The sequence below is a fragment of the Aphelocoma coerulescens genome, unplaced genomic scaffold (assembly GCF_041296385.1).
Source record: "Aphelocoma coerulescens isolate FSJ_1873_10779 unplaced genomic scaffold, UR_Acoe_1.0 HiC_scaffold_116, whole genome shotgun sequence".
NCBI classification, from domain to species: Eukaryota; Metazoa; Chordata; class Aves; order Passeriformes; family Corvidae; genus Aphelocoma; species Aphelocoma coerulescens.
In genome coordinates, this window is record NW_027183474.1 from 354,658 (window position 1) to 425,986 (window position 71,329).

The window sequence follows — 71,329 nt, forward strand, 5'->3', positions numbered from 1 at the left end:
AAAAAGGAAAAAGAAAGAAAAAAAAAAAGAGAAGGGAAGGTCCGTCTGAGCAGCAGCTCACTGTGCTACCTTTAGTGCCGCCGAGATGGGGTGGGGGGAGCGAAGCAGTTGGAAGCGTCTTATCTGCCTCCTCTGACCTTGGGAGCAGTTTGGCTGCAAGGCGGCCGCCCGTCCTCCGAGTTGCAGGCGCGGTGCCCGGTCGCTGCAGCCGAGCCTTGGCCCACTCGCGGTGCTCTCAGCACGGCACGCAGCAGCAGGGGAGGGGTTCCACAACTCACTCGTGGTTCCGCTCCAGGGCTGCAGGTTCGGGGGGTTCTCCTCAGGCGGGCGGCGTCGGCTCCAGGAGGCCTCAGAGTGTCTCGCAGCAGGCAGCGGTGGTGGTGGTGGTGGGGGGGGAGAGGCAAGGGTCAGCCTTCTTCGGTGGTGGTGATTTGAATACAGCGTACAGAGGGGGAGAAGGAAAGGAGTAAGTGTTGTATCATGCATTTAACCCAGCCAATACCAACGATTAGCAATGCAATTCCAGTAGCAATTGTTATTCCAAGTTGTGCTAACCATTTTCCCCACCCTGTGAGCCCAAAATACTTTAGGATGGTAGTGACCCATGAACTATCAAATACTTCTCGCGGTTGCATTGCATGAAACAAATTTCTAGTATGATTACTTATTTCTCTCATCTTAGCTCATGCCTCCTCAGCGGAGCTAGAGGCATTATGAATTGTAATACAACCCTCAGTTTCTGTTCTATTGAACATCCCACAAACTCCTTGTTCTTTTAACAATACCATCTCTAAAGCTAATCTATTTTGCAGGGTCATTTTAGTATTTTGCTGGACTTGGGTGTATAATTCTCCAAATGCATCTTGTGTCCAATTGCTTCATATACTTAATTGCCAGGTAATATCTTCTAATACGAACTGGTGTCTTTTAAAGGTAACATAGGGAGTAAAGAAATTTTCCAGAAATAGAGATACTTTTTGTCCAGTGGTATAGTAATCTGGAATGTCAACTCCTTGAATTGCCCATTCTGCTCTTTGTGTTGCCTTTGAAGAGGGAACACTACGACAGTGACGTTCTTTAGACACTTTGGTGAAAGTAAAAATACGTCTGGGGCAAAGGGAGGGAATTCCAATTCCACACCTAAGTCCAGCATGTTGTTCTAATGACAAATGTGAATAAAATATCTCATCAGAGCATCCCCAAGCCATTCCAAGAGGGGCTATATATTTTGCAGTTTTCCACTTAGTTGCATCTGCATAATCAAGGATGGTGATTTTTGGCTTAGTATTGATTGGAGTCCCACGGACTGGGTAGTGGGTAAAAGGAACTCCACATGGGTTGAGAAGGTATTTGTAGGAGGAGTTACAGGACTCATCTTGATTTCTCCAGCCTTTTGAGAGGTATCCCCAACAAGTACACACATCAGTTCCTAATGTTCGAATTCTAAGTGAAAACCATGTTTCTGGAGGATCTCCTGGTCCTTCTTTGCATGTTATCACCTTTGAGCAATTGAATAGAGGACTATCTTCTTTTGTAGTCTTTTTTAGTCTCTAAATTTACCTTTAAGAACTGTTTGTACAGACCATGCCCACATTAAATGTTGTCAGTCGATTGGGGTTCTATTCGTTATGTTCGGAAGTTGACCACAGCAGGAAGGGTTAAAAACTGTGCTATATTTGCCTTCATCTACATCTGGTGTGTAGAGTGGGTCAAACCGTGGATCCCATGGGTAAACAAGGCAGGGCTGTTTAGCATTATATTCCTCAAAGGTTATTGTCTCAGGGCTGAATTGACTTTTATCTAATTTGATGGCTGGGTGAGGGGATTCAATTTGAGATAAGATGGTTCTATTTACCTTTGGACGCCTAGTTCTACAATATTTCTGGTGCAACTGTCCTTCATGAGGTGCATCAGAAGGTGGGTCATATGTTTGGTAAAGCTTATGTACTATAGGGGTACCTCTGCACTCAACTTGGGCTCCATTTTTCTGACTTGTCCACTGTTCAGGTAGAGGCAATGGAGCTGCCACACTAGTCATATTGAGGACAAAAGATAAATTCAAGGGTACTATGTAAGATGGCAATCCTGGTTTGGCAGAATCAGGTAATGTTACACATACACCTTGATCAGTAGGATTCCATATTTTTGCAAACCCTTTTCCTAATTTCCAGGCAAGGTTCCTTTGATCTAGCTCTGCTAGCTAGCTCTGCTGAGCACATGCACAAGGTAAATAAGCATAAAAATAGAGCTAACATGTTACAATCACAATTACCAGTAAACCGAAGCATAGTTTGTATCTGAGGTTTTTCATGCACAGTCCTGAATATTTTTTTCTCCTGTTGTTCAGTTACCTGTGAAAGATAAGAAAAAGTCTGTCCAGCCCCTTTCAGGGCTAATATTAAAATGTAGGAATAAGCCAGCGAGAGCTTATTTTGTGTTCTTTGCCATAAGCATCGTTTGCTTTCCAGGTATGCATGTTCAAAGGAGTAGTGAGTACCATGGGTACAGCTCCTGCGGTAGGCAGTTCCACCCATACAGGCTGTCCTGGGAAGCGTGCGGGTTTTTGATTACCTGTAGGTTTAGATGTTGCTGGTATCAAGGAGGGAGGCTGCAGATAAAAAGCTGTGAGTCTGGGACATCCATTTACTCCCCATTGCTCATGTACTGTTTTCACAGCATCCCATAGTCGTTCAGTCCAATTAGAATGTTGAGGTTTCAGAAATCGCTTAAGCAGGCCATTTGTTCTCTCGACGATGCCATTTGCTTGTGGATAATGGGGTGTGTGAAATATCCACTGGATCCCTTCTTCTTTGGCCCATTTTTGGACCATGGTCGCTGTGAAATGTGCCCCGTTGTCGGATTGGATAGGTACAGGTTTTGGAAAGAAACTGAACCACATTTTAAGGGCTTCTAATGTGTTTGCACTAGTTGCCCGAGAGAAGGCTCCTGCTTGGACTAGTCCTGACCTGGCTTCTACCGCCACGTGTTGTTTGCCCTCAGACTTTCCAAAAGGTCCAATATCATCTACTTGCCATGTGTCCCACAGTCCCTTTCCTGTCTCTGATATGTGAGGGGGGCTGTTCTAAAGGGTGACGCTCTGATCGGGTCCGGCACTGCTCGCATGAAGATCTGCAGGTACGGCACATTTCCCGAGTCCCCGGCCATCCTCTGCTTGCTGCTTCCTTGTATAGGTCTTGTGCCCCGGTGTGCTGTCGCTTTAAGTGCAACCATTCTAAGAATGGATCCCAGTTTTCTCTTGGAGGTTTTCTACTTAGTGGGGCTAATCTGGCCCTCTCATCTACTTTGTGATTCCAGTGGCTAGTTGGGGTTTCCTTTTCTTGATGAGAGGCTACCCAGCCAACTAAGAAATTCCCCTTTTTTGCTACAGCAAGAATTTCTTGCAATTTTTCCTTTTGCCAAGCAGGCACCCTGTTTACTTCCCAGTCCTTTTTGTCCCAGAAGGGGAGCCATTCAGTACACCCTTTGAACACAGCAAAAGAATCAGTGTAAACATATACAGAGTCTGAGGTTTCAGATGCATGGTTAAATACACTCCAGACTGCTGCCAGTTCTCCCACTTGTGCACTACCTTCCCCTTCTGTTACAATTTGCTTGCCTGTATTTATTTGTAAGGCTACAGCACCACATTTCCAAACCTTACCTTCTCGCTTTGCTGATGCATCCGTAAACCACACATTCTGCAATCGTTCTGAGTACGGGGGAGCAACTTGGATCATAGAAGGTGAAAAGTCAGTGGTGCTATTTAGGGTTACCTCATCTTGTAGAGGAAGATTTTTGCGAGCTCCTTCTGTTACTTGAAAAATGGTGCAATAATGTTCCATTTGAGCATACCGTTTGCAAACAGAGGCACGTTGGGCCACCCCGTCAGGGGGTGGGATTCCTGCCAAAACTGACTTGATGACTTGAAAAGGTTCCCTTAAAATCAGGGGTTGTTTGTGGGTAGTTTTCTCTGCTTCCTGAAAAGCAGTGCTGACCACGAATAAACTTTTTTCCCAGGTAGAATATAGTTTTTCTACATCTTTAAACTGCGTGAGTAAAACCCTATGGGTCTGGTCGGACCATCGGGTCCTTTCTGCCATAAATGTATAGACAGTCCAGAGCTTGCAAATCGCCATTCCATGTGTACTGGATCAGTGGGATGTATAGGACCTAGGGATTGGTATGTGTTAGCTTCAAAAATTAGGAGTTGTAGGGCCTCATCGTGCAAGGGAGTCCAATCCCACTTTGCTTTTTTTCCTAGCAAATCATACAGGGGCCTTGCAATTATTGAAAAGTCAGGAATGTGTTTCCTCCAAAAAATTAGCAGGCCTAAAGCATGCCGCAGGTCTTTTTTAGTCTCTGGGGTTTCAATTTGGTCTCGGTGGCTGAGGGTGTCTGGGGCAATACACACCATTCCTCCTTTCCACCAGATTCCCAAGAATTTTACTTCTAGGGAAGGGAGTTGTACTTTTTCAGGAGGAATACGTAAGCCCGGGGATTCTAGATGTTTAATGATGTTTGTTTGTGTTGTTTGTACAGGTGTAATCTCATCTCCTGCCACCAAAATGCCATCAATGTATTGGTATACTCTTACTCCTGGTGCAGGAGGAATGAGTGACAATTCTTGTGCTAGTGCATGATGTGCTAGAGTGGGTGAGTGTTTGAATCCTTGTGGGAGGCGAGTGAAAGTATATTGCTGGCCCTCCCCCGTGAAAGCAAAACGCTCCTGATCTTGTTCCTGCGAGGGGACCATAAAAAACATGTCCTTGACATCAATAGTGGCCACAATTGGATGAGCTTGTTCTTGTCTAGTAGCTCTCAGCTCAGCAATGTTTGGGACTGCAGCAGTGAGAGGCCCTGTATTTGAGTTAAGCCGCCGATAGTCTCCTGTCAGTCTCCAGTTGCCATTAGGCTTGCGGACTGGCCACACAGGAGCATTGTAAGGGGAATGTGTTGCAATCACTATTCCTTTTTCTTTCAAATGTGCAATAATTGGTGTGATTCCTTCTCTGGCTCCTAAAGGCAAGGGGTAAGGTTTGACATTGGTTACTAGGGAGGGGGGAAGAGCAGGAGCAGAACTTAACAAACACAAATGGGAGGTTTCCTGCCCCAAAGTCCCTATTTTTCCTTCTTCATTGGTCCAAGGCCTTCCCTTTAGGAGGTCCAGACCCAGTGAATTTGTAGGAAATTCACCTGTAATCATTAGGGTGTCAACTGCTTTCTCTTCTGCCGGTAACCAGCGTCTTACCTTTGCTGTCATCTGGGCTTGGGTATTCTCAAAAACATCTGTGACACGTATACTCTTACGTGAGGGAGTGATTCCACGTGAGGAGGCATCTTCAATTTTAAGGGCAGACACCTGAGCACCAGTATCTACTAAAAAAGTTACCGGGGCTTTGTGGGGACCAGTAGGACAGGTTATTAACGGGTCTCCTCTGGAATTGTTAGAAAGGCGCCTGATGTGAATCCACCCTTCGCCCCCTGGCTTACCTTCTGCAAAGATAAGGGTTTTCTGTCACCTTCCCTTTCTTGTGGTTCCTCCAGGGGAGGGGCTGTAGCAGGGACAGCTTTTAATGGTTCCTCTTTTGCTGGCCACTCTTGGATGAATAGTTCTAATTTATTAGTGGGCTGGCCATCCATTAGGGTCCTTGGGACTCCCTTTTGTAAGCCCGCAATCCACAGGGCATTTCTTTTCTCCTTGCGTTCTTCCCCTGTATTTGTTTGTCTACCCAGCCCAGGGGAGAACCTTACCTTTTGGAGTTTTGCTGGGGACAGGGTTTTGCACTCTGTGCGCCGAATTGATCTAGAATCAGTTGTATTTGAAGGAATTGGGCCATATTTTCTCCCGTAATTAATTAATTCTTGTGCCACCTTCCCCCCCAGGTCCAAACCTTCCCTTTTGCCCGGTTAAGACTGAGGGAAATAGCTGCTGCCTCCAAGGTGGCTACAGCTCTTTCTGCAATTGGGAGACTTTCTATTTGTCCTTTTAGCTGCATGCCTATGGGTTTCACAGCTTCAGGGAGGCCTCTGGTAAGAGGTATCATTCTCTCAGGATCCACAGGCACGATCACTGGAGATTCACCTCGTGGTGTTAATTTCCTATCATGCATCATTTGTAAACGAGCCGCTTTCTGTACACTTTCTACAGTCTGATTGACATTCCTTACTATAGCCAGGGGATCTCCTCTTTCTGAAGGACTGAGTCTGCCAGCCCAATCAGCAGCTCTCTGGGGAGGGACCAAGGAGCACGGTTATCTCCTGTGGTAAGGAAGACTCCTGCCCCTCCAGTACCCTTCTGCCTCTTTTTCTGAGAACAGAATTTGGTCAGCCCGTGTGAGAGAGAGTCTCCAAACACATTCAGTTTCAGATTCTTTGGGACTTTGGCTATATCCTTCCTTTAGTTTGGCCAATTCAGTAGCTGTAGATGGGATTTCTTTTGTGGTTATGTCAGGTGTGTCGTCGTCTGAAGCCTCATGGGTGTATTCTGTTTTAATGAAGGGACGGAGCGAGGCTGAGGGCTTTTCTGAGTGATTACGCAAGGATTCTAAGTCCGAGAGGGGGTACGCTTCTTTAGATAGTTCCAGCTCTGACTCCTTTTTTCCCTCATTTGCTGATCTTGCAAACAGCTCCTCTCGGAGCACACAGACACTAGCCTTTTCATTCCTTATCTCTTCCTGGAGGAGGTGGGTGTTAGCTCCAGCTGAAATTGCAATGCTTTAACCAAATGCTGTAATGAAGCAGTAACTTCCATATCAGCTTTCTGCTGGTGCTCTCTGTGTTCTACTGCAGCTAGCACAGCAGCAGCTAAGACAGAACATACCACTGGTTGTGCTTTACCTTTTTTGAGTCTCGCTCCTGTGCGCAGGACAGAGACTCGATCAACAAGTGCTTGGATATTATACCAATAGTTTTGTGCCCAGTCCGTCCCTGGAGGAGATGGCCTGGCACCAAATTCATCCAACAAAGTAAACAAAGCTTGTGTATGATGTCCCATGTTACTTACAAATGTCGGCGTGATCATTCCTAGAGGATGCCCAGCGTAAAGTAAATTTACAAAAGTCTCACCCCTGCACTCTGGGAAGGTTCCTCTTCTGCCAAACCAAAGAAAGTTACAAACACTGGAGTAGTCTCTCTTGAGGGACACCCCTTACAAAATGGTTTCTGAGGTCCTACTCCTTACACCTCGAGAGCACCTAGTGTTTACCAAAGTTACAAGTCTCAAAATTACTTTCCAAACCTCCCAGGTCTTTTACCTACAGGAGTGCCAATTTCCCAGACCCTGGGCCTCGGGAGCACCGTTTTAGCTCAGGTGCATGTGCAAACACACAAGCAAACAAACAAACAAACAAAAGAGTAAGACAGAGTAAGAAAGGTAGAGAGGTGTTAGGAAATGTAGAAAGGTACGTTGTTTTATTTTCCTAAAATGATCCAATCATAAGAATTAGCAATTCATGCATTTTTTGGAAACAACACTCTCATTTTACGGGGATCCTGCCGACTATGCCAATAAAGTGTTACGATCCGGTTCAGACCCAGAAAAGCAAAGCAGGCGAAGTCTCTGAGCATAAACCAGAAAGAACTTAGAAGGTTCAAAATATTGCCAGATGTGAGATTAAAACCAAACGAGATTAAATGTCGATGCCAAAAAATTGATGTATTTTATTTGACAGTAAAAGTAGGGCCCAGTTTGGGGCCAATCACCCTTGCAGTGCCTAAAGGGGCTCCAGCAGAGCTGGAGGGGGGCTGGGAGCACCCGGAAGCGGGAGCAGCCAGAGCTGGGAGCACCTGCATCTTGGCCAAGGCAGCTGCCGCCAGGTTTGGTGGTGCCTGATCAGGGCGGGGACGATGCCAGGGACATCCCGCAGTGACGTCTTCTCTTTTCCGCTGGGCGTGCGCTCGGTCCCAAAGCGCACGCCCATTCTGATCTCAGTCTCACTCCATGTTTAGACACGCTCACAGTCCTGGATTTCATCCCATGCCAGTGGCAGACCCGTGCAGCCCCAGAGCCAATACCAAGGCCAGGCTGAAGGCAAACGCCACATTTAGCCTTCACGCCAATGGTAGCTGTAATGTAAAACCCAGCCCTAACGCCGAGGCCTCTCCTAATTCCAGCCCCTTGCTAAATGCTCAGCCCTAAACCAAATGCAACGGTGTAATAAATGAATTGGTTTCAGGGTGTTGATTTTTACTGTTTGGAGGAGATAGAAAAGAGGGGAGTCGATAGTTGGATAAATGGGCATGTTAACGGAGGATATTGCGAGACTGTCTGGGTGTAATATCGGAGTGTGAGCACTAGGTGGAGACGCAATTGGGGATGTGATGACGTGATGGACTAGAAAATGACCTCATGCAGGTGATGTCAACATCTTGGACCGCTTAGCCAATCATTCGACACCCTCGGGAAATGATTGGACAAAAATGCATCTTGATAAAGACCAATAGAACCCCTGGAAGCGAGCCAATCAGAAGAAGAATCCAAAATCCACCAATTGTGAACGGACAGAGGGCATAAGAACGGACCTGGGACTTTATCCGGGGAGCTCCTGCGGAACTTGGGGTCCGAGGTTGCACCCAGTGGGTCACACTGTCCTTTTTGTGTGCTGCTTTACTCTGGCTTGTCGTGCGGAGCCTGGGCTTATCCTGGGTTCTCGCTCTCAGTTGTTAATGAATAAACAAACGAGTTGGCTTTTCTTTTTTAAAAAAAGTCTCAGCCTCGTTTATAACAACGGTGAGCTCGAAGGCCAAAGCCAGCCCCAACTGCAACTCTTAAGATCAAGCCCAACACCAATCCCAACTGAAGCCCTAAGTCCAGCTTCGAGCCCAGCCCCAGCCCACACTCCAATGCCACCTTTAGCTCTAACTCCCAAACTCAGCCCCAACTGCTGCCCTAAGGCCAACCATTCATGGAGTTAAGGCCAGTGCCCCAGGTGCACTCCCTAGCCCAAGGCAGGCTCCAAGCTCAAGGCCACCGTTAGCCCGAAGGGCAGGGCCAGCCCTAAGGCCGGCCTGAGCCGCAATGGCAGCCCAAGGCAGCCCAAGTGGGGCTTCAACACCGACCCCTCCCCCAGCCCGCCCTGATGCCGGCCCTGCCTCCCTGCGCTGCGAGCCAGGCGCTGTCCCCGCGTGTCACAGAGGCCGCGGCCTGTGGAGCAATCAGCGGGCTCGGTGCGGTGCTGGCACTGGCCGTCCCCGAGCCCCCTGCCTCTGGGGCAGTGTCGTCGCCCGGAGACGTCGTGGCCCCGCCGCCTGCGCCGCAGAGTTGTCACAAAGGGCAGCGGCGACATTAGGACTTCCTGGCCAGCCGCTATTTCCAGGCATGATGCTTAAGCATGGATCGGCCGCTTCTGATAGCGTGTCTGTCTTGGGCGAGCGTTTTTGTGATGGCTGTGCAGGCGCGTTGGATACAGCTGCAGGACGCTCTGTTTCCACAGAAAATTTGCGGCCAGCACTGCCAGGCATGGTCACAGGATGCCTGCTAGTAGTGGCTCAGCAGCTCTGAGACCGCTCTTTGCAGCGTCCAGCGGGGAGTTCAGGGCAGCGTTGAATCGAATGATAGCAATGCAAAAGGATGCAAAGCACAGCGTGTGAACAGGAGCTTTGGAGCCCTCGGCACACAGGATATTTCAGAGGAGAAATCCCCTGGTGCACCTGGCCCCAATAAAGAGCGGCCGCTGCTGAATGCCACACTCCAGTGGCGTTTTAAATGTAATTTTTCTATTTTCTAGGGTTTCATTTTTGCTAAGCTTTGGTAATGCCCGGGGTGTGATGTCATTGACCCGCTGCCTCTCGACCAATCAGATCGCTCCGCTACGTTCTGGCCCCGCCCCTCATTGTTTCCTCACAATGAGGAACCTTGGCGCTCGATTCCCATTGGCTGCTGCCCGGGGGGCGGGGCTTAGGCTGCCTATATAAGGCGGCGGCGGTGGCGGGGCTTCAGTTGCAGTCCCGGCGTGGAGGCGGCAGCAGCGGAGCGGGCGGAGAGGAGCGGAAGCCCCGAGGCCGGAGCTCTGGGAGCGGCCCGGCCCTCAGCGCCGCGGCCCTGGAGCCCCGGGCCGGGGCGGGTGTGAGGGGGTGGCTGGGAGGGAGATGGGATGGTTCGCTGCGCCGCTTCTCGCCGCCAATGCGCCTTTTCTCTCTGCCACTTTTCTCAGGTACCTGCGCCGGCCCCTCCAGATGGCAGTGGGAGCGCCAGCAACCCCGGCTCGGCAAAGGCAGGGACGGGCAACTACCGGGGCAACGAGGGACCGCACCCCAGCTCAGCAAAGGCAGGGACGGGCAACTACCGCGGCAACGAGGGACCGCACCCCAGCTCGGCAAAGGCAGGGACGGGCAACTGCCGGGGCAACGAGGGACAGCAACCGCGGCTCGGCAAAGGCAGGGCCCCAGCAGCGCCGGGGCAACAAGGGACAAAATCGGAAGAGTTCGGACACCACCCGAAGCCCACCAAAGGTAATACCAGGTAAAACACGGTAATACCAGGTAAAACACGGTAATACCAGGTAAAACACGGTAATACCGGCTAATACCATCTAATATTATCTAATACAGGTAAAACACGGTAAAATCAGGTAATACCAGGTAAAATCAGCTAATGCCAGGTAAAACACGGTAAAACAAAATAAAATTGGCAAAAACCACATCAAATGCCTTGAGTGAGCTTTGCTCTCCCAGCGAGTCGCTTGCGATGCAAACAAATCCCCAAGCCCCCGCCTTCCCCGTGGGAGAGGAGGCCGGAGCCCCCCCGGCCTCAGCGGGGGTGAGGAGCACGCATGGCCCGGGGCTGTCTCCGTCCCTCTGCATCCTGGGGGGTCCTGTGGTGTCTTCAGGCCTCTCCTGTCGGGGAACGATCGGGACTGGGGGGATCTCTGTCCAAGTCATGGCGGGGGATACTCGGGGCGGTCACCCCAGGGCTGAGAGGGACGGAGCCCCCCTGGCCCCAGCCCCCACACGCATTTCCCAGGGCGAGAGGGACCAGGATGTGCAGCTGGCGGAAAGGCTGCTCGGCCGCGGTGCTCTCTTGCGCGCCCGGTGCTGCGGCCACGCCTCCCGCTGCCTCTCCCGGCGCCCTCTCCTCGCTGCCGGCCTCAGTGGGCGGCGCCCGCCGCGTTCCCACCGTCATCCTTGCATTATTCTCCTTTTTAAAGGAGCCTCCAAGGCTTTAGCACATTAATAGCTGTCTCATCTCCTGTGGGAGCCGCTTCGATTCTAATTTTACCAGCCTGCTTCAACCTTTCCAAGCCCAGGGCAGTCCCCTCGGAGCCGTCTAGTCTGTGGCTCTTACACCATGTGCTTAAGGCTGTTAAAGCCTGTTGGTCGTATTTTATGCCTTTTTTTGTTAAAAAGCAAGTCCATACCTGTAGTACGGGGTCTTCTGGTGCTGAAACTCTGCGCCCATGCTGGCAATGTCTCCCAATTACAAAAAAGGAAAAAGAAAGAAAAAAAAAAAGAGAAGGGAAGGTCCGTCTGAGCAGCAGCTCACTGTGCTACCTTTAGTGCCGCCGAGATGGGGTGGGGGGAGCGAAGCAGTTGGAAGCGTCTTATCTGCCTCCTCTGACCTTGGGAGCAGTTTGGCTGCAAGGCGGCCGCCCGTCCTCCGAGTTGCAGGCGCGGTGCCCGGTCGCTGCAGCCGAGCCTTGGCCCACTCGCGGTGCTCTCAGCACGGCACGCAGCAGCAGGGGAGGGGTTCCACAACTCACTCGTGGTTCCGCTCCAGGGCTGCAGGTTCGGGGGGTTCTCCTCAGGCGGGCGGCGTCGGCTCCAGGAGGCCTCAGAGTGTCTCGCAGCAGGCAGCGGTGGTGGTGGTGGTGGGGGGGGAGAGGCAAGGGTCAGCCTTCTTCGGTGGTGGTGATTTGAATACAGCGTACAGAGGGGGAGAAGGAAAGGAGTAAGTGTTGTATCATGCATTTAACCCAGCCAATACCAACGATTAGCAATGCAATTCCAGTAGCAATTGTTATTCCAAGTTGTGCTAACCATTTTCCCCACCCTGTGAGCCCAAAATACTTTAGGATGGTAGTGACCCATGAACTATCAAATACTTCTCGCGGTTGCATTGCATGAAACAAATTTCTAGTATGATTACTTATTTCTCTCATCTTAGCTCATGCCTCCTCAGCGGAGCTAGAGGCATTATGAATTGTAATACAACCCTCAGTTTCTGTTCTATTGAACATCCCACAAACTCCTTGTTCTTTTAACAATACCATCTCTAAAGCTAATCTATTTTGCAGGGTCATTTTAGTATTTTGCTGGACTTGGGTGTATAATTCTCCAAATGCATCTTGTGTCCAATTGCTTTATATACTTAATTGCCAGGTAATATCTTCTAATACGAACTGGTGTCTTTTAAAGGTAACATAGGGAGTAAAGAAATTTTCCAGAAATAGAGATACTTTTTGTCCAGTGGTATAGTAATCTGGAATGTCAACTCCTTGAATTGCCCATTCTGCTCTTTGTGTTGCCTTTGAAGAGGGAACACTACGACAGTGACGTTCTTTAGACACTTTGGTGAAAGTAAAAATACGTCTGGGGCAAAGGGAGGGAATTCCAATTCCACACCTAAGTCCAGCATGTTGTTCTAATGACAAATGTGAATAAAATATCTCATCAGAGCATCCCCAAGCCATTCCAAGAGGGGCTATATATTTTGCAGTTTTCCACTTAGTTGCATCTGCATAATCAAGGATGGTGATTTTTGGCTTAGTATTGATTGGAGTCCCACGGACTGGGTAGTGGGTAAAAGGAACTCCACATGGGTTGAGAAGGTATTTGTAGGAGGAGTTACAGGACTCATCTTGATTTCTCCAGCCTTTTGAGAGGTATCCCCAACAAGTACACACATCAGTTCCTAATGTTCGAATTCTAAGTGAAAACCATGTTTCTGGAGGATCTCCTGGTCCTTCTTTGCATGTTATCACCTTTGAGCAATTGAATAGAGGACTATCTTCTTTTGTAGTCTTTTTTAGTCTCTAAATTTACCTTTAAGAACTGTTTGTACAGAGCATGCCCACATTAAATGTTGTCAGTCGATTGGGGTTCTATTCGTTATGTTCGGAAGTTGACCACAGCAGGAAGGGTTAAAAACTGTGCTATATTTGCCTTCATCTACATCTGGTGTGTAGAGTGGGTCAAACCGTGGATCCCATGGGTAAACAAGGCAGGGCTGTTTAGCATTATATTCCTCAAAGGTTATTGTCTCAGGGCTGAATTGACTTTTATCTAATTTGATGGCTGGGTGAGGGGATTCAATTTGAGATAAGATGGTTCTATTTACCTTTGGACGCCTAGTTCTACAATATTTCTGGTGCAACTGTCCTTCATGAGGTGCATCAGAAGGTGGGTCATATGTTTGGTAAAGGTTATGTACTATAGGGGTACCTCTGCACTCAACTTGGGCTCCATTTTTCTGACTTGTCCACTGTTCAGGTAGAGGCAATGGAGCTGCCACACTAGTCATATTGAGGACAAAAGATAAATTCAAGGGTACTATGTAAGATGGCAATCCTGGTTCGGCAGAATCAGGTAATGTTACACATACACCTTGATCAGTAGGATTCCATATTTTTGCAAACCCTTTTCCTAATTTCCAGGCAAGGTTCCTTTGATCTAGCTCTGCTAGCTAGCTCTGCTGAGCACATGCACAAGGTAAATAAGCATAAAAATAGAGCTAACATGTTACAATCACAATTACCAGTAAACCGAAGCATAGTTTGTATCTGAGGTTTTTCATGCACAGTCCTGAATATTTTTTTCTCCTGTTGTTCAGTTACCTGTGAAAGACAAGAAAAAGTCTGTCCAGCCCCTTTCAGGGCTAATATTAAAATGTAGGAATAAGCCAGCGAGAGCTTATTTTGTGTTCTTTGCCATAAGCATCGTTTGCTTTCCAGGTATGCATGTTCAAAGGAGCAGTGAGTACCATGGGTACAGCTCCTGCGGTAGGCAGTTCCACCCATACAGGCTGTCCTGGGAAGCGTGCGGGTTTTTGATTACCTGTAGGTTTAGATGTTGCTGGTATCAAGGAGGGAGGCTGCAGATAAAAAGCTGTGAGTCTGGGACATCCATTTACTCCCCATTGCTCATGTACTGTTTTCACAGCATCCCATAGTCGTTCAGTCCAATTAGAATGTTGAGGTTTCAGAAATCGCTTAAGCAGGCCATTTGTTCTCTCGACGATGCCATTTGCTTGTGGATAATGGGGTGTGTGAAATATCCACTGGATCCCTTCTTCTTTGGCCCATTTTTGGACGATGGTCGCTGTGAAATGTGCCCCGTTGTCGGATTGGATAGGTACAGGTTTTGGAAAGAAACTGAACCACATTTTAAGGGCTTCTAATGTGTTTGCACTAGTTGCCCGAGAGAAGGCTCCTGCTTGGACTAGTCCTGACCTGGCTTCTACCGCCACGTGTTGTTTGCCCTCAGACTTTCCAAAAGGTCCAATATCATCTACTTGCCATGTGTCCCACAGTCCCTTTCCTGTCTCTGATATGTGAGGGGGGCTGTTCTAAAGGGTGACGCTCTGATCGGGTCCGGCACTGCTCGCATGAAGATCTGCAGGTACGGCACATTTCCCGAGTCCCCGGCCATCCTCTGCTTGCTGCTTCCTTGTATAGGTCTTGTGCCCCGGTGTGCTGTCGCTTTAAGTGCAACCATTCTAAGAATGGATCCCAGTTTTCTCTTGGAGGTTTTCTACTTAGTGGGGCTAATCTGGCCCTCTCATCTACTTTGTGATTCCAGTGGCTAGTTGGGGTTTCCTTTTCTTGATGAGAGGCTACCCAGCCAACTAAGAAATTCCCCTTTTTTGCTACAGCAAGAATTTCTTGCCATTTTTCCTTTTGCCAAGCAGGCACCCTGTTTACTTCCCAGTCCTTTTTGTCCCAGAAGGGGAGCCATTCAGTACACCCTTTGAACACAGCAAAAGAATCAGTGTAAACATATACAGAGTCTGAGGTTTCAGATGCATGGTTAAATACACTCCAGACTGCTGCCAGTTCTCCCACTTGTGCACTACCTTCCCCTTCTGTTACAATTTGCTTGCCTGTATTTATTTGTAAGGCTACAGCACCACATTTCCAAACCTTACCTTCTCGCTTTGCTGATGCATCCGTAAACCACACATTCTGCAATCGTTCTGAGTACGGGGGAGCAACTTGGATCATAGAAGGTGAAAAGTCAGTGGTGCTATTTAGGGTTACCTCATCTTGTAGAGGAAGATTTTTGCGAGCTCCTTCTGTTACTTGAAAAATGGTGCAATAATGTTCCATTTGAGCATACCGTTTGCAAACAGAGGCACGTTGGGCCACCCCGTCAGGGGGTGGGATTCCTGCCAAAACTGACTTGATGACTTGAAAAGGTTCCCTTAAAATCAGGGGTTGTTTGTGGGTAGTTTTCTCTGCTTCCTGAAAAGCAGTGCTGACCACGAATAAACTTTTTTCCCAGGTAGAATATAGTTTTTCTACATCTTTAAACTGCGTGAGTAAAACCCTATGGGTCTGGTCGGACCATCGGGTCCTTTCTGCCATAAATGTATAGACAGTCCAGAGCTTGCAAATCGCCATTCCATGTGTACTGGATCAGTGGGATGTATAGGACCTAGGGATTGGTATGTGTTAGCTTCAAAAATTAGGAGTTGTAGGGCCTCATCGTGCAAGGGAGTCCAATCCCACTTTGCTTTTTTTCCTAGCAAATCATACAGGGGCCTTGCAATTATTGAAAAGTCAGGAATGTGTTTCCTCCAAAAAATTAGCAGGCCTAAAGCATGCCGCAGGTCTTTTTTAGTCTCTGGGGTTTCAATTTGGTCTCGGTGGCTGAGGGTGTCTGGGGCAATACACACCATTCCTCCTTTCCACCAGATTCCCAAGAATTTTACTTCTAGGGAAGGGAGTTGTACTTTTTCAGGAGGAATACGTAAGCCCGGGGATTCTAGATGTTTAATGATGTTTGTTTGTGTTGTTTGTACAGGTGTAATCTCATCTCCTGCCACCAAAATGCCATCAATGTATTGGTATACTCTTACTCCTGGTGCAGGAGGAATGAGTGACAATTCTTGTGCTAGTGCATGATGTGCTAGAGTGGGTGAGTGTTTGAATCCTTGTGGGAGGCGAGTGAAAGTATACTGCTGGCCCTCCCCCGTGAAAGCAAAACGCTCCTGATCTTGTTCCTGCGAGGGGACCATAAAAAACATGTCCTTGACATCAATAGTGGCCACAATTGGATGAGCTTGTTCTTGTCTAGTAGCTCTCAGCTCAGCAATGTTTGGGACTGCAGCAGTGAGAGGCCCTGTATTTGAGTTAAGCCGCCGATAGTCTCCTGTCAGTCTCCAGTTGCCATTAGGCTTGCGGACTGGCCACACAGGAGCATTGTAAGGGGAATGTGTTGCAATCACTATTCCTTTTTCTTTCAAATGTGCAATAATTGGTGTGATTCCTTCTCTGGCTCCTAAAGGCAAGGGGTAAGGTTTGACATTGGTTACTAGGGAGGGGGGAAGAGCAGGAGCAGAACTTAACAAACACAAATGGGAGGTTTCCTGCCCCAAAGTCCCTATTTTTCCTTCTTCATTGGTCCAAGGCCTTCCCTTTAGGAGGTCCAGACCCAGTGAATTTGTAGGAAATTCACCTGTAATCATTAGGGTGTCAACTGCTTTCTCTTCTGCCGGTAACCAGCGTCTTACCTTTGCTGTCATCTGGGCTTGGGTATTCTCAAAAACATCTGTGACACGTATACTCTTACGTGAGGGAGTGATTCCACGTGAGGAGGCATCTTCAATTTTAAGGGCAGACACCTGAGCACCAGTATCTACTAAAAAAGTTACCGGGGCTTTGTGGGGACCAGTAGGACAGGTTATTAACGGGTCTCCTCTGGAATTGTTAGAAAGGCGCCTGATGTGAATCCACCCTTCGCCCCCTGGCTTACCTTCTGCAAAGATAAGGGTTTTCTGTCACCTTCCCTTTCTTGTGGTTCCTCCAGGGGAGGGGCTGTAGCAGGGACAGCTTTTAATGGTTCCTCTTTTGCTGGCCACTCTTGGATGAATAGTTCTAATTTATTAGTGGGCTGGCCATCCATTAGGGTCCTTGGGACTCCCTTTTGTAAGGCCGCAATCCACAGGGCATTTCTTTTCTCCTTGCGTTCTTCCCCTGTATTTGTTTGTCTACCCAGCCCAGGGGAGAACCTTACCTTTTGGAGTTTTGCTGGGGACAGGGTTTTGCACTCTGTGCGCCGAATTGATCTAGAATCAGTTGTATTTGAAGGAATTGGGCCATATTTTCTCCCGTCATTAATTAATTCTTGTGCCACCTTCCCCCCCAGGTCCAAACCTTCCCTTTTGCCCGGTTAAGACTGAGGGAAATAGCTGCTGCCTCCAAGGTGGCTACAGCTCTTTCTGCAATTGGGAGACTTTCTATTTGTCCTTTTAGCTGCATGCCTATGGGTTTCACAGCTTCAGGGAGGCCTCTGATAAGAGGTATCATTCTCTCAGGATCCACAGGCACGATCACTGGAGATTCACCTCGTGGTGTTAATTTCCTATCATGCATCATTTGTAAACGAGCCGCTTTCTGTACACTTTCTACAGTCTGATTGACATTCCTTACTATAGCCAGGGGATCTCCTCTTTCTGAAGGACTGAGTCTGCCAGCCCAATCAGCAGCTCTCTGGGGAGGGACCAAGGAGCACGGTTATCTCCTGTGGTAAGGAAGACTCCTGCCCCTCCAGTACCCTTCTGCCTCTTTTTCTGAGAACAGAATTTGGTCAGCCCGTGTGAGAGAGAGTCTCCAAACACATTCAGTTTCAGATTCTTTGGGACTTTGGCTATATCCTTCCTTTAGTTTGGCCAATTCAGTAGCTGTAGATGGGATTTCTTTTGTGGTTATGTCAGGTGTGTCGTCGTCTGAAGCCTCATGGGTGTATTCTGTTTTAATGAAGGGACGGAGCGAGGCTGAGGGCTTTTCTGAGTGATTACGCAAGGATTCTAAGTCCGAGAGGGGGTACGCTTCTTTAGATAGTTCCAGCTCTGACTCCTTTTTTCCCTCATTTGCTGATCTTGCAAACAGCTCCTCTCGGAGCACACAGACACTAGCCTTTTCATTCCTTATCTCTTCCTGGAGGAGGTGGGTGTTAGCTCCAGCTGAAATTGCAATGCTTTAACCAAATGCTGTAATGAAGCAGTAACTTCCATATCAGCTTTCTGCTGGTGCTCTCTGTGTTCTACTGCAGCTAGCACAGCAGCAGCTAAGACAGAACATACCACTGGTTGTGCTTTACCTTTTTTGAGTCTCGCTCCTGTGCGCAGGACAGAGACTCGATCAACAAGTGCTTGGATATTATACCAATAGTTTTGTGCCCAGTCCGTCCCTGGAGGAGATGGCCTGGCACCAAATTCATCCAACAAAGTAAACAAAGCTTGTGTATGATGTCCCATGTTACTTACAAATGTCGGAGTGATCATTCCTAGAGGATGCCCAGCGTAAAGTAAATTTACAAAAGTCTCACCCCTGCACTCTGGGAAGGTTCCTCTTCTGCCAAACCAAAGAAAGTTACAAACACTGGAGTAGTCTCTCTTGAGGGACACCCCTTACAAAATGGTTTCTGAGGTCCTACTCCTTACACCTCGAGAGCACCTAGTGTTTACCAAAGTTACAAGTCTCAAAATTACTTTCCAAACCTCCCAGGTCTTTTACCTACAGGAGTGCCAATTTCCCAGACCCTGGGCCTCGGGAGCACCGTTTTAGCTCAGGTGCATGTGCAAACACACAAGCAAACAAACAAACAAACAAAAGAGTAAGACAGAGTAAGAAAGGTAGAGAGGTGTTAGGAAATGTAGAAAGGTACGTTGTTTTATTTTCCTAAAATGATCCAATCATAAGAATTAGCAATTCATGCATTTTTTGGAAACAACACTCTCATTTTACGGGGATCCTGCCGACTATGCCAATAAAGTGTTACGATCCGGTTCAGACCCAGAAAAGCAAAGCAGGCGAAGTCTCTGAGCATAAACCAGAAAGAACTTAGAAGGTTCAAAATATTGCCAGATGTGAGATTAAAACCAAACGAGATTAAATGTCGATGCCAAAAAATTGATGTATTTTATTTGACAGTAAAAGTAGGGCCCAGTTTGGGGCCAATCACCCTTGCAGTGCCTAAAGGGGCTCCAGCAGAGCTGGAGGGGGGCTGGGAGCACCCGGAAGCGGGAGCAGCCAGAGCTGGGAGCACCTGCATCTTGGCCAAGGCAGCTGCCGCCAGGTTTGGTGGTGCCTGAGCAGGGCGGGGACGATGCCAGGGACATCCCGCAGTGACGTCTTCTCTTTTCCGCTGGGCGTGCGCTCGGTCCCAAAGCGCACGCCCATTCTGATCTCAGTCTCACTCCATGTTTAGACACGCTCACAGTCCTGGATTTCATCCCATGCCAGTGGCAGACCCGTGCAGCCCCAGAGCCAATACCAAGGCCAGGCTGAAGGCAAACGCCGCATTTAGCCTTCACGCCAATGGTAGCTGTAATGTAAAACCCAGCCCTAACGCCGAGGCCTCTCCTAATTCCAGCCCCTTGCTAAATGCTCAGCCCTAAACCAAATGCAACGGTGTAATAAATGAATTGGTTTCAGGGTGTTGATTTTTACTGTTTGGAGGAGATAGAAAAGAGGGGAGTTGATAGTTGGATAAATGGGCATGTTAACGGAGGATATTGCGAGACTGTCTGGGTGTAATATCGGAGTGTGAGCACTAGGTGGAGACGCAATTGGGGATGTGATGACGTGATGGACTAGAAAATGACCTCATGCAGGTGATGTCAACATCTTGGACCGCTTAGCCAATCATTCGACACCCTCGGGAAATGATTGGACAAAAATGCATCTTGATAAAGACCAATAGAACCCCTGGAAGCGAGCCAATCAGAAGAAGAATCCAAAATCCACCAATTGTGAACGGACAGAGGGCATAAGAACGGACCTGGGACTTTATCCGGGGAGCTCCTGCGGAACTTGGGGTCCGAGGTTGCACCCGGAGGGTCACACTGTCCTTTTTGTGTGCTGCTTTACTCTGGCTTGTCGTGCGGAGCCTGGGCTTATCCTGGGTTCTCGCTCTCAGTTGTTAATGAATAAACAAACGAGTTGGCTTTTCTTTTTTAAAAAAAGTCTCAGCCTCGTTTATAACAACGGTGAGCTCGAAGGCCAAAGCCAGCCCCAACTGCAACTCTTAAGATCAAGCCCAACACCAATCCCAACTGAAGCCCTAAGTCCAGCTTCGAGCCCAGCCCCAGCCCACACTCCAATGCCGCCTTTAGCTCTAACTCCCAAACTCAGCCCCAACTGCTGCCCTAAGGCCAACCATTCATGGAGTTAAGGCCAGTGCCCCAGGTGCACTCCCTAGCCCAAGGCAGGCTCCAAGCTCAAGGCCACCGTTAGCCCTAAGGGCAGGGCCAGCCCTAAGGCCGGCCTGAGCCGCAATGGCAGCCCAAGGCAGCCCAAGTGGGGCTTCAACGCCGACCCCTCCCCCAGCCCGCCCTGATGCCGGCCCTGCCTCCCTGCGCTGCGAGCCAGGCGCTGTCCCCGCGTGTCACAGAGGCCGCGGCCTGTGGAGCAATCAGCGGGCTCGGTGCGGTGCTGGCACTGGCCGTCCCCGAGCCCCCTGCCTCTGGGGCAGTGTCGTCGCCCGCAGACGTCGTGGCCCCGCCGCCTGCGCCGCAGAGTTGTCACAAAGGGCAGCGGCGACATTAGGACTTCCTGGCCAGCCGCTATTTCCAGGCATGATGCTTAAGCATGGATCGGCCGCTTCTGATAGCGTGTCTGTCTTGGGCGAGCGTTTTTGTGATGGCTGTGCAGGCGCGTTGGATACAGCTGCAGGACGCTCTGTTTCCACAGAAAATTTGCGGCCAGCACTGCCAGGCATGGTCACAGGATGCCTGCTAGTAGTGGCTCAGCAGCTCTGAGACCGCTCTTTGCAGCGTCCAGCGGGGAGTTCAGGGCAGCGTTGAATCGAATGATAGCAATGCAAAAGGATGCAAAGCACAGCGTGTGAACAGGAGCTTTGGAGCCCTCGGCACACAGGATATTTCAGAGGAGAAATCCCCTGGTGCACCTGGCCCCAATAAAGAGCGGCCGCTGCTGAATGCCACACTCCAGTGGCGTTTTAAATGTAATTTTTCTATTTTCTAGGGTTTCATTTTTGCTAAGCTTTGGTAATGCCCGGGGTGTGATGTCATTGACCCGCTGCCTCTCGACCAATCAGATCGCTCCGCTACGTTCTGGCCCCGCCCCTCATTGTTTCCTCACAATGAGGAACCTTGGCGCTCGATTCCCATTGGCTGCTGCCCGGGGGGGCGGGGCTTAGGCTGCCTATATAAGGCGGCGGCGGTGGCGGGGCTTCAGTTGCAGTCCCGGCGTGGAGGCGGCAGCAGCGGAGCGGGCGGAGAGGAGCGGAAGCCCCGAGGCCGGAGCTCTGGGAGCGGCCCGGCCCTCAGCGCCGCGGCCCTGGAGCCCCGGGCCGGGGCGGGTGTGAGGGGGTGGCTGGGAGGGAGATGGGATGGTTCGCTGCGCCGCTTCTCGCCGCCAATGCGCCTTTTCTCTCTGCCACTTTTCTCAGGTACCTGCGCCGGCCCCTCCAGATGGCAGTGGGAGCGCCAGCAACCCCGGCTCGGCAAAGGCAGGGACGGGCAACTACCGCGGCAACGAGGGACCGCACCCCAGCTCGGCAAAGGCAGGGACGGGCAACTACCGTGGCAACGAGGGACCGCACCCCAGCTCGGCAAAGGCAGGGACGGGCAACTGCCGGGGCAACGAGGGACCGCACCCCAGCTCGGCAAAGGCAGGGACGGGCAACTGCCGGGGCAACGAGGGACAGCAACCCCGGCTCGGCAAAGGCAGGGCCCCAGCAGCGCCGGGGCAACGAGGGACAAAATCGGAAGAGTTCGGACACCACCCGAAGCCCACCAAAGGTAATACCAGGTAAAACACGGTAATACCAGGTAAAACACGGTAATACCGGCTAATACCATCTAATATTATCTAATACAGGTAAAACACGGTAAAATCAGGTAATACCAGGTAAAATCAGCTAATGCCAGGTAAAACACGGTAAAACAAAATAAAATTGGCAAAAACCACATCAAATGCCTTGAGTGAGCTTTGCTCTCCCAGCGAGTCGCTTGCGATGCAAACAAATCCCCAAGCCCCCGCCTTCCCCGTGGGAGAGGAGGCCGGAGCCCCCCCGGCCTCAGCGGGGGTGAGGAGCACGCATGGCCCGGGGCTGTCTCCGTCCCTCTGCATCCTGGGGGGTCCTGTGGTGTCTTCAGGCCTCTCCTGTCGGGGAACGATCGGGACTGGGGGGATCTCTGTCCAAGTCATGGCGGGGGATACTCGGGGCGGTCACCCCAGGGCTGAGAGGGACGGAGCCCCCCTGGCCCCAGCCCCCACACGCATTTCCCAGGGCGAGAGGGACCAGGATGTGCAGCTGGCGGAAAGGCTGCTCGGCCGCGGTGCTCTCTTGCGCGCCCGGTGCTGCGGCCACGCCTCCCGCTGCCTCTCCCGGCGCCCTCTCCTCGCTGCCGGCCTCAGTGGGCGGCGCCCGCCGCGTTCCCACCGTCATCCTTGCATTATTCTCCTTTTTAAAGGAGCCTCCAAGGCTTTAGCACATTAATAGCTGTCTCATCTCCTGTGGGAGCCGCTTCGATTCTCATTTTACCAGCCTGCTTCAACCTTTCCAAGCCCAGGGCAGTCCCCTCGGAGCCGTCTAGTCTGTGGCTCTTACACCATGTGCTTAAGGCTGTTAAAGCCTGTTGGTCGTATTTTATGCCTTTTTTTGTTAAAAAGCAAGTCCATACCTGTAGTACGGGGTCTTCTGGTGCTGAAACTCTGCGCCCATGCTGGCAATGTCTCCCAATTACAAAAAAGGAAAAAGAAAGAAAAAAAAAAAGAGAAGGGAAGGTCCGTCTGAGCAGCAGCTCACTGTGCTACCTTTAGTGCCGCCGAGATGGGGTGGGGGGAGCGAAGCAGTTGGAAGCGTCTTATCTGCCTCCTCTGATCTTGGGAGCAGTTTGGCTGCAAGGCGGCCGCCCGTCCTCCGAGTTGCAGGCGCGGTGCCCGGTCGCTGCAGCCGAGCCTTGGCCCACTCGCGGTGCTCTCAGCACGGCACGCAGCAGCAGGGGAGGGGTTCCACAACTCACTCGTGGTTCCGCTCCAGGGCTGCAGGTTCGGGGGGTTCTCCTCAGGCGGGCGGCGTCGGCTCCAGGAGGCCTCAGAGTGTCTCGCAGCAGGCAGCGGTGGTGGTGGTGGTGGGGGGGGAGAGGCAAGGGTCAGCCTTCTTCGGTGGTGGTGATTTGAATACAGCGTACAGAGGGGGAGAAGGAAAGGAGTAAGTGTTGTATCATGCATTTAACCCAGCCAATACCAACGATTAGCAATGCAATTCCAGTAGCAATTGTTATTCCAAGTTGTGCTAACCATTTTCCCCACCCTGTGAGCCCAAAATACTTTAGGATGGTAGTGACCCATGAACTATCAAATACTTCTCGCGGTTGCATTGCATGAAACAAATTTCTAGTATGATTACTTATTTCTCTCATCTTAGCTCATGCCTCCTCAGCGGAGCTAGAGGCATTATGAATTGTAATACAACCCTCAGTTTCTGTTCTATTGAACATCCCACAAACTCCTTGTTCTTTTAACAATACCATCTCTAAAGCTAATCTATTTTGCAGGGTCATTTTAGTATTTTGCTGGACTTGGGTGTATAATTCTCCAAATGCATCTTGTGTCCAATTGCTTCATATACTTAATTGCCAGGTAATATCTTCTAATACGAACTGGTGTCTTTTAAAGGTAACATAGGGAGTAAAGAAATTTTCCAGAAATAGAGATACTTTTTGTCCAGTGGTATAGTAATCTGGAATGTCAACTCCTTGAATTGCCCATTCTGCTCTTTGTGTTGCCTTTGAAGAGGGAACACTACGACAGTGACGTTCTTTAGACACTTTGGTGAAAGTAAAAATACGTCTGGGGCAAAGGGAGGGAATTCCAATTCCACACCCAAGTCCAGCATGTTGTTCTAATGACAAATGTGAATAAAATATCTCATCAGAGCATCCCCAAGCCATTCCAAGAGGGGCTATATATTTTGCAGTTTTCCACTTAGTTGCATCTGCATAATCAAGGATGGTGATTTTTGGCTTAGTATTGATTGGAGTCCCACGGACTGGGTAGGGGGTAAAAGGAACTCCACATGGGTTGAGAAGGTATTTGTAGGAGGAGTTACAGGACTCATCTTGATTTCTCCAGCCTTTTGAGAGGTATCCCCAACAAGTACACACATCAGTTCCTAATGTTCGAATTCTAAGTGAAAACCATGTTTCTGGAGGATCTCCTGGTCCTTCTTTGCATGTTATCACCTTTGAGCAATTGAATAGAGGACTATCTTCTTTTGTAGTCTTTTTTAGTCTCTAAATTTACCTTTAAGAACTGTTTGTACAGACCATGCCCACATTAAATGTTGTCAGTCGATTGGGGTTCTATTCGTTATGTTCGGAAGTTGACCACAGCAGGAAGGGTTAAAAACTGTGCTATATTTGCCTTCATCTACATCTGGTGTGTAGAGTGGGTCAAACCGTGGATCCCATGGGTAAACAAGGCAGGGCTGTTTAGCATTATATTCCTCAAAGGTTATTGTCTCAGGGCTGAATTGACTTTTATCTAATTTGATGGCTGGGTGAGGGGATTCAATTTGAGATAAGATGGTTCTATTTACCTTTGGACGCCTAGTTCTACAATATTTCTGGTGCAACTGTCCTTCATGAGGTGCATCAGAAGGTGGGTCATATGTTTGGTAAAGGTTATGTACTATAGGGGTACCTCTGCACTCAACTTGGGCTCCATTTTTCTGACTTGTCCACTGTTCAGGTAGAGGCAATGGAGCTGCCACACTAGTCATATTGAGGACAAAAGATAAATTCAAGGGTACTATGTAAGATGGCAATCCTGGTTCGGCAGAATCAGGTAATGTTACACATACACCTTGATCAGTAGGATTCCATATTTTTGCAAACCCTTTTCCTAATTTCCAGGCAAGGTTCCTTTGATCTAGCTCTGCTAGCTAGCTCTGCTGAGCACATGCACAAGGTAAATAAGCATAAAAATAGAGCTAACATGTTACAATCACAATTACCAGTAAACCGAAGCATAGTTTGTATCTGAGGTTTTTCATGCACAGTCCTGAATATTTTTTTCTCCTGTTGTTCAGTTACCCGTGAAAGACAAGAAAAAGTCTGTCCAGCCCCTTTCAGGGCTAATATTAAAATGTAGGAATAAGCCAGCGAGAGCTTATTTTGTGTTCTTTGCCATAAGCATCGTTTGCTTTCCAGGTATGCATGTTCAAAGGAGTAGTGAGTACCATGGGTACAGCTCCTGCGGTAGGCAGTTCCACCCATACAGGCTGTCCTGGGAAGCGTGCGGGTTTTTGATTACCTGTAGGTTTAGATGTTGCTGGTATCAAGGAGGGAGGCTGCAGATAAAAAGCTGTGAGTCTGGGACATCCATTTACTCCCCATTGCTCATGTACTGTTTTCACAGCATCCCATAGTCGTTCAGTCCAATTAGAATGTTGAGGTTTCAGAAATCGCTTAAGCAGGCCATTTGTTCTCTCGACGATGCCATTTGCTTGTGGATAATGGGGTGTGTGAAATATCCACTGGATCCCTTCTTCTTTGGCCCATTTTTGGACCATGGTCGCTGTGAAATGTGCCCCGTTGTCGGATTGGATAGGTACAGGTTTTGGAAAGAAACTGAACCACATTTTAAGGGCTTCTAATGTGTTTGCACTAGTTGCCCGAGAGAAGGCTCCTGCTTGGACTAGTCCTGACCTGGCTTCTACCGCCACGTGTTGTTTGCCCTCAGACTTTCCAAAAGGTCCAATATCATCTACTTGCCATGTGTCCCACAGTCCCTTTCCTGTCTCTGCTATGTGAGGGGGGCTGTTCTAAAGGGTGACGCTCTGATCGGGTCCGGCACTGCTCGCATGAAGATCTGCAGGTACGGCACATTTCCCGAGTCCCCGGCCATCCTCTGCTTGCTGCTTCCTTGTATAGGTCTTGTGCCCCGGTGTGCTGTCGCTTTAAGTGCAACCATTCTAAGAATGGATCCCAGTTTTCTCTTGGAGGTTTTCTACTTAGTGGGGCTAATCTGGCCCTCTCATCTACTTTGTGATTCCAGTGGCTAGTTGGGGTTTCCTTTTCTTGATGAGAGGCTACCCAGCCAACTAAGAAATTCCCCTTTTTTGCTACAGCAAGAATTTCTTGCCATTTTTCCTTTTGCCAAGCAGGCACCCTGTTTACTTCCCAGTCCTTTTTGTCCCAGAAGGGGAGCCATTCAGTACACCCTTTGAACACAGCAAAAGAATCAGTGTAAACATATACAGAGTCTGAGGTTTCAGATGCATGGTTAAATACACTCCAGACTGCTGCCAGTTCTCCCACTTGTGCACTACCTTCCCCTTCTGTTACAATTTGCTTGCCTGTATTTATTTGTAAGGCTACAGCACCACATTTCCAAACCTTACCTTCTCGCTTTGCTGATGCATCCGTAAACCACACATTCTGCAATCGTTCTGAGTACGGGGGAGCAACTTGGATCATAGAAGGTGAAAAGTCAGTGGTGCTATTTAGGGTTACCTCATCTTGTAGAGGAAGATTTTTGCGAGCTCCTTCTGTTACTTGAAAAATGGTGCAATAATGTTCCATTTGAGCATACCGTTTGCAAACAGAGGCACGTTGGGCCACCCCGTCAGGGGGTGGGATTCCTGCCAAAACTGACTTGATGACTTGAAAAGGTTCCCTTAAAATCAGGGGTTGTTTGTGGGTAGTTTTCTCTGCTTCCTGAAAAGCAGTGCTGACCACGAATAAACTTTTTTCCCAGGTAGAATATAGTTTTTCTACATCTTTAAACTGCGTGAGTAAAACCCTATGGGTCTGGTCGGACCATCGGGTCCTTTCTGCCATAAATGTATAGACAGTCCAGAGCTTGCAAATCGCCATTCCATGTGTACTGGATCAGTGGGATGTATAGGACCTAGGGATTGGTATGTGTTAGCTTCAAAAATTAGGAGTTGTAGGGCCTCATCGTGCAAGGGAGTCCAATCCCACTTTGCTTTTTTTCCTAGCAAATCATACAGGGGCCTTGCAATTATTGAAAAGTCAGGAATGTGTTTCCTCCAAAAAATTAGCAGGCCTAAAGCATGCCGCAGGTCTTTTTTAGTCTCTGGGGTTTCAATTTGGTCTCGGTGGCTGAGGGTGTCTGGGGCAATACACACCATTCCTCCTTTCCACCAGATTCCCAAGAATTTTACTTCTAGGGAAGGGAGTTGTACTTTTTCAGGAGGAATACGTAAGCCCGGGGATTCTAGATGTTTAATGATGTTTGTTTGTGTTGTTTGTACAGGTGTAATCTCATCTCCTGCCACCAAAATGCCATCAATGTATTGGTATACTCTTACTCCTGGTGCAGGAGGAATGAGTGACAATTCTTGTGCTAGTGCATGATGTGCTAGAGTGGGTGAGTGTTTGAATCCTTGTGGGAGGCGAGTGAAAGTATATTGCTGGCCCTCCCCCGTGAAAGCAAAACGCTCCTGATCTTGTTCCTGCGAGGGGACCATAAAAAACATGTCCTTGACATCAATAGTGGCCACAATTGGATGAGCTTGTTCTTGTCTAGTAGCTCTCAGCTCAGCAATGTTTGGGACTGCAGCAGTGAGAGGCCCTGTATTTGAGTTAAGCCGCCGATAGTCTCCTGTCAGTCTCCAGTTGCCATTAGGCTTGCGGACTGGCCACACAGGAGCATTGTAAGGGGAATGTGTTGCAATCACTATTCCTTTTTCTTTCAAATGTGCAATAATTGGTGTGATTCCTTCTCTGGCTCCTAAAGGCAAGGGGTAAGGTTTGACATTGGTTACTAGGGAGGGGGGAAGAGCAGGAGCAGAACTTAACAAACACAAATGGGAGGTTTCCTGCCCCAAAGTCCCTATTTTTCCTTCTTCATTGGTCCAAGGCCTTCCCTTTAGGAGGTCCAGACCCAGTGAATTTGTAGGAAATTCACCTGTAATCATTAGGGTGTCAACTGCTTTCTCTTCTGCCGGTAACCAGCGTCTTACCTTTGCTGTCATCTGGGCTTGGGTATTCTCAAAAACATCTGTGACACGTATACTCTTACGTGAGGGAGTGATTCCACGTGAGGAGGCATCTTCAATTTTAAGGGCAGACACCTGAGCACCAGTATCTACTAAAAAAGTTACCGGGGCTTTGTGGGGACCAGTAGGACAGGTTATTAACGGGTCTCCTCTGGAATTGTTAGAAAGGCGCCTGATGTGAATCCACCCTTCGCCCCCTGGCTTACCTTCTGCAAAGATAAGGGTTTTCTGTCACCTTCCCTTTCTTGTGGTTCCTCCAGGGGAGGGGCTGTAGCAGGGACAGCTTTTAATGGTTCCTCTTTTGCTGGCCACTCTTGGATGAATAGTTCTAATTTATTAGTGGGCTGGCCATCCATTAGGGTCCTTGGGACTCCCTTTTGTAAGGCCGCAATCCACAGGGCATTTCTTTTCTCCTTGCGTTCTTCCCCTGTATTTGTTTGTCTACCCAGCCCAGGGGAGAACCTTACCTTTTGGAGTTTTGCTGGGGACAGGGTTTTGCACTCTGTGCGCCGAATTGATCTAGAATCAGTTGTATTTGAAGGAATTGGGCCATATTTTCTCCCGTAATTAATTAATTCTTGTGCCACCTTCCCCCCCAGGTCCAAACCTTCCCTTTTGCCCGGTTAAGACTGAGGGAAATAGCTGCTGCCTCCAAGGTGGCTACAGCTCTTTCTGCAATTGGGAGACTTTCTATTTGTCCTTTTAGCTGCATGCCTATGGGTTTCACAGCTTCAGGGAGGCCTCTGATAAGAGGTATCATTCTCTCAGGATCCACAGGCACGATCACTGGAGATTCACCTCGTGGTGTTAATTTCCTATCATGCATCATTTGTAAACGAGCCGCTTTCTGTACACTTTCTACAGTCTGATTGACATTCCTTACTATAGCCAGGGGATCTCCTCTTTCTGAAGGACTGAGTCTGCCAGCCCAATCAGCAGCTCTCTGGGGAGGGACCAAGGAGCACGGTTATCTCCTGTGGTAAGGAAGACTCCTGCCCCTCCAGTACCCTTCTGCCTCTTTTTCTGAGAACAGAATTTGGTCAGCCCGTGTGAGAGAGAGTCTCCAAACACATTCAGTTTCAGATTCTTTGGGACTTTGGCTATATCCTTCCTTTAGTTTGGCCAATTCAGTAGCTGTAGATGGGATTTCTTTTGTGGTTATGTCAGGTGTGTCGTCGTCTGAAGCCTCATGGGTGTATTCTGTTTTAATGAAGGGACGGAGCGAGGCTGAGGGCTTTTCTGAGTGATTACGCAAGGATTCTAAGTCCGAGAGGGGGTACGCTTCTTTAGATAGTTCCAGCTCTGACTCCTTTTTTCCCTCATTTGCTGATCTTGCAAACAGCTCCTCTCGGAGCACACAGACACTAGCCTTTTCATTCCTTATCTCTTCCTGGAGGAGGTGGGTGTTAGCTCCAGCTGAAATTGCAATGCTTTAACCAAATGCTGTAATGAAGCAGTAACTTCCATATCAGCTTTCTGCTGGTGCTCTCTGTGTTCTACTGCAGCTAGCACAGCAGCAGCTAAGACAGAACATACCACTGGTTGTGCTTTACCTTTTTTGAGTCTCGCTCCTGTGCGCAGGACAGAGACTCGATCAACAAGTGCTTGGATATTATACCAATAGTTTTGTGCCCAGTCCGTCCCTGGAGGAGATGGCCTGGCACCAAATTCATCCAACAAAGTAAACAAAGCTTGTGTATGATGTCCCATGTTACTTACAAATGTCGGAGTGATCATTCCTAGAGGATGCCCAGCGTAAAGTAAATTTACAAAAGTCTCACCCCTGCACTCTGGGAAGGTTCCTCTTCTGCCAAACCAAAGAAAGTTACAAACACTGGAGTAGTCTCTCTTGAGGGACACCCCTTACAAAATGGTTTCTGAGGTCCTACTCCTTACACCTCGAGAGCACCTAGTGTTTACCAAAGTTACAAGTCTCAAAATTACTTTCCAAACCTCCCAGGTCTTTTACCTACAGGAGTGCCAATTTCCCAGACCCTGGGCCTCGGGAGCACCGTTTTAGCTCAGGTGCATGTGCAAACACACAAGCAAACAAACAAACAAACAAAAGAGTAAGACAGAGTAAGAAAGGTAGAGAGGTGTTAGGAAATGTAGAAAGGTACGTTGTTTTATTTTCCTAAAATGATCCAATCATAAGAATTAGCAATTCATGCATTTTTTGGAAACAACACTCTCATTTTACGGGGATCCTGCCGACTATGCCAATAAAGTGTTACGATCCGGTTCAGACCCAGAAAAGCAAAGCAGGCGAAGTCTCTGAGCATAAACCAGAAAGAACTTAGAAGGTTCAAAATATTGCCAGATGTGAGATTAAAACCAAACGAGATTAAATGTCGATGCCAAAAAATTGATGTATTTTATTTGACAGTAAAAGTAGGGCCCAGTTTGGGGCCAATCACCCTTGCAGTGCCTAAAGGGGCTCCAGCAGAGCTGGAGGGGGGCTGGGAGCACCCGGAAGCGGGAGCAGCCAGAGCTGGGAGCACCTGCATCTTGGCCAAGGCAGCTGCCGCCAGGTTTGGTGGTGCCTGAGCAGGGCGGGGACGATGCCAGGGACATCCCGCAGTGACGTCTTCTCTTTTCCGCTGGGCGTGCGCTCGGTCCCAAAGCGCACGCCCATTCTGATCTCAGTCTCACTCCATGTTTAGACACGCTCACAGTCCTGGATTTCATCCCATGCCAGTGGCAGACCCGTGCAGCCCCAGAGCCAATACCAAGGCCAGGCTGAAGGCAAACGCCGCATTTAGCCTTCACGCCAATGGTAGCTGTAATGTAAAACCCAGCCCTAACGCCGAGGCCTCTCCTAATTCCAGCCCCTTGCTAAATGCTCAGCCCTAAACCAAATGCAACGGTGTAATAAATGAATTGGTTTCAGGGTGTTGATTTTTACTGTTTGGAGGAGATAGAAAAGAGGGGAGTTGATAGTTGGATAAATGGGCATGTTAACGGAGGATATTGCAAGACTGTCTGGGTGTAATATCGGAGTGTGAGCACTAGGTGGAGACGCAATTGGGGATGTGATGACGTGATGGACTAGAAAATGACCTCATGCAGGTGATGTCAACATCTTGGACCGCTTAGCCAATCATTCGACACCCTCGGGAAATGATTGGACAAAAATGCATCTTGATAAAGACCAATAGAACCCCTGGAAGCGAGCCAATCAGAAGAAGAATCCAAAATCCACCAATTGTGAACGGACAGAGGGCATAAGAACGGACCTGGGACTTTATCCGGGGAGCTCCTGCGGAACTTGGCGTCCGAGGTTGCACCCGGAGGGTCACACTGTCCTTTTTGTGTGCTGCTTTACTCTGGCTTGTCGTGCGGAGCCTGGGCTTATCCTGGGTTCTCGCTCTCAGTTGTTAATGAATAAACAAACGAGTTGGCTTTTCTTTTTTAAAAAAAGTCTCAGCCTCGTTTATAACAACGGTGAGCTCGAAGGCCAAAGCCAGCCCCAACTGCAACTCTTAAGATCAAGCCCAACACCAATCCCAACTGAAGCCCTAAGTCCAGCTTCGAGCCCAGCCCCAGCCCACACTCCAATGCCGCCTTTAGCTCTAACTCCCAAACTCAGCCCCAACTGCTGCCCTAAGGCCAACCATTCATGGAGTTAAGGCCAGTGCCCCAGGTGCACTCCCTAGCCCAAGGCAGGCTCCAAGCTCAAGGCCACCGTTAGCCCTAAGGGCAGGGCCAGCCCTAAGGCCGGCCTGAGCCGCAATGGCAGCCCAAGGCAGCCCAAGTGGGGCTTCAACGCCGACCCCTCCCCCAGCCCGCCCTGATGCCGGCCCTGCCTCCCTGCGCTGCGAGCCAGGCGCTGTCCCCGCGTGTCACAGAGGCCGCGGCCTGTGGAGCAATCAGCGGGCTCGGTGCGGTGCTGGCACTGGCCGTCCCCGAGCCCCCTGCCTCTGGGGCAGTGTCGTCGCCCGGAGACGACGTGGCCCCGCCGCCTGCGCCGCAGAGTTGTCACAAAGGGCAGCGGCGACATTAGGACTTCCTGGCCAGCCGCTATTTCCAGGCATGATGCTTAAGCATGGATCGGCCGCTTCTGATAGCGTGTCTGTCTTGGGCGAGCGTTTTTGTGATGGCTGTGCAGGCGCGTTGGATACAGCTGCAGGACGCTCTGTTTCCACAGAAAATTTGCGGCCAGCACTGCCAGGCATGGTCACAGGATGCCTGCTAGTAGTGGCTCAGCAGCTCTGAGACCGCTCTTTGCAGCGTCCAGCGGGGAGTTCAGGGCAGCGTTGAATCGAATGATAGCAATGCAAAAGGATGCAAAGCACAGCGTGTGAACAGGAGCTTTGGAGCCCTCGGCACACAGGATATTTCAGAGGAGAAATCCCCTGGTGCACCTGGCCCCAATAAAGAGCGGCCGCTGCTGAATGCCACACTCCAGTGGCGTTTTAAATGTAATTTTTCTATTTTCTAGGGTTTCATTTTTGCTAAGCTTTGGTAATGCCCGGGGTGTGATGTCATTGACCCGCTGCCTCTCGACCAATCAGATCGCTCCGCTACGTTCTGGCCCCGCCCCTCATTGTTTCCTCACAATGAGGAACCTTGGCGCTCGATTCCCATTGGCTGCCGCCCGGGGGGGCGGGGCTTAGGCTGCCTATATAAGGCGGCGGCGGTGGCGGGGCTTCAGTTGCAGTCCCGGCGTGGAGGCGGCAGCAGCGGAGCGGAGCGGGCGGAGAGGAGCGGAAGCCCCGAGGCCGGAGCTCTGGGAGCGGCCCGGCCCTCAGCGCCGCGGCCCTGGAGCCCCGGGCCGGGGCGGGTGTGAGGGGGTGGCTGGGAGGGAGATGGGATGGTTCGCTGCGCCGCTTCTCGCCGCCAATGCGCCTTTTCTCTCTGCCACTTTTCTCAGGTACCTGCGCCGGCCCCTCCAGATGGCAGTGGGAGCGCCAGCAACCCCGGCTCGGCAAAGGCAGGGACGGGCAACTACCGCGGCAACGAGGGACCGCACCCCAGCTCGGCAAAGGCAGGGACGGGCAACTGCCGGGGCAACGAGGGACCGCACCCCAGCTCGGCAAAGGCAGGGACGGGCAACTACCGGGGCAACGAGGGACAGCAACCCCGGCTCGGCAAAGGCAGGGACGGGCAACTACCGGGGCAACGAGGGACAGCAACCCCGGCTCGGCAAAGGCAGGGCCCCAGCAGCGCCGGGGCAACGAGGGACAAAATCGGAAGAGTTCGGACACCACCCGAAGCCCACCAAAGGTAATACCAGGTAAAACACGGTAATACCAGGTAAAACACGGTAATACCAGGTAAAACACGGTAATACCGGCTAATACCATCTAATATTATCTAATACAGGTAAAACACGGTAAAATCAGGTAATACCAGGTAAAATCAGCTAATGCCAGGTAAAACACGGTAAAACAAAATAAAATTGGCAAAAACCACATCAAAAACCTTGAGTGAGCTTTGCTCTCCCAGCGAGTCGCTTGCGATGCAAACAAATCCCCAAGCCTCCGCCTTCCCCGTGGGAGAGGAGGCCGGAGCCCCCCCGGCCTCAGCGGGGGTGAGGAGCACGCATGGCCCGGGGCTGTCTCCGTCCCTCTGCATCCTGGGGGGTCCTGTGGTGTCTTCAGGCCTCTCCTGTCGGGGAACGATCGGGACTGGGGGGATCTCTGTCCAAGTCATGGCGGGGGATACTCGGGGCGGTCACCCCAGGGCTGAGAGGGACGGAGCCCCCCTGGCCCCAGCCCCCACACGCATTTCCCAGGGCGAGAGGGACCAGGATGTGCAGCTGGCGGAAAGGCTGCTCGGCCGCGGTGCTCTCTTGCGCGCCCGGTGCTGCGGCCACGCCTCCCGCTGCCTCTCCCGGCGCCCTCTCCTCGCTGCCGGCCTCAGTGGGCGGCGCCCGCCGCGTTCCCACCGTCATCCTTGCATTATTCTCCTTTTTAAAGGAGCCTCCAAGGCTTTAGCACATTAATAGCTGTCTCATCTCCTGTGGGAGCCGCTTCGATTCTCATTTTACCAGCCTGCTTCAACCTTTCCAAGCCCAGGGCAGTCCCCTCGGAGCCGTCTAGTCTGTGGCTCTTACACCATGTGCTTAAGGCTGTTAAAGCCTGTTGGTCGTATTTTATGCCTTTTTTTGTTAAAAAGCAAGTCCATACCTGTAGTACGGGGTCTTCTGGTGCTGAAACTCTGCGCCCATGCTGGCAATGTCTCCCAATTACAAAAAAGGAAAAAGAAAGAAAAAAAAAAAGAGAAGGGAAGGTCCGTCTGAGCAGCAGCTCACTGTGCTACCTTTAGTGCCGCCGAGATGGGGTGGGGGGAGCGAAGCAGTTGGAAGCGTCTTATCTGCCTCCTCTGACCTTGGGAGCAGTTTGGCTGCAAGGCGGCCGCCCGTCCTCCGAGTTGCAGGCGCGGTGCCCGGTCGCTGCAGCCGAGCCTTGGCCCACTCGCGGTGCTCTCAGCACGGCACGCAGCAGCAGGGGAGGGGTTCCACAACTCACTCGTGGTTCCGCTCCAGGGCTGCAGGTTCGGGGGGTTCTCCTCAGGCGGGCGGCGTCGGCTCCAGGAGGCCTCAGAGTGTCTCGCAGCAGGCAGCGGTGGTGGTGGTGGGGGGGGAGAGGCAAGGGTCAGCCTTCTTCGGTGGTGGTGATTTGAATACAGCGTACAGAGGGGGAGAAGGAAAGGAGTAAGTGTTGTATCATGCATTTAACCCAGCCAATACCAACGATTAGCAATGCAATTCCAGTAGCAATTGTTATTCCAAGTTGTGCTAACCATTTTCCCCACCCTGTGAGCCCAAAATACTTTAGGATGGTAGTGACCCATGAACTATCAAATACTTCTCGCGGTTGCATTGCATGAAACAAATTTCTAGTATGATTACTTATTTCTCTCATCTTAGCTCATGCCTCCTCAGCGGAGCTAGAGGCATTATGAATTGTAATACAACCCTCAGTTTCTGTTCTATTGAACATCCCACAAACTCCTTGTTCTTTTAACAATACCATCTCTAAAGCTAATCTATTTTGCAGGGTCATTTTAGTATTTTGCTGGACTTGGGTGTATAATTCTCCAAATGCATCTTGTGTCCAATTGCTTCATATACTTAATTGCCAGGTAATATCTTCTAATACGAACTGGTGTCTTTTAAAGGTAACATAGGGAGTAAAGAAATTTTCCAGAAATAGAGATACTTTTTGTCCAGTGGTATAGTAATCTGGAATGTCAACTCCTTGAATTGCCCATTCTGCTCTTTGTGTTGCCTTTGAAGAGGGAACACTACGACAGTGACGTTCTTTAGACACTTTGGTGAAAGTAAAAATACGTCTGGGGCAAAGGGAGGGAATTCCAATTCCACACCCAAGTCCAGCATGTTGTTCTAATGACAAATGTGAATAAAATATCTCATCAGAGCATCCCCAAGCCATTCCAAGAGGGGCTATATATTTTGCAGTTTTCCACTTAGTTGCATCTGCATAATCAAGGATGGTGATTTTTGGCTTAGTATTGATTGGAGTCCCACGGACTGGGTAGGGGGTAAAAGGAACTCCACATGGGTTGAGAAGGTATTTGTAGGAGGAGTTACAGGACTCATCTTGATTTCTCCAGCCTTTTGAGAGGTATCCCCAACAAGTACACACATCAGTTCCTAATGTTCGAATTCTAAGTGAAAACCATGTTTCTGGAGGATCTCCTGGTCCTTCTTTGCATGTTATCACCTTTGAGCAATTGAATAGAGGACTATCTTCTTTTGTAGTCTTTTTTAGTCTCTAAATTTACCTTTAAGAACTGTTTGTACAGACCATGCCCACATTAAATGTTGTCAGTCGATTGGGGTTCTATTCGTTATGTTTGGAAGTTGACCACAGCAGGAAGGGTTAAAAACTGTGCTATATTTGCCTTCATCTACATCTGGTGTGTAGAGTGGGTCAAACCGTGGATCCCATGGGTAAACAAGGCAGGGCTGTTTAGCATTATATTCCTCAAAGGTTATTGTCTCAGGGCTGAATTGACTTTTATCTAATTTGATGGCTGGGTGAGGGGATTCAATTTGAGATAAGATGGTTCTATTTACCTTTGGACGCCTAGTTCTACAATATTTCTGGTGCAACTGTCCTTCATGAGGTGCATCAGAAGGTGGGTCATATGTTTGGTAAAGGTTATGTACTATAGGGGTACCTCTGCACTCAACTTGGGCTCCATTTTTCTGACTTGTCCACTGTTCAGGTAGAGGCAATGGAGCTGCCACACTAGTCATATTGAGGACAAAAGATAAATTCAAGGGTACTATGTAAGATGCCAATCCTGGTTCAGCAGAATCAGGTAATGTTACACATACACCTTGATCAGTAGGATTCCATATTTTTGCAAACCCTTTTCCTAATTTCCAGGCAAGGTTCCTTTGATCTAGCTCTGCTAGCTAGCTCTGCTGAGCACATGCACAAGGTAAATAAGCATAAAAATAGAGCTAACATGTTACAATCACAATTACCAGTAAACCGAAGCATAGTTTGTATCTGAGGTTTTTCATGCACAGTCCTGAATATTTTTTTCTCCTGTTGTTCAGTTACCTGTGAAAGACAAGAAAAAGTCTGTCCAGCCCCTTTCAGGGCTAATATTAAAATGTAGGAATAAGCCAGCGAGAGCTTATTTTGTGTTCTTTGCCATAAGCATCGTTTGCTTTCCAGGTATGCATGTTCAAAGGAGTAGTGAGTACCATGGGTACAGCTCCTGCGGTAGGCAGTTCCACCCATACAGGCTGTCCTGGGAAGCGTGCGGGTTTTTGATTACCTGTAGGTTTAGATGTTGCTGGTATCAAGGAGGGAGGCTGCAGATAAAAAGCTGTGAGTCTGGGACATCCATTTACTCCCCATTGCTCATGTACTGTTTTCACAGCATCCCATAGTCGTTCAGTCCAATTAGAATGTTGAGGTTTCAGAAATCGCTTAAGCAGGCCATTTGTTCTCTCGACGATGCCATTTGCTTGTGGATAATGGGGTGTGTGAAATATCCACTGGATCCCTTCTTCTTTGGCCCATTTTTGGACGATGGTCGCTGTGAAATGTGCCCCGTTGTCGGATTGGATAGGTACAGGTTTTGGAAAGAAACTGAACCACATTTTAAGGGCTTCTAATGTGTTTGCACTAGTTGCCCGAGAGAAGGCTCCTGCTTGGACTAGTCCTGACCTGGCTTCTACCGCCACGTGTTGTTTGCCCTCAGACTTTCCAGAAGGTCCAATATCATCTACTTGCCATGTGTCCCACAGTCCCTTTCCTGTCTCTGATATGTGAGGGGGGCTGTTCTAAAGGGTGACGCTCTGATCGGGTCCGGCACTGCTCGCATGAAGATCTGCAGGTACGGCACATTTCCCGAGTCCCCAGCCATCCTCTGCTTGCTGCTTCCTTGTATAGGTCTTGTGCCCCGGTGTGCTGTCGCTTTAAGTGCAACCATTCTAAGAATGGATCCCAGTTTTCTCTTGGAGGTTTTCTACTTAGTGGGGCTAATCTGGCCCTCTCATCTACTTTGTGATTCCAGTGGCTAGTTGGGGTTTCCTTTTCTTGATGAGAGGCTACCCAGCCAACTAAGAAATTCCCCTTTTTTGCTACAGCAAGAATTTCTTGCCATTTTTCCTTTTGCCAAGCAGGCACCCTGTTTACTTCCCAGTCCTTTTTGTCCCAGAAGGGGAGCCATTCAGTACACCCTTTGAACACAGCAAAAGAATCAGTGTAAACATATACAGAGTCTGAGGTTTCAGATGCATGGTTAAATACACTCCAGACTGCTGCCAGTTCTCCCACTTGTGCACTACCTTCCCCTTCTGTTACAATTTGCTTGCCTGTATTTATTTGTAAGGCTACAGCACCACATTTCCAAACCTTACCTTCTCGCTTTGCTGATGCATCCGTAAACCACACATTCTGCAATCGTTCTGAGTACGGGGGAGCAACTTGGATCATAGAAGGTGAAAAGTCAGTGGTGCTATTTAGGGTTACCTCATCTTGTAGAGGAAGATTTTTGCGAGCTCCTTCTGTTACTTGAAAAATGGTGCAATAATGTTCCATTTGAGCATACCGTTTGCAAACAGAGGCACGTTGGGCCACCCCGTCAGGGGGTGGGATTCCTGCCAAAACTGACTTGATGACTTGAAAAGATTCCCTTAAAATCAGGGGTTGTTTGTGGGTAGTTTTCTCTGCTTCCTGAAAAGCAGTGCTGACCACGAATAAACTTTTTTCCCAGGTAGAATATAGTTTTTCTACATCTTTAAACTGCGTGAGTAAAACCCTATGGGTCTGGTCGGACCATCGGGTCCTTTCTGCCATAAATGTATAGACAGTCCAGAGCTTGCAAATCGCCATTCCATGTGTACTGGATCAGTGGGATGTATAGGACCTAGGGATTGGTATGTGTTAGCTTCAAAAATTAGGAGTTGTAGGGCCTCATCGTGCAAGGGAGTCCAATCCCACTTTGCTTTTTTTCCTAGCAAATCATACAGGGGCCTTGCAATTATTGAAAAGTCAGGAATGTGTTTCCTCCAAAAAATTAGCAGGCCTAAAGCATGCCGCAGGTCTTTTTTAGTCTCTGGGGTTTCAATTTGGTCTCGGTGGCTGAGGGTGTCTGGGGCAATACACACCATTCCTCCTTTCCACCAGATTCCCAAGAATTTTACTTCTAGGGAAGGGAGTTGTACTTTTTCAGGAGGAATACGTAAGCCCGGGGATTCTAGATGTTTAATGATGTTTGTTTGTGTTGTTTGTACAGGTGTAATCTCATCTCCTGCCACCAAAATGCCATCAATGTATTGGTATACTCTTACTCCTGGTGCAGGAGGAATGAGTGACAATTCTTGTGCTAGTGCATGATGTGCTAGAGTGGGTGAGTGTTTGAATCCTTGTGGGAGGCGAGTGAAAGTATATTGCTGGCCCTCCCCCGTGAAAGCAAAACGCTCCTGATCTTGTTCCTGCGAGGGGACCATAAAAAACATGTCCTTGACATCAATAGTGGCCACAATTGGATGAGCTTGTTCTTGTCTAGTAGCTCTCAGCTCAGCAATGTTTGGGACTGCAGCAGTGAGAGGCCCTGTATTTGAGTTAAGCCGCCGATAGTCTCCTGTCAGTCTCCAGTTGCCATTAGGCTTGCGGACTGGCCACACAGGAGCATTGTAAGGGGAATGTGTTGCAATCACTATTCCTTTTTCTTTCAAATGTGCAATAATTGGTGTGATTCCTTCTCTGGCTCCTAAAGGCAAGGGGTAAGGTTTGACATTGGTTACTAGGGAGGGGGGAAGAGCAGGAGCAGAACTTAACAAACACAAATGGGAGGTTTCCTGCCCCAAAGTCCCTATTTTTCCTTCTTCATTGGTCCAAGGCCTTCCCTTTAGGAGGTCCAGACCCAGTGAATTTGTAGGAAATTCACCTGTAATCATTAGGGTGTCAACTGCTTTCTCTTCTGCCGCTAACCAGCGTCTTACCTTTGCTGTCATCTGGGCTTGGGTATTCTCAAAAACATCTGTGACACGTATACTCTTACGTGAGGGAGTGATTCCACGTGAGGAGGCATCTTCAATTTTAAGGGCAGACACCTGAGCACCAGTATCTACTAAAAAAGTTACCGGGGCTTTGTGGGGACCAGTAGGACAGGTTATTAACGGGTCTCCTCTGGAATTGTTAGAAAGGCGCCTGATGTGAATCCACCCTTCGCCCCCTGGCTTACCTTCTGCAAAGATAAGGGTTTTCTGTCACCTTCCCTTTCTTGTGGTTCCTCCAGGGGAGGGGCTGTAGCAGGGACAGCTTTTAATGGTTCCTCTTTTGCTGGCCACTCTTGGATGAATAGTTCTAATTTATTAGTGGGCTGGCCATCCATTAGGGTCCTTGGGACTCCCTTTTGTAAGCCCGCAATCCACAGGGCATTTCTTTTCTCCTTGCGTTCTTCCCCTGTATTTGTTTGTCTACCCAGCCCAGGGGAGAACCTTACCTTTTGGAGTTTTGCTGGGGACAGGGTTTTGCACTCTGTGCGCCGAATTGATCTAGAATCAGTTGTATTTGAAGGAATTGGGCCATATTTTCTCCCGTAATTAATTAATTCTTGTGCCACCTTCCCCCCCAGGTCCAAACCTTCCCTTTTGCCCGGTTAAGACTGAGGGAAATAGCTGCTGCCTCCAAGGTGGCTACAGCTCTTTCTGCAATTGGGAGACTTTCTATTTGTCCTTTTAGCTGCATGCCTATGGGTTTCACAGCTTCAGGGAGGCCTCTGGTAAGAGGTATCATTCTCTCAGGATCCACAGGCACGATCACTGGAGATTCACCTCGTGGTGTTAATTTCCTATCATGCATCATTTGTAAACGAGCCGCTTTCTGTACACTTTCTACAGTCTGATTGACATTCCTTACTATAGCCAGGGGATCTCCTCTTTCTGAAGGACTGAGTCTGCCAGCCCAATCAGCAGCTCTCTGGGGAGGGACCAAGGAGCACGGTTATCTCCTGTGGTAAGGAAGACTCCTGCCCCTCCAGTACCCTTCTGCCTCTTTTTCTGAGAACAGAATTTGGTCAGCCCGTGTGAGAGAGAGTCTCCAAACACATTCAGTTTCAGATTCTTTGGGACTTTGGCTATATCCTTCCTTTAGTTTGGCCAATTCAGTAGCTGTAGATGGGATTTCTTTTGTGGTTATGTCAGGTGTGTCGTCGTCTGAAGCCTCATGGGTGTATTCTGTTTTAATGAAGGGACGGAGCGAGGCTGAGGGCTTTTCTGAGTGATTGATTACGCAAGGATTCTAAGTCCGAGAGGGGGTACGCTTCTTTAGATAGTTCCAGCTCTGACTCCTTTTTTCCCTCATTTGCTGATCTTGCAAACAGCTCCTCTCGGAGCACACAGACACTAGCCTTTTCATTCCTTATCTCTTCCTGGAGGAGGTGGGTGTTAGCTCCAGCTGAAATGGCAATGCTTTAACCAAATGCTGTAATGAAGCAGTAACTTCCATATCAGCTTTCTGCTGGTGCTCTCTGTGTTCTACTGCAGCTAGCACAGCAGCAGCTAAGACAGAACATACCACTGGTTGTGCTTTACCTTTTTTGAGTCTCGCTCCTGTGCGCAGGACAGAGACTCGATCAACAAGTGCTTGGATATTATACCAATAGTTTTCTGCCCAGTCCGTCCCTGGAGGAGATGGCCTGGCACCAAATTCATCCAACAAAGTAAACAAAGCTTGTGTATGATGTCCCATGTTACTTACAAATGTCGGAGTGATCATTCCTAGAGGATGCCCAGCGTAAAGTAAATTTACAAAAGTCTCACCCCTGCACTCTGGGAAGGTTCCTCTTCTGCCAAACCAAAGAAAGTTACAAACACTGGAGTAGTCTCTCTTGAGGGACACCCCTTACAAAATGGTTTCTGAGGTCCTACTCCTTACACCTCGAGAGCACCTAGTGTTTACCAAAGTTACAAGTCTCAAAATTACTTTCCAAACCTCCCAGGTCTTTTACCTACAGGAGTGCCAATTTCCCAGACCCTGGGCCTCGGGAGCACCGTTTTAGCTCAGGTGCATGTGCAAACACACAAGCAAACAAACAAACAAACAAAAGAGTAAGACAGAGTAAGAAAGGTAGAGAGGTGTTAGGAAATGTAGAAAGGTACGTTGTTTTATTTTCCTAAAATGATCCAATCATAAGAATTAGCAATTCATGCATTTTTTGGAAACAACACTCTCATTTTACGGGGATCCTGCCGACTATGCCAATAAAGTGTTACGATCCGGTTCAGACCCAGAAAAGCAAAGCAGGCGAAGTCTCTGAGCATAAACCAGAAAGAACTTAGAAGGTTCAAAATATTGCCAGATGTGAGATTAAAACCAAACGAGATTAAATGTCGATGCCAAAAAATTGATGTATTTTATTTGACAGTAAAAGTAGGGCCCAGTTTGGGGCCAATCACCCTTGCAGTGCCTAAAGGGGCTCCAGCAGAGCTGGAGGGGGGCTGGGAGCACCCGGAAGCGGGAGCAGCCAGAGCTGGGAGCACCTGCATCTTGGCCAAGGCAGCTGCCGCCAGGTTTGGTGGTGCCTGAGCAGGGCGGGGACGATGCCAGGGACATCCCGCAGTGACGTCTTCTCTTTTCCGCTGGGCGTGCGCTCGGTCCCAAAGCGCACGCCCATTCTGATCTCAGTCTCACTCCATGTTTAGACACGCTCACAGTCCTGGATTTCATCCCATGCCAGTGGCAGACCCGTGCAGCCCCAGAGCCAATACCAAGGCCAGGCTGAAGGCAAACGCCGCATTTAGCCTTCACGCCAATGGTAGCTGTAATGTAAAACCCAGCCCTAACGCCGAGGCCTCTCCTAATTCCAGCCCCTTGCTAAATGCTCAGCCCTAAACCAAATGCAACGGTGTAATAAATGAATTGGTTTCAGGGTGTTGATTTTTACTGTTTGGAGGAGATAGAAAAGAGGGGAGTCGATAGTTGGATAAATGGGCATGTTAACGGAGGATATTGCGAGACTGTCTGGGTGTAATATGGGAGTGTGAGCACTAGGTGGAGACGCAATTGGGGATGTGATGATGTGATGGACTAGAAAATGACCTCATGCAGGTGATGTCAACATCTTGGACCGCTTAGCCAATCATTCGACACCCTCGGGAAATGATTGGACAAAAATGCATCTTGATAAAGACCAATAGAACCCCTGGAAGCGAGCCAATCAGAAGAAGAATCCAAAATCCACCAATTGTGAACGGACAGAGGGCATAAGAACGGACCTGGGACTTTATCCGGGGAGCTCCTGCGGAACTTGGGGTCCGAGGTTGCACCCAGTGGGTCACACTGTCCTTTTTGTGTGCTGCTTTACTCTGGCTTGTCGTGCGGAGCCTGGGCTTATCCTGGGTTCTCGCTCTCAGTTGTTAATGAATAAACAAACGAGTTGGCTTTTCTTTTTTAAAAAAAGTCTCAGCCTCGTTTATAACAACGGTGAGCTCGAAGGCCAAAGCCAGCCCCAACTGCAACTCTTAAGATCAAGCCCAACACCAATCCCAACTGAAGCCCTAAGTCCAGCTTCGAGCCCAGCCCCAGCCCACACTCCAATGCCGCCTTTAGCTCTAACTCCCAAACTCAGCCCCAACTGCTGCCCTAAGGCCAACCATTCATGGAGTTAAGGCCAGTGCCCCAGGTGCACTCCCTAGCCCAAGGCAGGCTCCAAGCTCAAGGCCACCGTTAGCCCTAAGGGCAGGGCCAGCCCTAAGGCCGGCCTGAGCCGCAATGGCAGCCCAAGGCAGCCCAAGTGGGGCTTCAACGCCGACCCCTCCCCCAGCCCGCCCTGATGCCGGCCCTGCCTCCCTGCGCTGCGAGCCAGGCGCTGTCCCCGCGTGTCACAGAGGCCGCGGCCTGTGGAGCAATCAGCGGGCTCGGTGCGGTGCTGGCACTGGCCGTCCCCGAGCCCCCTGCCTCTGGGGCAGTGTCGTCGCCCGCAGACGTCGTGGCCCCGCCGCCTGCGCCGCAGAGTTGTCACAAAGGGCAGCGGCGACATTAGGACTTCCTGGCCAGCCGCTATTTCCAGGCATGATGCTTAAGCATGGATCGGCCGCTTCTGATAGCGTGTCTGTCTTGGGCGAGCGTTTTTGTGATGGCTGTGCAGGCGCGTTGGATACAGCTGCAGGACGCTCTGTTTCCACAGAAAATTTGCGGCCAGCACTGCCAGGCATGGTCACAGGATGCCTGCTAGTAGTGGCTCAGCAGCTCTGAGACCGCTCTTTGCAGCGTCCAGCGGGGAGTTCAGGGCAGCGTTGAATCGAATGATAGCAATGCAAAAGGATGCAAAGCACAGCGTGTGAACAGGAGCTTTGGAGCCCTCGGCACACAGGATATTTCAGAGGAGAAATCCCCTGGTGCACCTGGCCCCAATAAAGAGCGGCCGCTGCTGAATGCCACACTCCAGTGGCGTTTTAAATGTAATTTTTCTATTTTATAGGGTTTCATTTTTGCTAAGCTTTGGTAATGCCCGGGGTGTGATGTCATTGACCCGCTGCCTCTCGACCAATCAGATCGCTCCGCTACGTTCTGGCCCCGCCCCTCATTGTTTCCTCACAATGAGGAACCTTGGCGCTCGATTCCCATTGGCTGCCGCCCGGGGGGGCGGGGCTTAGGCTGCCTATATAAGGCGGCGGCGGTGGCGGGGCTTCAGTTGCAGTCCCGGCGTGGAGGCGGCAGCAGCGGAGCGGGCGGAGAGGAGCGGAAGCCCCGAGGCCGGAGCTCTGGGAGCGGCCCGGCCCTCAGCGCCGCGGCCCTGGAGCCCCGGGCCGGGGCGGGTGTGAGGGGGTGGCTGGGAGGGAGATGGGATGGTTCGCTGCGCCGCTTCTCGCCGCCAATGCGCCTTTTCTCTCTGCCACTTTTCTCAGGTACCTGCGCCGGCCCCTCCAGATGGCAGTGGGAGCGCCAGCAACCCCGGCTCGGCAAAGGCAGGGACGGGCAACTACCGTGGCAACGAGGGACCGCACCCCAGCTCGGCAAAGGCAGGGACGGGCAACTGCCGGGGCAACGAGGGACCGCACCCCAGCTCGGCAAAGGCAGGGACGGGCAACTACCGGGGCAACGAGGGACAGCAACCCCGGCTCGGCAAAGGCAGGGACGGGCAACTACCGCGGCAACGAGGGACAGCAACCCCGGCTCGGCAAAGGCAGGGACGGGCAACTGCCAGGGCAACGAGGGACAGCAACCCCGGCTCGGCAAAGGCAGGGACGGGCAACTACCGGGGCAACGAGGGACAGCAACCCCGGCTCGGCAAAGGCAGGGCCCCAGCAGCGCCGGGGCAACGAGGGACAAAATCGGAAGAGTTCGGACACCACCCGAAGCCCACCAAAGGTAAAATCAGGTAATACCAGGTAAAACACGGTAATACCAGCTAATACCATCTAATATTATCTAATACAGGTAAAACACGGTAAAATCAGGTAATACCAGGTAAAATCAGCTAATGCCAGGTAAAACACGGTAAAACAAAATAAAATTGGCAAAAACCACATCAAATGCCTTGAGTGAGCTTTGCTCTCCCAGCGAGTCACTTGCGATGCAAACAAATCCCCAAGCCCCCGCCTTCCCCGTGGGAGAGGAGGCCGGAGCCCCCCCGGCCTCAGCGGGGGTGAGGAGCACGCATGGCCCGGGGCTGTCTCCGTCCCTCTGCATCCTGGGGGGTCCTGTGGTGTCTTCAGGCCTCTCCTGTCGGGGAACGATCGGGACTGGGGGGATCTCTGTCCAAGTCATGGCGGGGGATACTCGGGGCGGTCACCCCAGGGCTGAGAGGGACGGAGCCCCCCTGGCCCCAGCCCCCACACGCATTTCCCAGGGCGAGAGGGACCAGGATGTGCAGCTGGCGGAAAGGCTGCTCGGCCGCGGTGCTCTCTTGCGCGCCCGGTGCTGCGGCCACGCCTCCCGCTGCCTCTCCCGGCGCCCTCTCCTCGCTGCCGGCCTCAGTGGGCGGCGCCCGCCGCGTTCCCACCGTCATCCTTGCATTATTCTCCTTTTTAAAGGAGCCTCCAAGGCTTTAGCACATTAATAGCTGTCTCATCTCCTGTGGGAGCCGCTTCGATTCTAATTTTACCAGCCTGCTTCAACCTTTCCAAGCCCAGGGCAGTCCCCTCGGAGCCGTCTAGTCTGTGGCTCTTACACCATGTGCTTAAGGCTGTTAAAGCCTGTTGGTCGTATTTTATGCCTTTTTTTGTTAAAAAGCAAGTCCATACCTGTAGTACGGGGTCTTCTGGTGCTGAAACTCTGCGCCCATGCTGGCAATGTCTCCCAATTACAAAAAAGGAAAAAGAAAGAAAAAAAAAAAGAGAAGGGAAGGTCCGTCTGAGCAGCAGCTCACTGTGCTACCTTTAGTGCCGCCGAGATGGGGTGGGGGGAGCGAAGCAGTTGGAAGCGTCTTATCTGCCTCCTCTGACCTTGGGAGCAGTTTGGCTGCAAGGCGGCCGCCCGTCCTCCGAGTTGCAGGCGCGGTGCCCGGTCGCTGCAGCCGAGCCTTGGCCCACTCGCGGTGCTCTCAGCACGGCACGCAGCAGCAGGGGAGGGGTTCCACAACTCACTCGTGGTTCCGCTCCAGGGCTGCAGGTTCGGGGGGTTCTCCTCAGGCGGGCGGCGTCGGCTCCAGGAGGCCTCAGAGTGTCTCGCAGCAGGCAGCGGTGGTGGTGGTGGTGGGGGGGGAGAGGCAAGGGTCAGCCTTCTTCGGTGGTGGTGATTTGAATACAGCGTACAGAGGGGGAGAAGGAAAGGAGTAAGTGTTGTATCATGCATTTAACCCAGCCAATACCAACGATTAGCAATGCAATTCCAGTAGCAATTGTTATTCCAAGTTGTGCTAACCATTTTCCCCACCCTGTGAGCCCAAAATACTTTAGGATGGTAGTGACCCATGAACTATCAAATACTTCTCGCGGTTGCATTGCATGAAACAAATTTCTAGTATGATTACTTATTTCTCTCATCTTAGCTCATGCCTCCTCAGCGGAGCTAGAGGCATTATGAATTGTAATACAACCCTCAGTTTCTGTTCTATTGAACATCCCACAAACTCCTTGTTCTTTTAACAATACCATCTCTAAAGCTAATCTATTTTGCAGGGTCATTTTAGTATTTTGCTGGACTTGGGTGTATAATTCTCCAAATGCATCTTGTGTCCAATTGCTTCATATACTTAATTGCCAGGTAATATCTTCTAATACGAACTGGTGTCTTTTAAAGGTAACATAGGGAGTAAAGAAATTTTCCAGAAATAGAGATACTTTTTGTCCAGTGGTATAGTAATCTGGAATGTCAACTCCTTGAATTGCCCATTCTGCTCTTTGTGTTGCCTTTGAAGAGGGAACACTACGACAGTGACGTTCTTTAGACACTTTGGTGAAAGTAAAAATACGTCTGGGGCAAAGGGAGGGAATTCCAATTCCACACCTAAGTCCAGCATGTTGTTCTAATGACAAATGTGAATAAAATATCTCATCAGAGCATCCCCAAGCCATTCCAAGAGGGGCTATATATTTTGCAGTTTTCCACTTAGTTGCATCTGCATAATCAAGGATGGTGATTTTTGGCTTAGTATTGATTGGAGTCCCACGGACTGGGTAGGGGGTAAAAGGAACTCCACATGGGTTGAGAAGGTATTTGTAGGAGGAGTTACAGGACTCATCTTGATTTCTCCAGCCTTTTGAGAGGTATCCCCAACAAGTACACACATCAGTTCCTAATGTTCGAATTCTAAGTGAAAACCATGTTTCTGGAGGATCTCCTGGTCCTTCTTTGCATGTTATCACCTTTGAGCAATTGAATAGAGGACTATCTTCTTTTGTAGTCTTTTTTAGTCTCTAAATTTACCTTTAAGAACTGTTTGTACAGACCATGCCCACATTAAATGTTGTCAGTCGATTGGGGTTCTATTCGTTATGTTCGGAAGTTGACCACAGCAGGAAGGGTTAAAAACTGTGCTATATTTGCCTTCATCTACATCTGGTGTGTAGAGTGGGTCAAACCGTGGATCCCATGGGTAAACAAGGCAGGGCTGTTTAGCATTATATTCCTCAAAGGTTATTGTCTCAGGGCTGAATTGACTTTTATCTAATTTGATGGCTGGGTGAGGGGATTCAATTTGAGATAAGATGGTTCTATTTACCTTTGGACGCCTAGTTCTACAATATTTCTGGTGCAACTGTCCTTCATGAGGTGCATCAGAAGGTGGGTCATATGTTTGGTAAAGGTTATGTACTATAGGGGTACCTCTGCACTCAACTTGGGCTCCATTTTTCTGACTTGTCCACTGTTCAGGTAGAGGCAATGGAGCTGCCACACTAGTCATATTGAGGACAAAAGATAAATTCAAGGGTACTATGTAAGATGGCAATCCTGGTTCGGCAGAATCAGGTAATGTTACACATACACCTTGATCAGTAGGATTCCATATTTTTGCAAACCCTTTTCCTAATTTCCAGGCAAGGTTCCTTTGATCTAGCTCTGCTAGCTAGCTCTGCTGAGCACATGCACAAGGTAAATAAGCATAAAAATAGAGCTAACATGTTACAATCACAATTACCAGTAAACCGAAGCATAGTTTGTATCTGAGGTTTTTCATGCACAGTCCTGAATATTTTTTTCTCCTGTTGTTCAGTTACCTGTGAAAGACAAGAAAAAGTCTGTCCAGCCCCTTTCAGGGCTAATATTAAAATGTAGGAATAAGCCAGCGAGAGCTTATTTTGTGTTCTTTGCCATAAGCATCGTTTGCTTTCCAGGTATGCATGTTCAAAGGAGCAGTGAGTACCATGGGTACAGCTCCTGCGGTAGGCAGTTCCACCCATACAGGCTGTCCTGGGAAGCGTGCGGGTTTTTGATTACCTGTAGGTTTAGATGTTGCTGGTATCAAGGAGGGAGGCTGCAGATAAAAAGCTGTGAGTCTGGGACATCCATTTACTCCCCATTGCTCATGTACTGTTTTCACAGCATCCCATAGTCGTTCAGTCCAATTAGAATGTTGAGGTTTCAGAAATCGCTTAAGCAGGCCATTTGTTCTCTCGACAATGCCATTTGCTTGTGGATAATGGGGTGTGTGAAATATCCACTGGATCCCTTCTTCTTTGGCCCATTTTTGGACCATGGTCGCTGTGAAATGTGCCCCGTTGTCGGATTGGATAGGTACAGGTTTTGGAAAGAAACTGAACCACATTTTAAGGGCTTCTAATGTGTTTGCACTAGTTGCCCGAGAGAAGGCTCCTGCTTGGACTAGTCCTGACCTGGCTTCTACCGCCACGTGTTGTTTGCCCTCAGACTTTCCAAAAGGTCCAATATCATCTACTTGCCATGTGTCCCACAGTCCCTTTCCTGTCTCTGATATGTGAGGGGGGCTGTTCTAAAGGGTGACGCTCTGATCGGGTCCGGCACTGCTCGCATGAAGATCTGCAGGTACGGCACATTTCCCGAGTCCCCGGCCATCCTCTGCTTGCTGCTTCCTTGTATAGGTCTTGTGCCCCGGTGTGCTGTCGCTTTAAGTGCAACCATTCTAAGAATGGATCCCAGTTTTCTCTTGGAGGTTTTCTACTTAGTGGGGCTAATCTGGCCCTCTCATCTACTTTGTGATTCCAGTGGCTAGTTGGGGTTTCCTTTTCTTGATGAGAGGCTACCCAGCCAACTAAGAAATTCCCCTTTTTTGCTACAGCAAGAATTTCTTGCCATTTTTCCTTTTGCCAAGCAGGCACCCTGTTTACTTCCCAGTCCTTTTTGTCCCAGAAGGGGAGCCATTCAGTACACCCTTTGAACACAGCAAAAGAATCAGTGTAAACATATACAGAGTCTGAGGTTTCAGATGCATGGTTAAATACACTCCAGACTGCTGCCAGTTCTCCCACTTGTGCACTACCTTCCCCTTCTGTTACAATTTGCTTGCCTGTATTTATTTGTAAGGCTACAGCACCACATTTCCAAACCTTACCTTCTCGCTTTGCTGATGCATCCGTAAACCACACATTCTGCAATCGTTCTGAGTACGGGGGAGCAACTTGGATCATAGAAGGTGAAAAGTCAGTGGTGCTATTTAGGGTTACCTCATCTTGTAGAGGAAGATTTTTGCGAGCTCCTTCTGTTACTTGAAAAATGGTGCAATAATGTTCCATTTGAGCATACCGTTTGCAAACAGAGGCACGTTGGGCCACCCCGTCAGGGGGTGGGATTCCTGCCAAAACTGACTTGATGACTTGAAAAGATTCCCTTAAAATCAGGGGTTGTTTGTGGGTAGTTTTCTCTGCTTCCTGAAAAGCAGTGCTGACCACGAATAAACTTTTTTCCCAGGTAGAATATAGTTTTTCTACATCTTTAAACTGCGTGAGTAAAACCCTATGGGTCTGGTCGGACCATCGGGTCCTTTCTGCCATAAATGTATAGACAGTCCAGAGCTTGCAAATCGCCATTCCATGTGTACTGGATCAGTGGGATGTATAGGACCTAGGGATTGGTATGTGTTAGCTTCAAAAATTAGGAGTTGTAGGGCCTCATCGTGCAAGGGAGTCCAATCCCACTTTGCTTTTTTTCCTAGCAAATCATACAGGGGCCTTGCAATTATTGAAAAGTCAGGAATGTGTTTCCTCCAAAAAATTAGCAGGCCTAAAGCATGCCGCAGGTCTTTTTTAGTCTCTGGGGTTTCAATTTGGTCTCGGTGGCTGAGGGTGTCTGGGGCAATACACACCATTCCTCCTTTCCACCAGATTCCCAAGAATTTTACTTCTAGGGAAGGGAGTTGTACTTTTTCAGGAGGAATACGTAAGCCCGGGGATTCTAGATGTTTAATGATGTTTGTTTGTGTTGTTTGTACAGGTGTAATCTCATCTCCTGCCACCAAAATGCCATCAATGTATTGGTATACTCTTACTCCTGGTGCAGGAGGAATGAGTGACAATTCTTGTGCTAGTGCATGATGTGCTAGAGTGGGTGAGTGTTTGAATCCTTGTGGGAGGCGAGTGAAAGTATATTGCTGGCCCTCCCCCGTGAAAGCAAAACGCTCCTGATCTTGTTCCTGCGAGGGGACCATAAAAAACATGTCCTTGACATCAATAGTGGCCACAATTGGATGAGCTTGTTCTTGTCTAGTAGCTCTCAGCTCAGCAATGTTTGGGACTGCAGCAGTGAGAGGCCCTGTATTTGAGTTAAGCCGCCGATAGTCTCCTGTCAGTCTCCAGTTGCCATTAGGCTTGCGGACTGGCCACACAGGAGCATTGTAAGGGGAATGTGTTGCAATCACTATTCCTTTTTCTTTCAAATGTGCAATAATTGGTGTGATTCCTTCTCTGGCTCCTAAAGGCAAGGGGTAAGGTTTGACATTGGTTACTAGGGAGGGGGGAAGAGCAGGAGCAGAACTTAACAAACACAAATGGGAGGTTTCCTGCCCCAAAGTCCCTATTTTTCCTTCTTCATTGGTCCAAGGCCTTCCCTTTAGGAGGTCCAGACCCAGTGAATTTGTAGGAAATTCACCTGTAATCATTAGGGTGTCAACTGCTTTCTCTTCTGCCGGTAACCAGCGTCTTACCTTTGCTGTCATCTGGGCTTGGGTATTCTCAAAAACATCTGTGACACGTATACTCTTACGTGAGGGAGTGATTCCACGTGAGGAGGCATCTTCAATTTTAAGGGCAGACACCTGAGCACCAGTATCTACTAAAAAAGTTACCGGGGCTTTGTGGGGACCAGTAGGACAGGTTATTAACGGGTCTCCTCTGGAATTGTTAGAAAGGCGCCTGATGTGAATCCACCCTTCGCCCCCTGGCTTACCTTCTGCAAAGATAAGGGTTTTCTGTCACCTTCCCTTTCTTGTGGTTCCTCCAGGGGAGGGGCTGTAGCAGGGACAGCTTTTAATGGTTCCTCTTTTGCTGGCCACTCTTGGATGAATAGTTCTAATTTATTAGTGGGCTGGCCATCCATTAGGGTCCTTGGGACTCCCTTTTGTAAGCCCGCAATCCACAGGGCATTTCTTTTCTCCTTGCGTTCTTCCCCTGTATTTGTTTGTCTACCCAGCCCAGGGGAGAACCTTACCTTTTGGAGTTTTGCTGGGGACAGGGTTTTGCACTCTGTGCGCCGAATTGATCTAGAATCAGTTGTATTTGAAGGAATTGGGCCATATTTTCTCCCGTAATTAATTAATTCTTGTGCCACCTTCCCCCCCAGGTCCAAACCTTCCCTTTTGCCCGGTTAAGACTGAGGGAAATAGCTGCTGCCTCCAAGGTGGCTACAGCTCTTTCTGCAATTGGGAGACTTTCTATTTGTCCTTTTAGCTGCATGCCTATGGGTTTCACAGCTTCAGGGAGGCCTCTGGTAAGAGGTATCATTCTCTCAGGATCCACAGGCACGATCACTGGAGATTCACCTCGTGGTGTTAATTTCCTATCATGCATCATTTGTAAACGAGCCGCTTTCTGTACACTTTCTACAGTCTGATTGACATTCCTTACTATAGCCAGGGGATCTCCTCTTTCTGAAGGACTGAGTCTGCCAGCCCAATCAGCAGCTCTCTGGGGAGGGACCAAGGAGCACGGTTATCTCCTGTGGTAAGGAAGACTCCTGCCCCTCCAGTACCCTTCTGCCTCTTTTTCTGAGAACAGAATTTGGTCAGCCCGTGTGAGAGAGAGTCTCCAAACACATTCAGTTTCAGATTCTTTGGGACTTTGGCTATATCCTTCCTTTAGTTTGGCCAATTCAGTAGCTGTAGATGGGATTTCTTTTGTGGTTATGTCAGGTGTGTCGTCGTCTGAAGCCTCATGGGTGTATTCTGTTTTAATGAAGGGACGGAGCGAGGCTGAGGGCTTTTCTGAGTGATTGATTACGCAAGGATTCTAAGTCCGAGAGGGGGTACGCTTCTTTAGATAGTTCCAGCTCTGACTCCTTTTTTCCCTCATTTGCTGATCTTGCAAACAGCTCCTCTCGGAGCACACAGACACTAGCCTTTTCATTCCTTATCTCTTCCTGGAGGAGGTGGGTGTTAGCTCCAGCTGAAATTGCAATGCTTTAACCAAATGCTGTAATGAAGCAGTAACTTCCATATCAGCTTTCTGCTGGTGCTCTCTGTGTTCTACTGCAGCTAGCACAGCAGCAGCTAAGACAGAACATACCACTGGTTGTGCTTTACCTTTTTTGAGTCTCGCTCCTGTGCGCAGGACAGAGACTCGATCAACAAGTGCTTGGATATTATACCAATAGTTTTCTGCCCAGTCCGTCCCTGGAGGAGATGGCCTGGCACCAAATTCATCCAACAAAGTAAACAAAGCTTGTGTATGATGTCCCATGTTACTTACAAATGTCGGAGTGATCATTCCTAGAGGATGCCCAGCGTAAAGTAAATTTACAAAAGTCTCACCCCTGCACTCTGGGAAGGTTCCTCTTCTGCCAAACCAAAGAAAGTTACAAACACTGGAGTAGTCTCTCTTGAGGGACACCCCTTACAAAATGGTTTCTGAGGTCCTACTCCTTACACCTCGAGAGCACCTAGTGTTTACCAAAGTTACAAGTCTCAAAATTACTTTCCAAACCTCCCAGGTCTTTTACCTACAGGAGTGCCAATTTCCCAGACCCTGGGCCTCGGGAGCACCGTTTTAGCTCAGGTGCATGTGCAAACACACAAGCAAACAAACAAACAAACAAAAGAGTAAGACAGAGTAAGAAAGGTAGAGAGGTGTTAGGAAATGTAGAAAGGTACGTTGTTTTATTTTCCTAAAATGATCCAATCATAAGAATTAGCAATTCATGCATTTTTTGGAAACAACACTCTCATTTTACGGGGATCCTGCCGACTATGCCAATAAAGTGTTACGATCCGGTTCAGACCCAGAAAAGCAAAGCAGGCGAAGTCTCTGAGCATAAACCAGAAAGAACTTAGAAGGTTCAAAATATTGCCAGATGTGAGATTAAAACCAAACGAGATTAAATGTCGATGCCAAAAAATTGATGTATTTTATTTGACAGTAAAAGTAGGGCCCAGTTTGGGGCCAATCACCCTTGCAGTGCCTAAAGGGGCTCCAGCAGAGCTGGAGGGGGGCTGGGAGCACCCGGAAGCGGGAGCAGCCAGAGCTGGGAGCACCTGCATCTTGGCCAAGGCAGCTGCCGCCAGGTTTGGTGGTGCCTGAGCAGGGCGGGGACGATGCCAGGGACATCCCGCAGTGACGTCTTCTCTTTTCCGCTGGGCGTGCGCTCGGTCCCAAAGCGCACGCCCATTCTGATCTCAGTCTCACTCCATGTTTAGACACGCTCACAGTCCTGGATTTCATCCCATGCCAGTGGCAGACCCGTGCAGCCCCAGAGCCAATACCAAGGCCAGGCTGAAGGCAAACGCCGCATTTAGCCTTCACGCCAATGGTAGCTGTAATGTAAAACCCAGCCCTAACGCCGAGGCCTCTCCTAATTCCAGCCCCTTGCTAAATGCTCAGCCCTAAACCAAATGCAACGGTGTAATAAATGAATTGGTTTCAGGGTGTTGATTTTTACTGTTTGGAGGAGATAGAAAAGAGGGGAGTCGATAGTTGGATAAATGGGCATGTTAACGGAGGATATTGCGAGACTGTCTGGGTGTAATATCGGAGTGTGAGCACTAGGTGGAGACGCAATTGGGGATGTGATGACGTGATGGACTAGAAAATGACCTCATGCAGGTGATGTCAACATCTTGGACCGCTTAGCCAATCATTCGACACCCTCGGGAAATGATTGGACAAAAATGCATCTTGATAAAGACCAATAGAACCCCTGGAAGCGAGCCAATCAGAAGAAGAATCCAAAATCCACCAATTGTGAACGGACAGAGGGCATAAGAACGGACCTGGGACTTTATCCGGGGAGCTCCTGCGGAACTTGGGGTCCGAGGTTGCACCCAGTGGGTCACACTGTCCTTTTTGTGTGCTGCTTTACTCTGGCTTGTCGTGCGGAGCCTGGGCTTATCCTGGGTTCTCGCTCTCAGTTGTTAATGAATAAACAAACGAGTTGGCTTTTCTTTTTTAAAAAAAGTCTCAGCCTCGTTTATAACAACGGTGAGCTCGAAGGCCAAAGCCAGCCCCAACTGCAACTCTTAAGATCAAGCCCAACACCAATCCCAACTGAAGCCCTAAGTCCAGCTTCGAGCCCAGCCCCAGCCCACACTCCAATGCCGCCTTTAGCTCTAACTCCCAAACTCAGCCCCAACTGCTGCCCTAAGGCCAACCATTCATGGAGTTAAGGCCAGTGCCCCAGGTGCACTCCCTAGCCCAAGGCAGGCTCCAAGCTCAAGGCCACCGTTAGCCCTAAGGGCAGGGCCAGCCCTAAGGCCGGCCTGAGCCGCAATGGCAGCCCAAGGCAGCCCAAGTGGGGCTTCAACGCCGACCCCTCCCCCAGCCCGCCCTGATGCCGGCCCTGCCTCCCTGCGCTGCGAGCCAGGCGCTGTCCCCGCGTGTCACAGAGGCCGCGGCCTGTGGAGCAATCAGCGGGCTCGGTGCGGTGCTGGCACTGGCCGTCCCCGAGCCCCCTGCCTCTGGGGCAGTGTCGTCGCCCGCAGACGTCGTGGCCCCGCCGCCTGCGCCGCAGAGTTGTCACAAAGGGCAGCGGCGACATTAGGACTTCCTGGCCAGCCGCTATTTCCAGGCATGATGCTTAAGCATGGATCGGCCGCTTCTGATAGCGTGTCTGTCTTGGGCGAGCGTTTTTGTGATGGCTGTGCAGGCGCGTTGGATACAGCTGCAGGACGCTCTGTTTCCACAGAAAATTTGCGGCCAGCACTGCCAGGCATGGTCACAGGATGCCTGCTAGTAGTGGCTCAGCAGCTCTGAGACCGCTCTTTGCAGCGTCCAGCGGGGAGTTCAGGGCAGCGTTGAATCGAATGATAGCAATGCAAAAGGATGCAAAGCACAGCGTGTGAACAGGAGCTTTGGAGCCCTCGGCACACAGGATATTTCAGAGGAGAAATCCCCTGGTGCACCTGGCCCCAATAAAGAGCGGCCGCTGCTGAATGCCACACTCCAGTGGCGTTTTAAATGTAATTTTTCTATTTTATAGGGTTTCATTTTTGCTAAGCTTTGGTAATGCCCGGGGTGTGATGTCATTGACCCGCTGCCTCTCGACCAATCAGATCGCTCCGCTACGTTCTGGCCCCGCCCCTCATTGTTTCCTCACAATGAGGAACCTTGGCGCTCGATTCCCATTGGCTGCCGCCCGGGGGGGCGGGGCTTAGGCTGCCTATATAAGGCGGCGGCGGTGGCGGGGCTTCAGTTGCAGTCCCGGCGTGGAGGCGGCAGCAGCGGAGCGGGCGGAGAGGAGCGGAAGCCCCGAGGCCGGAGCTCTGGGAGCGGCCCGGCCCTCAGCGCCGCGGCCCTGGAGCCCCGGGCCGGGGCGGGTGTGAGGGGGTGGCTGGGAGGGAGATGGGATGGTTCGCTGCGCCGCTTCTCGCCGCCAATGCGCCTTTTCTCTCTGCCACTTTTCTCAGGTACCTGCGCCGGCCCCTCCAGATGGCAGTGGGAGCGCCAGCAACCCCGGCTCGGCAAAGGCAGGGACGGGCAACTACCGTGGCAACGAGGGACCGCACCCCAGCTCGGCAAAGGCAGGGACGGGCAACTGCCGGGGCAACGAGGGACCGCACCCCAGCTCGGCAAAGGCAGGGACGGGCAACTACCGGGGCAACGAGGGACAGCAACCCCGGCTCGGCAAAGGCAGGGACGGGCAACTACCGCGGCAACGAGGGACAGCAACCCCGGCTCGGCAAAGGCAGGGACGGGCAACTGCCAGGGCAACGAGGGACAGCAACCCCGGCTCGGCAAAGGCAGGGACGGGCAACTACCGGGGCAACGAGGGACAGCAACCCCGGCTCGGCAAAGGCAGGGCCCCAGCAGCGCCGGGGCAACGAGGGACAAAATCGGAAGAGTTCGGACACCACCCGAAGCCCACCAAAGGTAAAATCAGGTAATACCAGGTAAAACACGGTAATACCAGCTAATACCATCTAATATTATCTAATACAGGTAAAACACGGTAAAATCAGGTAATACCAGGTAAAATCAGCTAATGCCAGGTAAAACACGGTAAAACAAAATAAAATTGGCAAAAACCACATCAAATGCCTTGAGTGAGCTTTGCTCTCCCAGCGAGTCACTTGCGATGCAAACAAATCCCCAAGCCCCCGCCTTCCCCGTGGGAGAGGAGGCCGGAGCCCCCCCGGCCTCAGCGGGGGTGAGGAGCACGCATGGCCCGGGGCTGTCTCCGTCCCTCTGCATCCTGGGGGGTCCTGTGGTGTCTTCAGGCCTCTCCTGTCGGGGAACGATCGGGACTGGGGGGATCTCTGTCCAAGTCATGGCGGGGGATACTCGGGGCGGTCACCCCAGGGCTGAGAGGGACGGAGCCCCCCTGGCCCCAGCCCCCACACGCATTTCCCAGGGCGAGAGGGACCAGGATGTGCAGCTGGCGGAAAGGCTGCTCGGCCGCGGTGCTCTCTTGCGCGCCCGGTGCTGCGGCCACGCCTCCCGCTGCCTCTCCCGGCGCCCTCTCCTCGCTGCCGGCCTCAGTGGGCGGCGCCCGCCGCGTTCCCACCGTCATCCTTGCATTATTCTCCTTTTTAAAGGAGCCTCCAAGGCTTTAGCACATTAATAGCTGTCTCATCTCCTGTGGGAGCCGCTTCGATTCTAATTTTACCAGCCTGCTTCAACCTTTCCAAGCCCAGGGCAGTCCCCTCGGAGCCGTCTAGTCTGTGGCTCTTACACCATGTGCTTAAGGCTGTTAAAGCCTGTTGGTCGTATTTTATGCCTTTTTTTGTTAAAAAGCAAGTCCATACCTGTAGTACGGGGTCTTCTGGTGCTGAAACTCTGCGCCCATGCTGGCAATGTCTCCCAATTACAAAAAAGGAAAAAGAAAGAAAAAAAAAAAGAGAAGGGAAGGTCCGTCTGAGCAGCAGCTCACTGTGCTACCTTTAGTGCCGCCGAGATGGGGTGGGGGGAGCGAAGCAGTTGGAAGCGTCTTATCTGCCTCCTCTGACCTTGGGAGCAGTTTGGCTGCAAGGCGGCCGCCCGTCCTCCGAGTTGCAGGCGCGGTGCCCGGTCGCTGCAGCCGAGCCTTGGCCCACTCGCGGTGCTCTCAGCACGGCACGCAGCAGCAGGGGAGGGGTTCCACAACTCACTCGTGGTTCCGCTCCAGGGCTGCAGGTTCGGGGGGTTCTCCTCAGGCGGGCGGCGTCGGCTCCAGGAGGCCTCAGAGTGTCTCGCAGCAGGCAGCGGTGGTGGTGGTGGTGGGGGGGGAGAGGCAAGGGTCAGCCTTCTTCGGTGGTGGTGATTTGAATACAGCGTACAGAGGGGGAGAAGGAAAGGAGTAAGTGTTGTATCATGCATTTAACCCAGCCAATACCAACGATTAGCAATGCAATTCCAGTAGCAATTGTTATTCCAAGTTGTGCTAACCATTTTCCCCACCCTGTGAGCCCAAAATACTTTAGGATGGTAGTGACCCATGAACTATCAAATACTTCTCGCGGTTGCATTGCATGAAACAAATTTCTAGTATGATTACTTATTTCTCTCATCTTAGCTCATGCCTCCTCAGCGGAGCTAGAGGCATTATGAATTGTAATACAACCCTCAGTTTCTGTTCTATTGAACATCCCACAAACTCCTTGTTCTTTTAACAATACCATCTCTAAAGCTAATCTATTTTGCAGGGTCATTTTAGTATTTTGCTGGACTTGGGTGTATAATTCTCCAAATGCATCTTGTGTCCAATTGCTTCATATACTTAATTGCCAGGTAATATCTTCTAATACGAACTGGTGTCTTTTAAAGGTAACATAGGGAGTAAAGAAATTTTCCAGAAATAGAGATACTTTTTGTCCAGTGGTATAGTAATCTGGAATGTCAACTCCTTGAATTGCCCATTCTGCTCTTTGTGTTGCCTTTGAAGAGGGAACACTACGACAGTGACGTTCTTTAGACACTTTGGTGAAAGTAAAAATACGTCTGGGGCAAAGGGAGGGAATTCCAATTCCACACCTAAGTCCAGCATGTTGTTCTAATGACAAATGTGAATAAAATATCTCATCAGAGCATCCCCAAGCCATTCCAAGAGGGGCTATATATTTTGCAGTTTTCCACTTAGTTGCATCTGCATAATCAAGGATGGTGATTTTTGGCTTAGTATTGATTGGAGTCCCACGGACTGGGTAGGGGGTAAAAGGAACTCCACATGGGTTGAGAAGGTATTTGTAGGAGGAGTTACAGGACTCATCTTGATTTCTCCAGCCTTTTGAGAGGTATCCCCAACAAGTACACACATCAGTTCCTAATGTTCGAATTCTAAGTGAAAACCATGTTTCTGGAGGATCTCCTGGTCCTTCTTTGCATGTTATCACCTTTGAGCAATTGAATAGAGGACTATCTTCTTTTGTAGTCTTTTTTAGTCTCTAAATTTACCTTTAAGAACTGTTTGTACAGACCATGCCCACATTAAATGTTGTCAGTCGATTGGGGTTCTATTCGTTATGTTCGGAAGTTGACCACAGCAGGAAGGGTTAAAAACTGTGCTATATTTGCCTTCATCTACATCTGGTGTGTAGAGTGGGTCAAACCGTGGATCCCATGGGTAAACAAGGCAGGGCTGTTTAGCATTATATTCCTCAAAGGTTATTGTCTCAGGGCTGAATTGACTTTTATCTAATTTGATGGCTGGGTGAGGGGATTCAATTTGAGATAAGATGGTTCTATTTACCTTTGGACGCCTAGTTCTACAATATTTCTGGTGCAACTGTCCTTCATGAGGTGCATCAGAAGGTGGGTCATATGTTTGGTAAAGGTTATGTACTATAGGGGTACCTCTGCACTCAACTTGGGCTCCATTTTTCTGACTTGTCCACTGTTCAGGTAGAGGCAATGGAGCTGCCACACTAGTCATATTGAGGACAAAAGATAAATTCAAGGGTACTATGTAAGATGGCAATCCTGGTTCGGCAGAATCAGGTAATGTTACACATACACCTTGATCAGTAGGATTCCATATTTTTGCAAACCCTTTTCCTAATTTCCAGGCAAGGTTCCTTTGATCTAGCTCTGCTAGCTAGCTCTGCTGAGCACATGCACAAGGTAAATAAGCATAAAAATAGAGCTAACATGTTACAATCACAATTACCAGTAAACCGAAGCATAGTTTGTATCTGAGGTTTTTCATGCACAGTCCTGAATATTTTTTTCTCCTGTTGTTCAGTTACCTGTGAAAGACAAGAAAAAGTCTGTCCAGCCCCTTTCAGGGCTAATATTAAAATGTAGGAATAAGCCAGCGAGAGCTTATTTTGTGTTCTTTGCCATAAGCATCGTTTGCTTTCCAGGTATGCATGTTCAAAGGAGTAGTGAGTACCATGGGTACAGCTCCTGCGGTAGGCAGTTCCACCCATACAGGCTGTCCTGGGAAGCGTGCGGGTTTTTGATTACCTGTAGGTTTAGATGTTGCTGGTATCAAGGAGGGAGGCTGCAGATAAAAAGCTGTGAGTCTGGGACATCCATTTACTCCCCATTGCTCATGTACTGTTTTCACAGCATCCCATAGTCGTTCAGTCCAATTAGAATGTTGAGGTTTCAGAAATCGCTTAAGCAGGCCATTTGTTCTCTCGACAATGCCATTTGCTTGTGGATAATGGGGTGTGTGAAATATCCACTGGATCCCTTCTTCTTTGGCCCATTTTTGGACCATGGTCGCTGTGAAATGTGCCCCGTTGTCGGATTGGATAGGTACAGGTTTTGGAAAGAAACTGAACCACATTTTAAGGGCTTCTAATGTGTTTGCACTAGTTGCCCGAGAGAAGGCTCCTGCTTGGACTAGTCCTGACCTGGCTTCTACCGCCACGTGTTGTTTGCCCTCAGACTTTCCAAAAGGTCCAATATCATCTACTTGCCATGTGTCCCACAGTCCCTTTCCTGTCTCTGATATGTGAGGGGGGCTGTTCTAAAGGGTGACGCTCTGATCGGGTCCGGCACTGCTCGCATGAAGATCTGCAGGTACGGCACATTTCCCGAGTCCCCGGCCATCCTCTGCTTGCTGCTTCCTTGTATAGGTCTTGTGCCCCGGTGTGCTGTCGCTTTAAGTGCAACCATTCTAAGAATGGATCCCAGTTTTCTCTTGGAGGTTTTCTACTTAGTGGGGCTAATCTGGCCCTCTCATCTACTTTGTGATTCCAGTGGCTAGTTGGGGTTTCCTTTTCTTGATGAGAGGCTACCCAGCCAACTAAGAAATTCCCCTTTTTTGCTACAGCAAGAATTTCTTGCCATTTTTCCTTTTGCCAAGCAGGCACCCTGTTTACTTCCCAGTCCTTTTTGTCCCAGAAGGGGAGCCATTCAGTACACCCTTTGAACACAGCAAAAGAATCAGTGTAAACATATACAGAGTCTGAGGTTTCAGATGCATGGTTAAATACACTCCAGACTGCTGCCAGTTCTCCCACTTGTGCACTACCTTCCCCTTCTGTTACAATTTGCTTGCCTGTATTTATTTGTAAGGCTACAGCACCACATTTCCAAACCTTACCTTCTCGCTTTGCTGATGCATCCGTAAACCACACATTCTGCAATCGTTCTGAGTACGGGGGAGCAACTTGGATCATAGAAGGTGAAAAGTCAGTGGTGCTATTTAGGGTTACCTCATCTTGTAGAGGAAGATTTTTGCGAGCTCCTTCTGTTACTTGAAAAATGGTGCAATAATGTTCCATTTGAGCATACCGTTTGCAAACAGAGGCACGTTGGGCCACCCCGTCAGGGGGTGGGATTCCTGCCAAAACTGACTTGATGACTTGAAAAGGTTCCCTTAAAATCAGGGGTTGTTTGTGGGTAGTTTTCTCTGCTTCCTGAAAAGCAGTGCTGACCACGAATAAACTTTTTTCCCAGGTAGAATATAGTTTTTCTACATCTTTAAACTGCGTGAGTAAAACCCTATGGGTCTGGTCGGACCATCGGGTCCTTTCTGCCATAAATGTATAGACAGTCCAGAGCTTGCAAATCGCCATTCCATGTGTACTGGATCAGTGGGATGTATAGGACCTAGGGATTGGTATGTGTTAGCTTCAAAAATTAGGAGTTGTAGGGCCTCATCGTGCAAGGGAGTCCAATCCCACTTTGCTTTTTTTCCTAGCAAATCATACAGGGGCCTTGCAATTATTGAAAAGTCAGGAATGTGTTTCCTCCAAAAAATTAGCAGGCCTAAAGCATGCCGCAGGTCTTTTTTAGTCTCTGGGGTTTCAATTTGGTCTCGGTGGCTGAGGGTGTCTGGGGCAATACACACCATTCCTCCTTTCCACCAGATTCCCAAGAATTTTACTTCTAGGGAAGGGAGTTGTACTTTTTCAGGAGGAATACGTAAGCCCGGGGATTCTAGATGTTTAATGATGTTTGTTTGTGTTGTTTGTACAGGTGTAATCTCATCTCCTGCCACCAAAATGCCATCAATGTATTGGTATACTCTTACTCCTGGTGCAGGAGGAATGAGTGACAATTCTTGTGCTAGTGCATGATGTGCTAGAGTGGGTGAGTGTTTGAATCCTTGTGGGAGGCGAGTGAAAGTATATTGCTGGCCCTCCCCCGTGAAAGCAAAACGCTCCTGATCTTGTTCCTGCGAGGGGACCATAAAAAACATGTCCTTGACATCAATAGTGGCCACAATTGGATGAGCTTGTTCTTGTCTAGTAGCTCTCAGCTCAGCAATGTTTGGGACTGCAGCAGTGAGAGGCCCTGTATTTGAGTTAAGCCGCCGATAGTCTCCTGTCAGTCTCCAGTTGCCATTAGGCTTGCGGACTGGCCACACAGGAGCATTGTAAGGGGAATGTGTTGCAATCACTATTCCTTTTTCTTTCAAATGTGCAATAATTGGTGTGATTCCTTCTCTGGCTCCTAAAGGCAAGGGGTAAGGTTTGACATTGGTTACTAGGGAGGGGGGAAGAGCAGGAGCAGAACTTAACAAACACAAATGGGAGGTTTCCTGCCCCAAAGTCCCTATTTTTCCTTCTTCATTGGTCCAAGGCCTTCCCTTTAGGAGGTCCAGACCCAGTGAATTTGTAGGAAATTCACCTGTAATCATTAGGGTGTCAACTGCTTTCTCTTCTGCCGGTAACCAGCGTCTTACCTTTGCTGTCATCTGGGCTTGGGTATTCTCAAAAACATCTGTGACACGTATACTCTTACGTGAGGGAGTGATTCCACGTGAGGAGGCATCTTCAATTTTAAGGGCAGACACCTGAGCACCAGTATCTACTAAAAAAGTTACCGGGGCTTTGTGGGGACCAGTAGGACAGGTTATTAACGGGTCTCCTCTGGAATTGTTAGAAAGGCGCCTGATGTGAATCCACCCTTCGCCCCCTGGCTTACCTTCTGCAAAGATAAGGGTTTTCTGTCACCTTCCCTTTCTTGTGGTTCCTCCAGGGGAGGGGCTGTAGCAGGGACAGCTTTTAATGGTTCCTCTTTTGCTGGCCACTCTTGGATGAATAGTTCTAATTTATTAGTGGGCTGGCCATCCATTAGGGTCCTTGGGACTCCCTTTTGTAAGGCCGCAATCCACAGGGCATTTCTTTTCTCCTTGCGTTCTTCCCCTGTATTTGTTTGTCTACCCAGCCCAGGGGAGAACCTTACCTTTTGGAGTTTTGCTGGGGACAGGGTTTTGCACTCTGTGCGCCGAATTGATCTAGAATCAGTTGTATTTGAAGGAATTGGGCCATATTTTCTCCCGTAATTAATTAATTCTTGTGCCACCTTCCCCCCCAGGTCCAAACCTTCCCTTTTGCCCGGTTAAGACTGAGGGAAATAGCTGCTGCCTCCAAGGTGGCTACAGCTCTTTCTGCAATTGGGAGACTTTCTATTTGTCCTTTTAGCTGCATGCCTATGGGTTTCACAGCTTCAGGGAGGCCTCTGATAAGAGGTATCATTCTCTCAGGATCCACAGGCACGATCACTGGAGATTCACCTCGTGGTGTTAATTTCCTATCATGCATCATTTGTAAACGAGCCGCTTTCTGTACACTTTCTACAGTCTGATTGACATTCCTTACTATAGCCAGGGGATCTCCTCTTTCTGAAGGACTGAGTCTGCCAGCCCAATCAGCAGCTCTCTGGGGAGGGACCAAGGAGCACGGTTATCTCCTGTGGTAAGGAAGACTCCTGCCCCTCCAGTACCCTTCTGCCTCTTTTTCTGAGAACAGAATTTGGTCAGCCCGTGTGAGAGAGAGTCTCCAAACACATTCAGTTTCAGATTCTTTGGGACTTTGGCTATATCCTTCCTTTAGTTTGGCCAATTCAGTAGCTGTAGATGGGATTTCTTTTGTGGTTATGTCAGGTGTGTCGTCGTCTGAAGCCTCATGGGTGTATTCTGTTTTAATGAAGGGACGGAGCGAGGCTGAGGGCTTTTCTGAGTGATTACGCAAGGATTCTAAGTCCGAGAGGGGGTACGCTTCTTTAGATAGTTCCAGCTCTGACTCCTTTTTTCCCTCATTTGCTGATCTTGCAAACAGCTCCTCTCGGAGCACACAGACACTAGCCTTTTCATTCCTTATCTCTTCCTGGAGGAGGTGGGTGTTAGCTCCAGCTGAAATTGCAATGCTTTAACCAAATGCTGTAATGAAGCAGTAACTTCCATATCAGCTTTCTGCTGGTGCTCTCTGTGTTCTACTGCAGCTAGCACAGCAGCAGCTAAGACAGAACATACCACTGGTTGTGCTTTACCTTTTTTGAGTCTCGCTCCTGTGCGCAGGACAGAGACTCGATCAACAAGTGCTTGGATATTATACCAATAGTTTTGTGCCCAGTCCGTCCCTGGAGGAGATGGCCTGGCACCAAATTCATCCAACAAAGTAAACAAAGCTTGTGTATGATGTCCCATGTTACTTACAAATGTCGGAGTGATCATTCCTAGAGGATGCCCAGCGTAAAGTAAATTTACAAAAGTCTCACCCCTGCACTCTGGGAAGGTTCCTCTTCTGCCAAACCAAAGAAAGTTACAAACACTGGAGTAGTCTCTCTTGAGGGACACCCCTTACAAAATGGTTTCTGAGGTCCTACTCCTTACACCTCGAGAGCACCTAGTGTTTACCAAAGTTACAAGTCTCAAAATTACTTTCCAAACCTCCCAGGTCTTTTACCTACAGGAGTGCCAATTTCCCAGACCCTGGGCCTCGGGAGCACCGTTTTAGCTCAGGTGCATGTGCAAACACACAAGCAAACAAACAAACAAACAAAAGAGTAAGACAGAGTAAGAAAGGTACAGAGGTGTTAGGAAATGTAGAAAGGTATGTTGTTTTATTTTCCTAAAATGATCCAATCATAAGAATTAGCAATTCATGCATTTTTTGGAAACAACACTCTCATTTTACGGGGATCCTGCCGACTATGCCAATAAAGTGTTACGATCCGGTTCAGACCCAGAAAAGCAAAGCAGGCGAAGTCTCTGAGCATAAACCAGAAAGAACTTAGAAGGTTCAAAATATTGCCAGATGTGAGATTAAAACCAAACGAGATTAAATGTCGATGCCAAAAAATTGATGTATTTTATTTGACAGTAAAAGTAGGGCCCAGTTTGGAGCCAATCACCCTTGCAGTGCCTAAAGGGGCTCCAGCAGAGCTGGAGGGGGGCTGGGAGCACCCGGAAGCGGGAGCAGCCAGAGCTGGGAGCACCTGCATCTTGGCCAAGGCAGCTGCCGCCAGGTTTGGTGGTGCCTGAGCAGGGCGGGGACGATGCCAGGGACATCCCGCAGTGACGTCTTCTCTTTTCCGCTGGGCGTGCGCTCGGTCCCAAAGCGCACGCCCATTCTGATCTCAGTCTCACTCCATGTTTAGACACGCTCACAGTCCTGGATTTCATCCCATGCCAGTGGCAGACCCGTGCAGCCCCAGAGCCAATACCAAGGCCAGGCTGAAGGCAAACGCCACATTTAGCCTTCACGCCAATGGTAGCTGTAATGTAAAACCCAGCCCTAACGCCGAGGCCTCTCCTAATTCCAGCCCCTTGCTAAATGCTCAGCCCTAAACCAAATGCAACGGTGTAATAAATGAATTGGTTTCAGGGTGTTGATTTTTACTGTTTGGAGGAGATAGAAAAGAGGGGAGTTGATAGTTGGATAAATGGGCATGTTAACGGAGGATATTGCGAGACTGTCTGGGTGTAATATGGGAGTGTGAGCACTAGGTGGAGACGCAATTGGGGATGTGATGACGTGATGGACTAGAAAATGACCTCATGCAGGTGATGTCAACATCTTGGACCGCTTAGCCAATCATTCGACACCCTCGGGAAATGATTGGACAAAAATGCATCTTGATAAAGACCAATAGAACCCCTGGAAGCGAGCCAATCAGAAGAAGAATCCAAAATCCACCAACTGTGAACGGACAGAGGGCATAAGAACGGACCTGGGACTTTATCCGGGGAGCTCCTGCGGAACTTGGGGTCCGAGGTTGCACCCAGTGGGTCACACTGTCCTTTTTGTGTGCTGCTTTACTCTGGCTTGTCGTGCGGAGCCTGGGCTTATCCTGGGTTCTCGCTCTCAGTTGTTAATGAATAAACAAACGAGTTGGCTTTTCTTTTTTAAAAAAAGTCTCAGCCTCGTTTATAACAACGGTGAGCTCGAAGGCCAAAGCCAGCCCCAACTGCAACTCTTAAGATCAAGCCCAACACCAATCCCAACTGAAGCCCTAAGTCCAGCTTCGAGCCCAGCCCCAGCCCACACTCCAATGCCGCCTTTAGCTCTAACTCCCAAACTCAGCCCCAACTGCTGCCCTAAGGCCAACCATTCATGGAGTTAAGGCCAGTGCCCCAGGTGCACTCCCTAGCCCAAGGCAGGCTCCAAGCTCAAGGCCACCGTTAGCCCTAAGGGCAGGGCCAGCCCTAAGGCCGGCCTGAGCCGCAATGGCAGCCCAAGGCAGCCCAAGTGGGGCTTCAACGCCGACCCCTCCCCCAGCCCGCCCTGATGCCGGCCCTGCCTCCCTGCGCTGCGAGCCAGGCGCTGTCCCCGCGTGTCACAGAGGCCGCGGCCTGTGGAGCAATCAGCGGGCTCGGTGCGGTGCTGGCACTGGCCGTCCCCGAGCCCCCTGCCTCTGGGGCAGTGTCGTCGCCCGGAGACGTCGTGGCCCCGCCGCCTGCGCCGCAGAGTTGTCACAAAGGGCAGCGGCGACATTAGGACTTCCTGGCCAGCCGCTATTTCCAGGCATGATGCTTAAGCATGGATCGGCCGCTTCTGATAGCGTGTCTGTCTTGGGCGAGCGTTTTTGTGATGGCTGTGCAGGCGCGTTGGATACAGCTGCAGGACGCTCTGTTTCCACAGAAAATTTGCGGCCAGCACTGCCAGGCATGGTCACAGGATGCCTGCTAGTAGTGGCTCAGCAGCTCTGAGAGCGCTCTTTGCAGCGTCCAGCGGGGAGTTCAGGGCAGCGTTGAATCGAATGATAGCAATGCAAAAGGATGCAAAGCACAGCGTGTGAACAGGAGCTTTGGAGCCCTCGGCACACAGGATATTTCAGAGGAGAAATCCCCTGGTGCACCTGGCCCCAATAAAGAGCGGCCGCTGCTGAATGCCACACTCCAGTGGCGTTTTAAATGTAATTTTTCTATTTTCTAGGGTTTCATTTTTGCTAAGCTTTGGTAATGCCCGGGGTGTGATGTCATTGACCCGCTGCCTCTCGACCAATCAGATCGCTCCGCTACGTTCTGGCCCCGCCCCTCATTGTTTCCTCACAATGAGGAACCTTGGCGCTCGATTCCCATTGGCTGCCACCTGGGGGGGCGGGGCTTAGGCTGCCTATATAAGGCGGCGGCGGTGGCGGGGCTTCAGTTGCAGTCCCGGCGTGGAGGCGGCAGCAGCGGAGCGGAGCGGGCGGAGAGGAGCGGAAGCCCCGAGGCCGGAGCTCTGGGAGCGGCCCGGCCCTCAGCGCCGCGGCTCTGGAGCCCCGGGCCGGGGCGGGTGTGAGGGGGTGGCTGGGAGGGAGATGGGATGGTTCGCTGCGCCGCTTCTCGCCGCCAATGCGCCTTTTCTCTCTGCCACTTTTCTCAGGTACCTGCGCCGGCCCCTCCAGATGGCAGTGGGAGCGCCAGCAACCCCGGCTCGGCAAAGGCAGGGACGGGCAACTACCGCGGCAACGAGGGACCGCACCCCAGCTCGGCAAAGGCAGGGACGGGCAACTGCCGGGGCAACGAGGGACCGCACCCCAGCTCGGCAAAGGCAGGGACGGGCAACTGCCGGGGCAACGAGGGACCGCACCCCAGCTCGGCAAAGGCAGGGACGGGCAACTGCCGGGGCAACGAGGGACAGCAACCCCGGCTCGGCAAAGGCAGGGCCCCAGCAGCGCCGGGGCAACGAGGGACAAAATCGGAAGAGTTCGGACACCACCCGAAGCCCACCAAAGGTAATACCAGGTAAAACACGGTAATACCAGGTAAAACACGGTAATACCGGCTAATACCATCTAATATTATCTAATACAGGTAAAACACGGTAAAATCAGGTAATACCAGGTAAAATCAGCTAATGCCAGGTAAAACACGGTAAAACAAAATAAAATTGGCAAAAACCACATCAAATGCCTTGAGTGAGCTTTGCTCTCCCAGCGAGTCGCTTGCGATGCAAACAAATCCCCAAGCCCCCGCCTTCCCCGTGGGAGAGGAGGCCGGAGCCCCCCCGGCCTCAGCGGGGGTGAGGAGCACGCATGGCCCGGGGCTGTCTCCGTCCCTCTGCATCCTGGGGGGTCCTGTGGTGTCTTCAGGCCTCTCCTGTCGGGGAACGATCGGGACTGGGGGGATCTCTGTCCAAGTCATGGCGGGGGATACTCGGGGCGGTCACCCCAGGGCTGAGAGGGACGGAGCCCCCCTGGCCCCAGCCCCCACACGCATTTCCCAGGGCGAGAGGGACCAGGATGTGCAGCTGGCGGAAAGGCTGCTCGGCCGCGGTGCTCTCTTGCGCGCCCGGTGCTGCGGCCACGCCTCCCGCTGCCTCTCCCGGCGCCCTCTCCTCGCTGCCGGCCTCAGTGGGCGGCGCCCGCCGCGTTCCCACCGTCATCCTTGCATTATTCTCCTTTTTAAAGGAGCCTCCAAGGCTTTAGCACATTAATAGCTGTCTCATCTCCTGTGGGAGCCGCTTCGATTCTCATTTTACCAGCCTGCTTCAACCTTTCCAAGCCCAGGGCAGTCCCCTCGGAGCCGTCTAGTCTGTGGCTCTTACACCATGTGCTTAAGGCTGTTAAAGCCTGTTGGTCGTATTTTATGCCTTTTTTTGTTAAAAAGCAAGTCCATACCTGTAGTACGGGGTCTTCTGGTGCTGAAACTCTGCGCCCATGCTGGCAATGTCTCCCAATTACAAAAAAGGAAAAAGAAAGAAAAAAAAAAAGAGAAGGGAAGGTCCGTCTGAGCAGCAGCTCACTGTGCTACCTTTAGTGCCGCCGAGATGGGGTGGGGGGAGCGAAGCAGTTGGAAGCGTCTTATCTGCCTCCTCTGACCTTGGGAGCAGTTTGGCTGCAAGGCGGCCGCCCGTCCTCCGAGTTGCAGGCGCGGTGCCCGGTCGCTGCAGCCGAGCCTTGGCCCACTCGCGGTGCTCTCAGCACGGCACGCAGCAGCAGGGGAGGGGTTCCACAACTCACTCGTGGTTCCGCTCCAGGGCTGCAGGTTCGGGGGGTTCTCCTCAGGCGGGCGGCGTCGGCTCCAGGAGGCCTCAGAGTGTCTCGCAGCAGGCAGCGGTGGTGGTGGTGGTGGGGGGGGAGAGGCAAGGGTCAGCCTTCTTCGGTGGTGGTGATTTGAATACAGCGTACAGAGGGGGAGAAGGAAAGGAGTAAGTGTTGTATCATGCATTTAACCCAGCCAATACCAACGATTAGCAATGCAATTCCAGTAGCAATTGTTATTCCAAGTTGTGCTAACCATTTTCCCCACCCTGTGAGCCCAAAATACTTTAGGATGGTAGTGACCCATGAACTATCAAATACTTCTCGCGGTTGCATTGCATGAAACAAATTTCTAGTATGATTACTTATTTCTCTCATCTTAGCTCATGCCTCCTCAGCGGAGCTAGAGGCATTATGAATTGTAATACAACCCTCAGTTTCTGTTCTATTGAACATCCCACAAACTCCTTGTTCTTTTAACAATACCATCTCTAAAGCTAATCTATTTTGCAGGGTCATTTTAGTATTTTGCTGGACTTGGGTGTATAATTCTCCAAATGCATCTTGTGTCCAATTGCTTCATATACTTAATTGCCAGGTAATATCTTCTAATACGAACTGGTGTCTTTTAAAGGTAACATAGGGAGTAAAGAAATTTTCCAGAAATAGAGATACTTTTTGTCCAGTGGTATAGTAATCTGGAATGTCAACTCCTTGAATTGCCCATTCTGCTCTTTGTGTTGCCTTTGAAGAGGGAACACTACGACAGTGACGTTCTTTAGACACTTTGGTGAAAGTAAAAATACGTCTGGGGCAAAGGGAGGGAATTCCAATTCCACACCTAAGTCCAGCATGTTGTTCTAATGACAAATGTGAATAAAATATCTCATCAGAGCATCCCCAAGCCATTCCAAGAGGGGCTATATATTTTGCAGTTTTCCACTTAGTTGCATCTGCATAATCAAGGATGGTGATTTTTGGCTTAGTATTGATTGGAGTCCCACGGACTGGGTAGGGGGTAAAAGGAACTCCACATGGGTTGAGAAGGTATTTGTAGGAGGAGTTACAGGACTCATCTTGATTTCTCCAGCCTTTTGAGAGGTATCCCCAACAAGTACACACATCAGTTCCTAATGTTCGAATTCTAAGTGAAAACCATGTTTCTGGAGGATCTCCTGGTCCTTCTTTGCATGTTATCACCTTTGAGCAATTGAATAGAGGACTATCTTCTTTTGTAGTCTTTTTTAGTCTCTAAATTTACCTTTAAGAACTGTTTGTACAGACCATGCCCACATTAAATGTTGTCAGTCGATTGGGGTTCTATTCGTTATGTTCGGAAGTTGACCACAGCAGGAAGGGTTAAAAACTGTGCTATATTTGCCTTCATCTACATCTGGTGTGTAGAGTGGGTCAAACCGTGGATCCCATGGGTAAACAAGGCAGGGCTGTTTAGCATTATATTCCTCAAAGGTTATTGTCTCAGGGCTGAATTGACTTTTATCTAATTTGATGGCTGGGTGAGGGGATTCAATTTGAGATAAGATGGTTCTATTTACCTTTGGACGCCTAGTTCTACAATATTTCTGGTGCAACTGTCCTTCATGAGGTGCATCAGAAGGTGGGTCATATGTTTGGTAAAGGTTATGTACTATAGGGGTACCTCTGCACTCAACTTGGGCTCCATTTTTCTGACTTGTCCACTGTTCAGGTAGAGGCAATGGAGCTGCCACACTAGTCATATTGAGGACAAAAGATAAATTCAAGGGTACTATGTAAGATGGCAATCCTGGTTCGGCAGAATCAGGTAATGTTACACATACACCTTGATCAGTAGGATTCCATATTTTTGCAAACCCTTTTCCTAATTTCCAGGCAAGGTTCCTTTGATCTAGCTCTGCTAGCTAGCTCTGCTGAGCACATGCACAAGGTAAATAAGCATAAAAATAGAGCTAACATGTTACAATCACAATTACCAGTAAACCGAAGCATAGTTTGTATCTGAGGTTTTTCATGCACAGTCCTGAATATTTTTTTCTCCTGTTGTTCAGTTACCTGTGAAAGACAAGAAAAAGTCTGTCCAGCCCCTTTCAGGGCTAATATTAAAATGTA